General features: G+C 31.7%; 3 protein-coding genes across 5 annotated transcripts; 1 reads left to right on the forward strand and 2 right to left on the reverse strand.

The window, feature by feature from the left end:
• Positions 1 to 12,593: 12,593 nt before the first annotated feature.
• LOC129909078 (G protein alpha i subunit) lies at positions 12,594 to 35,991 on the forward strand. Its single transcript, XM_055986028.1, has 7 exons — positions 12,594 to 13,044; positions 31,827 to 32,011; positions 32,080 to 32,201; positions 32,278 to 32,442; positions 32,540 to 32,634; positions 34,293 to 34,481; positions 34,554 to 35,991. Exons 1-7 carry the CDS (start codon positions 12,924 to 12,926, stop codon positions 34,742 to 34,744), a joined length of 1,068 nt encoding a protein of 355 aa, XP_055842003.1. The 5' UTR covers positions 12,594 to 12,923; the 3' UTR covers positions 34,745 to 35,991.
• A 1,427-nt stretch (positions 35,992 to 37,418) lies between these two features.
• LOC129909079 (uncharacterized) lies at positions 37,419 to 46,118 on the reverse strand. Of its 2 annotated transcripts, none has more exons than XM_055986029.1 (5): positions 45,954 to 46,118; positions 38,403 to 38,552; positions 38,190 to 38,331; positions 37,928 to 38,137; positions 37,419 to 37,878 (listed from the first exon to the last, which is right to left on the reverse strand). In XM_055986029.1, exons 2-5 carry the CDS (start codon positions 38,420 to 38,422, stop codon positions 37,498 to 37,500), a joined length of 753 nt encoding a protein of 250 aa, XP_055842004.1. In that variant the 5' UTR covers positions 38,423 to 38,552; positions 45,954 to 46,118; the 3' UTR covers positions 37,419 to 37,497. The 2 variants fall into 2 exon arrangements, with proteins under 2 accessions (XP_055842004.1, XP_055842005.1); XM_055986030.1 differs by lacking the exon at positions 45,954 to 46,118 and adding an exon at positions 42,261 to 42,362.
• Positions 46,119 to 48,855: 2,737 nt separating this feature from the next.
• On the reverse strand, positions 48,856 to 59,954 carry LOC129909080 (85/88 kDa calcium-independent phospholipase A2). 2 transcript variants are annotated; one of them, XM_055986031.1, is made up of 15 exons: positions 59,782 to 59,954; positions 56,479 to 56,769; positions 55,975 to 56,267; positions 55,736 to 55,906; positions 53,527 to 53,655; positions 53,104 to 53,457; positions 52,851 to 53,025; positions 51,283 to 51,373; positions 51,019 to 51,213; positions 50,305 to 50,957; positions 50,154 to 50,241; positions 49,546 to 49,669; positions 49,357 to 49,480; positions 49,200 to 49,293; positions 48,856 to 49,137 (listed from the first exon to the last, which is right to left on the reverse strand). In XM_055986031.1, the coding sequence occupies exons 2-15, from the start codon at positions 56,516 to 56,518 to the stop codon at positions 48,999 to 49,001; spliced, it is 2,670 nt and encodes an 889-aa protein (XP_055842006.1). In that variant the 5' UTR covers positions 56,519 to 56,769; positions 59,782 to 59,954; the 3' UTR covers positions 48,856 to 48,998. The 2 variants fall into 2 exon arrangements, with proteins under 2 accessions (XP_055842006.1, XP_055842007.1); XM_055986032.1 differs by lacking the exon at positions 56,479 to 56,769.
• Between the last annotated feature and the right edge of the window lie 994 nt (positions 59,955 to 60,948).

Below are 60,948 nucleotides of genomic sequence, written 5' to 3' on the forward strand. Positions count from 1 at the left end.
AATTGAACCTGCAAAAAAAAAGATCTCAAGTATGGATATCGATATATTTTTTCGGTATCTTTAACTCTTCACTATACCGTCGGCACTCCACAATGTTACCCCCCGTTTCACCGCGCCAACACTCGACGAAACACGGGAAACATAACTCACTCTGGTATACAACCTAGAACAAGACAAGCGGGACAACCACAAACAGATTGTTAAACCAAACGACAACGCCACTGATGCTCCTCGTTCCACGCTCATGCCAACCAGGCACAAACGCTCGCTCAACTCCTCCACACGTACGTGTGTACGATACGACACAACTCAGGAAATCCGAACAAACATAGACGCGTGATAGTGTAAACAAATTACATCGCAAGTCGAAATATATCGAAAGAAAGTGAAAAAGTTTTTTACCAAAAAAAAAAAATTAATTTTCTTTTTGTGATAATTTTAGAATCATTATGCCAAGATGGGTATAGTCCCGCGCCGAATTAAAAAAAAAAAGGGGGAAGCATTTTTTGTCGATGGTGGCGTGTGATCGGCAGCCGATTATGCGTTGATAGCTCGACACATCCACGCAGACAGGAGAATTTGATTCTTCCTGGTATATGATAAATTTGCTATATGTTGAAGGCAAGATCGTTCTGTGATCATCTGTTTGGTGGAGAGGGTATTCTTTTCCATAAATCCATATGAAAAATAGGGTTGGGTTGCGGTGTAGACGGCCTATTCGTCACCGCATTAACCGCACTGCGATCAGCAAAGCTATATCTACAAAAACCTGACTGTTACCGATCGCACGCATGATTTACATATGTTTACACCAAGTTAACATTGCAATATGATGTGGTATATGAGAGCAAGAGATAGATTTTGGGTGGTCTTCGCGTTGTTGTTTGATAGATGGATTACTGATGTCGGCGTACTTCAATCATTTATGCTCTGCTGATCTTCAGTGAAAAGCATTTTTCCCTCAAATTTACATTTTTACATCTTTTCAGTTCTTATTTTTTTTTTTTTTTAATAGTGAAACACATGTTCTGGCTTTGTTCTTACACACAGAAATCCAATTCGATTCAGATATGTATGATCTCGATCTTGAGTAATTGCCTTGAATGAGATATTATAAGATCGTTTATACCTTGATATTATGCTAGGGGTAGGGACTGGAAGGGTAGAAGGGTATGGATCTTATATATTATTCATTATATTGTGGAGCACATGTTTTGTTGCAAGAATCAACACACATGTAAAGAAAGAAGATGTACAGAATAAATTCAGATCCAGATAATATAAAGGCAAATGGATGATGATCATGATCCTCAGATGATCTTATACACGGTTTAAATGTCTGACTCTGTCTAGCCTCAAAAGAACATAAAATAAAAGAAAAATATAATTTAAATTAAACGTTTACATATAGGAATGATGGGAGTTCTTGAAGATATGTATGGCAAATTGCTTTGCTGCACATTTCCATATCCATGTTAAACCAGAAGGATCGTAAAATAAGATTTTATTGCACTTTTAAGTGTGTGCATGGGAATAAAATTGTGTTTTTTTTTTTATTTTGTAGTTCTTTAAAGATACCCTTCTGCTACTGGATGGGTGCAAATAAAATTTTAAAATGGATGTACTTATTTGATCAGGTTGCTGTCGCAAACACACATGTTTAAGATATGTAAGTTTGTTTATACGAAGTGATAATAGTTACTTTATTGGTGTACATTAAATCTGCATTTAAAAAAAGACATTAGAATTAGGGTAAATCATATTAATGAATGTGTTTAAAAACTGACTAATTCAATCATGTTAGTTTTCAAAGACAAGACAGGAGGACCTTATGTATAAAATGAAAATCGAACAGAATTACTTTTGACAACTAACGTCAATGGAGTCATGGAATCATAGTTTGTCAATCTCATAGCTTATAAGGGGAGAGTATTAGAATGGGCTTCGATAGACAACCACGAGATCTGATATGGGTGTCCCTGAGACAGCGAGGGGTTCCGGAAGTCTACGTGCGGATGATCAAGGACATGTACGAGGAAGTAAAAACGAAGGTAAAATGCCCCGCAGGAGTCACCGAAGAGTTCCCAATCAAAGTCGGTGTGCACCAGGGAAGCGTCCTGAGTCCTTTGCTCTTTATTACAGTCCTTGACTTCCTGCTTGAAGGAAAAGTGACGGATCCGAAAGTGAATCAGTTATTCTTTGCTGATGATGGAGCCATCATAAGTGAAGATCCAACATCCTTGCAACGAGCACTTGATGTGTGGGTGGATGTTCTGGAAGGAAGTGGGTACCGGATAAGCGCGAAAAAGACAGAATATCTCTGCTGTCCATTTTCTGACCCAGACGGCCCTATTCCGGACATTTACCTGAATGGAACAACACTTCCCAAGTGCGAAAAGTTCAAATATCTTGGATCTATGATCAACAACCAAGCTTCTTGTGATGACGACATCAATCACCGAATAAGTGTAGGGTGGATGAAGTGGCGCGAAAACTCTGCCATCTTCTGTGACCGAAAAATGCCCCCTAAACTGAAAGGAAAGCTCTATACTGCAGTTGTTCGCCCAGCACTTACATACGGTTCACAATGTTGGACAATGTACAGAACGTATGAGAGTAAACTGACAGCAGCTGAGATGAAGATGCTTCGTATGACAGCAGGAGTAACAAAGCTTGATCGAATCAGAAGCAAGAAAATCCGAGGAAGCCTTCACGTCAAAAACACCATCTTGGATAAAATACAGCATGACCGTTTAAGCTGGTACTGTCATGTACAAAGACGAAACCCTGAGAACCCAGTTCAAAAGGCGATCGCTTACGACGTTCCAACGCAATCGCGAAGAAGAGGCAGGCCTAAGAACTCATGGAGAAGACAAATGCAACGACAACTGCATTCAGTTGGCCTTAGACATGGAACAATTCAAAATCGAGAAGCCTGCCGACGTTTCCTGAGGTCAACCCGGCGAACCCCACATGCGGAGCCGTAGTGTGAAGCAGTAGAGTGGGAGAGTTGTGACCCCATCCGAGATCATGGCTATCGTCGATAATGGAGAAGAAGAAGAAGAAGTATTAGAATGGGCTTAAATTATTTTTTACTATAGGCAATTTTCTAAAATATCACGTAAAATACAAAAAAAATTATTTAAAAACAACGGTAACACTTAGAGTTATGAACGATACTTTTTTGAAAAGCCAGAATTGTACACTTAATTCTGGTTTTTAAATCAAAATGTTTTAATTAATCATTCTCGAAACATGCAACTTCAAAGTCAAAATTTGGGAAAAAAAGTTAAATATGAAATTAATTGACGAAATAAAATGACTCAGTTAATTTCTTATCAAATTCTGAAAACCATATGTATGCTTCTATGCCTTCTAGTTTTTGAGAAAATTGAATATTAAAAAAAAACCTTTTTATCAGATTTGTTTTCGTGTTAACATAAACAAAATGCATACAAGCAGTATGCCCCCTTGCAACCTCCCTGCTTGGACTCACTATTATAGGATTTGGGGTGGGTGCGAGTTTGGGTGTAAGCAAATTTTCTTCAGAATTTAAAAGTTTTTTTCGAATTCAAAAGAAACATACCCAACCTTGACCCCACCTCAAATCCTATAGTGTGCCCAAGCAAGGGGGCAGCAAGCCCCCCCTTACCCATCTCACTTTGATACGCGTTGAACTTCATACCTTTACCATTTTTATTTACCATTTTTATAAAAAAAATCGATAGATTCTTAGGACCAATTTCAAATAGCTTAAGAAAAGCAAAGAAGTTGTCTGAGCGGGATAGAGGACCCAAAAAGAAAATTAAAATCCTGAGAAAAGCTGTAAAAATTGGCGAAAATAGTCAAGAAAATGAAAATCTGATAAAAAGGTAATTTTCTTATTTTCAATTTTCTCGGAAACTATAAGACATAGAAGCATATGGTTTTCAGTTTTTGATAAGAAATTGATTAAGGCAGTTTATTTCATATTTTTTTTCCCCAAATTTTGACTTTGAAGTTGCATATTTCGAGAAGGATTAATAAAAATATTTTGATTTAAAAACTAGAATAGAATAGAAAACTCCTCTACAAAATACCGTTATCAATTCTTGTCGCCTAAGTTATCGTACTCGTGCCAAAATTTGTTTAATATTTTGGTTTTGAATTATTTCTTATGATTGTGCGATAACGCCATTTGAATGAAAAAATTGTTCTACAATCTGTAAATCAAATAATGTAACTTTCACAAGCTTATTGTTTATCATTATACGATAATTTTTTTCACTAATAGTTGTGATTTTTCTAATTTACTCAGTAGGTACTCATTTTGTATTTTAATGGCAAAACAAATACAAATTGCACAAATAAGTATTTGTTTTGTTTTGCTTTTATTTTTCGAATAATATTAAAAAAATAGTAGTTTACGGAGTTGTAGAAAAAAACAGGGCTAATATACAAAATTTTTGCTTTTTCCTCTAATTTTTTGGACTAGAAGTGTATTTTACTTTTGTTACTTTTTTCACTTTACCCGTCTTTCCGTGTTACTTCGAATTCCAGTCCGTAAAAATCTACTACTTTTTTCAGTTAAAATGAGTTTTATTGAAGCAAAAACGTCTATACATAACAAAAAACAAGACTTTTTCACTTCAATATTTCCGTTTTTCTGTGATTTAATTCATGTCATCTTGGTTGTTCAGGGAAAATTGCGCAGATTTAGAGAAATATGGAGGGATAATTGATGTGAGTTTATAAAAACGCGCAAAAAAAAAATCCGATCGCGAAGGAGACTTCAACTGCTAAGCCATGCTAAAAATTCCAATATTATAAGTATTACCTAGTCTAGTCAAATATCCTATGGGTAATGTAAAGATTTTTAACTTTTGAGTGCAAACATAGTGAACACAAAAATTGACAACTTCAGTATTATGAAACTTTGTATCCATTTTCTTGTCTACCATTCAATGATTTTTAAATAACACTCTATTCCAAAATTATTCCCGTAAACATTAGTTTCACAAAATGTTATTCACCCATTTATTTCAAAATACACCTTTCTTACATTTCAAAAATAGCATCAGAATACAATTTTCATATGATTCACAAACTCTACCTACTCGTAGGATGTCCTAAATTAAGAAAAAAAAACTTCGAACGGACCAAACTGCAATTTATCATTGTAAATTGTGTAAATATTTACATTATCTCATAAAAATTATGATTACCCTATACAACAGGAGTAAACGCTTCTCGTATCCCATTGAGAACCAAATTACAACCGGAAGAATGTGAGCCTATATTAAAATGTATCTACCTCCTATCTAGCATCCATATCGTTAAATTCTACCTACAAATGCAAGCAAAATGTGCTGTTAAAATTCCAAAATCAATATGTGATCTAAAAATCTGGATCCAATAAAAAATACAAAAAAAAAATACAATAGCATTATTCTACCTATCTCTCGGTTGAGCTCAATCAGAAAGATAATGAGATCTCATACCATTTGGATATCGGGAAGATCTGCTACAGCGTGTGATCACTTAAATTAGCTGCGGGCGATATGTCTGTTCTGTTCAGAGATGGTTGTGTTTATTGTTCTAAGACTTTTCTTTTTTTTTTGTTTTTTTTTTTGCTTTTGTCTTCTCGCCTTCTCGGGACTGTAATAGATGCTCCAAGTGTAAATAAACAAATGCGAAGCATAGTGAAGGAGTAACGATCGATCTCGCACAATGATTTTCGGCGAGCAGGCTGTGTTTGCCCTTTGACGTAACGACAACATTCCTGTCATGCAAGATTAGGTATATAGTCCTTCGACCATATGGTGTTGAAAATTATTGCGAGATAAAAAAAAAAAAAACGAAAGAGGAATTTGTTTAACTCAATCGAAGATCGCGAAATTGCTTAAGAGTTTTCTTATTAAACTTCTGATGAAAACGACCTAACCACAAAAAGTTGGTTAGCTTATGTCTTCACATTTGGGTGATATTAGATAGCTTATTCAGAGAATTTTTGATGACAAGAGATCAGTTGTCAAATTTATCAAAGAACAATGTTAATTTGTATTTTTGCCTAGAATCTAGATCAAATGTTAAAATATGGCGACAACCCTCAAGTGGGAAAAAGTTATAGATATTAATGAAGAACAGGGTAAAAATAGGTTATAGTCGTAGAGGCAACCGTCGACTTACTTAGCTCATAAAGCCAGAACTATAATTTTCGGATGCGTCTGACGAAACGGAGGGTAACAGCGCTCGCAACCGCACTCGACTGATGAAAACTTGTCAAAAAGTAAAAGAAAACAACAACAAAAACGTGAATTTGACATTAGCATCCGAATGCTTCCTCCAATTATAGTTCTGGCTCAAGGTTAGATGTTAGTTAAAATCGGTCTCAAATAAAAGATAAGTTGATTGTGAAAACGAAAAAATAGAGTTTCCACTTTTGAATTGATAATTTCTGTGTGGCAACCCTATTTTAAAAGAAAAATTGGTAGGTACAAACAACAAAACTAATACTGTCATATCATTGTAGTATAATCAAATAAGAGCATTTTTGAAATGGTAAACAAAAGCCTAAATAGTGAAACAAATTAATAAAATAATAAAAGAAACAGTATTGTCCCCCTACTAGACAATTGTAGCGTTTTTGTTACAATTTTTTTCTGAAAAACTCAATACGTACAATCAAAAAATTATCACTTAACACTACAATTTTTAAATGGCAATCAATTTTAAGTCATAAAAATAATAGAATTTTGCCAAGATCTGAATTTATGTTATCACATGCTAATTCCATCTATTTGGGCTCGTATATCAGTGCAAATGTTATTGATAGCCCTGTTTCATTGGAGGTGGTAGATTACTCGTGAGTAGAAATCTAGTACAACAACTACACATTCGTATCTCCTCGAGTAGAAGATCATGTGTTAATTTCAGTACTAGATCTACTCATGAGTAAACTACCACCTCCAATGGAACGGGGCTGATATAGTCATATAGTGAAATAAGCTGTTAACAAATGTGAAAGGTGCCTGCCAGCCCTTAGAATTCCTTTTTGGGCTTCCTTCTATTGTATGTTTTTCTTTACTTTATTTTTTACTTTAAAAATTCAAAAATAACATAATTACTACTTTATGACTCCTCCACAGTACATTTTTAAGTAGTTGGGGGAGATAAGAAATTTTGGCCTATAAATATGGCAACATACAACACATACAAAAATCTTCTTTGAACAAAAGAGTACAATTTTGTATGCACTAAAAGGCAAAACAATACTCCAAACTTTAGCTTATACACTCTTAAAATTTTTGGGTAGCACCTCAAAAATACTGACAAGTACTCGGCAACCCTATGCAAATTCTAATAAACACTAAAAAATACTATTTTTAAAGCCAAAATGTATAACATTACGATGTTACGTTTTTTGGTTTAACTCTATCAATTTTATCATTATCTTGTTTGGAATGAATGTAGGGTCAGTTTCACGAGTTTAGTTTAGCGAGAAAAGAAGCTAATGCACATTATACCTATAAATCGAAATTTGCACTAAAGTCTCCAAAATCGAACACTTTTAGGTTTTAGGTGCCACTTACTCGACTGTGCAACAATCTAAAGCATAGATCACACTAGATGGCCAGCTGATAAGAAATGCTGAAAGCATAAAAAACGAATTTCTGTGATTAAATCACTTTTAAATATTGTGGAAAACTATTTTTACCGGGAAATTTGCAAATGCACCACAATGGTTGTTAAATATTTCTTGCATGCAATAATTTCTAGAAACCTTACTACTCACCTATCCTCATAAAAAGTATCTATGTCCAAACGCATCATAAATATCCTAACACACCAAAACCATTCCACATAAATTGTGTTCCAAAAATTCCTTGCTTCTGTTCCACAAAAAAAAAAGAACCAAAGAACAATTAGAAAACTGATAAATTGCCCTAACAAACAAAACCAAATTATCCACATGACATTATCTTGGCGCCAAAGAATGTAATTTTTCAAAAATATGTCAAAATACCAAACCCACAAACGATTAGAAAAAAGACACTTGTCTGTTGTAGCGTTTACGGATAGTGTTCAATTGGCCGCTTAACTATTCGAAATTTGACACAGCAACACGCAAACCTGTAACATGACACCCAATATGTCATGATGATCGCACATGAAGATCCCGCTTTTGTTTATCCCTTTTTCCATTTATATCCTTAAAGTGCATGTGTTATTTATATGGAACACTTGAAAAATCAGGAAAGACACAGATAAATTTTTGTAATGACAAATGATGAAGCAAATCATCTCAATTTACCATCATTTCGATTTGAGTAGCTCACAAAAAATAAAAATTAAAAAATGTCCTAATGACATATAAAGATTTAATGGAAGTCTCCTGCAAATCGGATATATTCTAGGGACTATCAATCAACTCTTTTTAAAACTCAAAAAAAATCTAGGCCGAACGTTTTTTTTTTCTTCAAAAAGTCCCTTATCCATCAGCAAAAGACCAAAAGGAACTGAAAAAGAAAAAACAAGACACCGACAGAGTCCATTTGAAATTCATTCAACACTTTCAGTTGTCAATAAATTAGACTGTTTAATGATTGAGGCCTTGAACTCAGAGTTTCTGGTGCTAGTAGAAGCACATGTTTTCATTTCTCTGAATAGGTAGGTTCTATTCGATATTGAAACTCTATCATCATTAGTGAAGCTATTATTTTCAACAAGTTGTCGCGTCTTGTGTGAATTGTTACAAATTTACAGACTCTGACTTTCTAAAGATTCATTGCTTTAAAATTGGGAAAATGTTGAACGATCAAATCTCGTTGCACCAAACTTTTTGGCGGCGTTATTATTGCCATCGCTATCGTCACTTGTATAAGCCCTACACTACACATATCAACGATTAATACGCAACCAGTCGCTAGAGATGAGTGATGTTATTTTTTTTTAAATCTTTATGTAAACAATTTTTTAAGCTGAATCTTTTGATAAAAGGCAGAGTGCGAAAGCAGGGTTAAAATAATAAGATTGTACCAAACCAATCGAATACAATATCGTTGCCTTATTTTCAAAAAAAAATCAATTGTATAATATTGTTTCAACAGAGTACCTACCTACCTAACATTTACTTCAAGTCACTAAGCTGCCTTTTTGTCCACTGCAATTTTAACGTTTCGGAAAGCTTCCTATTGTTTATTTTTTGAAACTAAACCCATTTTCCGAAAAAAGCAAAATCTTCGGAGCGAGCGGTTTAAAATAATTTTTTGAAAAAAAAACTTTTTTCGTTTTCTCACTCGAGTTCTACCTACATATCCCAAGAAAAATGATATAACATGTTGTTGTTGCATTTAACATATGATTTGCAAGCTCTTTTTCTATGGTTGTTCCATAATTTCAAATTTTTCTAAATCATTCTTATCCCAACTCATTTTTACTGGCAGAAAACAACGTTAAATTATTTCTAGTAAGTTTTTATTGTTAAATTTTCACTGGCTCCCAACTAACAATTTTGCTTCTAAGAATATTCTCAGGAGTCTCTTATAGTGTTCTTATAAGTGCGATGAAGAATTCTCTGTCAACATTGTATAAAGCTTCTTTGGAGTAATGTATAGTGTTACACTATAATGATATGTTGAGAAGTGCTTATTGTGACACACTATAATGAAGTTAATTGGGAAGTGTTTGACTTGTATTCACACTCAAAAATTCTGAAGTGCGTTATTGTTACTATTTATTTTGTGATAAATAGTCAAAAATTCCTAAGTGCGTTATTATTATTTATTTTGTGTTGAATAGTCAAAATAAAATATAAAAACAGTAAAAATTGGAGTCTAGCTCCTCGGATAAACTTGGTTTTTAAAAATAAGTTAACAAAAAAAAAAAGAATCAATATAAATGCAACACAATTTAAGTTCTTTTTATTTCTCGTCCCTCACTTTTTATTTCTCCTCCCTGTGTATCGTATTGAATAGCACTGTAAGTACTCAGATGTAGCCTTATAGAAGCGAATACCATTTTCGTTTGTTGATGAGAATATTTACAGGAGTCTTACATTGTAATTCTTTTCGGTTTAATAGGAGTGAAAAAAGGTCACCTTTTTGATTCTAGTGAGTTTTATACTAGTCTTACAGGTGTGAAATTAATCATTATGAGAAGCTTCTCAGGATTATTATTAAAGCGAAATTGTTAGTTGGGTGGACCTTAATGTCTCATCAAAGAGACATTAAGGTCTCTTTGTTAAAGCTGATAGAGTGCACCGTGATTCAGTGAAATGTTTCAGTATTTTCAAACAGAATTAGGTTTAAACTACTAGGATTTAAACTACACAACTCAAACAAAATAAGAACAAAATTCAAGTCGAAAGCAAAAACGCTTTTCATTTCTTTTTGTTCTTTTTTTTTCATTAATTGACATATATACGCTTAATAATAATAATAAACTTCGTTAAAAAAAACCAGTCCATCTTTTTCGCAGAAAGCTGACATTTTCTTCTTTTTTAAAATGCATTATTACCAATGGCCCCTTTTTGCAAAAAGTGAGAAATTTACGGAAATAAATCATTTTTGTTCTTTCTAGCGCCTTTCTCATTTGTTTTTGAATAAAACTACAAAAATTGTTTTTTTAAACAAAAAACCGAAAAAACTATCGCAAAATCAGGGTTGTAAAAAATCATTTTATTTTTAATGCATTTGCTCTCCATTACAAATTTAAAAACAAATATTAATTGCAAATAAAAAAATTTGCACTGAAAAAAAAAATATTTATTGCAAGTGAAAAATATTTGCATTGAAAAATAAAATATTAAAATATTATTTTAAAAAATGTTTTGCATTAAAAAAATTATTGCAAATGAAAAAAAAATGAAAAATTTTTATAGCAAAGAAAAATATTTTAGATTGAAAAAAAAAATTTATCGCAAATAAACAATTTTCTGCATTGAAAAAAAATATTCAATGCAAAATGTACCTATGCTTTAAATATATTTTTTTTTAATACTCGTCGAATTTTTTACAAATTTGACTTTTTGACTATATATCGTGGGCACAACGCCAAAACCACGAATCTGCAAAATTGTAGTTTTGAGAAAAACGACTTCAAAGTTTTGGAAATTCATGCAATCTTATGGGAACTCGTGCTACGGAAATTGATATTTTAGGCTTTTAGGCAACAAATGGATGATTGGGGTAGAAGCAGTTGATAGAGGAACCGATAACAAGTTAAATGACGCATTAAAGTGAAAATGTCCAAAAATGCAGATTCGCGGTTTTGGCTTTGTGCCGACCATATTATCTTCAATTTTATAGTGAAAAAAGTTTGTGTATGTCAAACATTTTGCATTAAATTTTTTTTTTTTTTTTTCAATGCAGAAAATTTTTATTTGCAATACAATTTTTTTTTTCAATGTACAATAGATGTGTTTTTTTGTTTATCTATATAGATTTTGTGCAAAAAAAAACGACATCGGGATTTTTGAAATCCATGCAAACATTCGGCACCACTGTACATAAACTTTGGCAGCTGTCTGTCAAAAATGTTGCTTTTTTTTAATTTAACTCCGAAGTGGGAAGGCCATTACATCCATATTGGATGCAAAAAAAATTTTTCACAAAAAAACAAAAATTATTTGTATGGCGATGGCATCCATGTTGGATTCAAAAAAATTTTTTTTCACAAAAAACCAAAAATCATTGGCATATTCTTAGCTTCATTTTAAGACCATAACCATTAAAATTAGTTGCGTCATTCTTGTTTTATAAGCGTTTGAAGGTAGCCATATTGAATTTTTTTTTCGATTTGGTAAAAATCAAACGTGGAAACTTTTCACTTTTCATTGCAACTACTATGTCATTTTTGATTATTTTTTTTTTTATCAGAGCTTTTTTCAAACCTTATTTTATACGCTTTCTTTTTTTGCTAATATTTTTAGATATTTCTGTATGAACACAACAATTAAACTACCTTGGCACTACTGTTTTTATCGAGAGAAAGTAAAATCTGGATAATTATCTGGATTTTTCAAAAATCTATACAGATAGGTACCTAAAGTTTTTGTTGTTTTTAACACGTAAATTGTTTCGATTTCAAAAATCTCGATGTCGTTTTTTTGCACAAAATCTATATAGATAAACAAAAAAAGACACCTAATATTTTTCTTTGCAATAAAAATTTTATTTTCATAGCAAATTTTTCATTTGCAACAATTTTTTTTTAATACAAAATATTTTTTGTTGCAATAAATTTTTTTTTAATGCAAATATTCTTCACTTGCAATAAATTTTTTTTTGTTAATGCAAATTTTTAAATTGATATTTTTATAACCCTGCGCAAAATGAGTAAGTAAAACTTCAAAACATTTTTAAAAAAATATTAATCTCTATTTTCAATTTCCATTTTAAAATGACTGAACACAGCCCAACTTCACTGATCACATCCATTTTTCCATTCCATCACTGAACACACTCATCTCTCTACTCCATTTTTCCACAACCACAAACAACTTCACTCTACACACAACACAAAAAAAAAAAAAAAAACAATCTTCGTTAAATTCAACTGTTCGTTTTTCGTCATTTCTTCGTTAAAATACCATTGTTTAGTTTTTTTTGTGATGCTGCCCATGAAGGAAGAAGAAAAGTGATTCACGTTTTCGAATTTTTGTTTCTAATTAATTTTCCCTAGTTTTCATTTTAAGTTAAAATAGATTCGCTTTTAGTTTTCCTCAATAGAATATCCTTTCGGTATTTTTAGTTTTATATTATAAAAATACATCAAGTGCAACAAGTGATTGAAAGAAGAAGAGAGAAAAATTCAACCAACCAACCAACAAAAAAAAGGTGCTCTCGTTAAAAAAAAAAAGTGTAACAACCGCCGATTTGGGAATAAAAAATAAAATCGTGTGGAAATTAAATTATTAAAAAAATTATATATATATATAAAAAATGGGTTGTGCAGTGAGTACAGCTAGAGATAAGGAAGCAATCGAGCGATCGAAGAAAATCGATCGAGCACTTCGAGCCGAAGGCGAGCGAGCTGCCTCCGAGGTGAAACTTCTACTTTTGGGTGCGTCTTTTTTTTTTTTTTTCTATACTTATATGATTTTTTTTTTTTTCATTTTTTGTTTAAAAACTTGTTCTTTTCCTTTCAAAAAAAAAAAACATTCTAGTTGCCCTTTTTGGTTTGAACAAAAAAAAAAAAAAAAAAGCTGATTCAATTTCAAAATAAATTTTTTGTTTGGTCTCGCTGCAATTTACTCACTCACACATTCCGTTGGACACATTATTTGAAATTGAACAAAATTTAATTTACCTGTTGGAGTCTTTTCTGCGGTGTCTCTCATTTTCATTAGAGACGACCAAATTGCAGAGAGAAATTTGTGTGAAATCTCCAAACGAAAAAAACCTTTTTTAATTAGTCTCACTTTTTTTTTGGGTTTGTCTTGGGAACTTAAATTTTTTTTATATGATTCGCCAAGTTTTTCATCAGTGACGCTGGGAATTTGTTAAGTTTCATGGATGAATAAGTCGTAAGTTGGACAGACTTGGTCGTCATCGTTGTCGTGGTTGTTGTTGTTGTTGGGAGCAAGTTAAGGTGTAGGCTGTCTTGCTTGCTTTTCTACCTTTTTGGTTTTAGTTCGCGTTTTTTGTTTGTTTGGGAGTTTGGTTTGCTCAGTTTGCTGAAGTGGAAACCGGTGTTGGTACCGGCAGATGCATCAATTTTTTTTTTTTTCTTTTAATTTCTTTTGGTTTCAATTTTTACCCCAAAGAAGAACCAAAAGCGTGACACCAACCAACTCTCCAGACGTTTATCATCGTTGACGATGATGACGATGAGTTATTAACAATTTGAGTTCCGGGGAAAGAAGCATTTTTTTCTTGAATTTTATTTGTCTCTCAATTTTTATTGTCTAATAATCGTCTTTAATCATCGATTACCCAACATTTTGTGTTTCTTTTTTGTATAAACAAAGATTTTGGTGAAGCTGGAAATGAGGTCATTTTTTTTTTGCGAGTGATTTTTGATGACCTTTGCAGGCATGAAAAATTGATTACCTACTGGCGCTCGCTCTTGGCGAGGGTTTTGAAATTCTGGGAATTCAATTTTATATGAGTGGCAATAACCAATTAGAAAATTGAATTTGTATGAGCTAAACACGCATAGGTAGGTAGATAGGTAGCTATGTTTTACAAGAGAAGAAGACTTTGTCATAAGTCATTCATTGTTTTGTCTTGTCGATGCTGAGAGTATTTTTTTTTTTTTTTCTTCTCGGAAACGATGCAATACCTACTCTATAGTCTCTACCTAGAGTGTGAGAAATTAAGTTGATTGGGTGCCTTTTGCGTGTTGGTTGACCTATTTTGTATTGCGAAAGGGAATTAATGTTTTAATACAAGCTTCTGTGTGTACAATTCAATGTGTTGTGTTGAGGTGACTCATTTCAATTTAATCAAGTGGTTAAATTTTGTTTTGTGTTTTCATTTAATTTAATTTTGCGTGACGATTTTTTTTTTTTTTCTTATTCAAACATATTGGAAGAGGATGTTTACAATTGCGAGGTGTTATCATTTAGAGTGAAAAGAGAAACTAAGATTCTGTAAAACTACTCTTATGTATATCGACGCACTCTACAATCTTGATTTTAAAGTTTAGGACTCAAGTCCCACAGATAAAAAGTGGCTGTTATGTCCATGGGCCTTATGTTCCTGTGCCAAAAATATGGCATTTCTATACCAAACTGACTGCAGGTGGTTACATTGAAATTTTTCCCAAGCTCTACTTAGCAGGATTTGCCTCACTGAATAAGTGAAATAATGCCAAATTGGCGTAATTTCACTTTGTCATTGTGAAATAAAGCCGAATTTTGGAATTCGGCGTTATTTCGCTCGGGTTTGTTTCACGGCACCACTAAAGCTAAAAAAAATGGAAATATTAGAGAATCCGGTTGAACAGCTGCGATTTTGATGATCTTTCTTTCAATCTTCAGTAATTTGAAATCACAACAAAAACATTACTGTTAAAAAAAGAGCCAAGTTCTCCTATGTTGAAATTATGCTGGCACAAAAAGTACTGAGATGTAAAAGTGTACCAAGTTCTAAAGCTTGGGTTCAAATTCGTATCAATAAAATTTTGATTGTTCTCTTGACAATTTTTCTTTTAATTTCCGATTTTTAAAGTTATTTCAAAAATTGCCAAGTAAACAATCAAAATTTTATTGATACGAATTTGAACCCAAACTTTAGAACTTGGTACACTTTTACATCTCAGTACTTTTTGTGCCAGCATAATTTCAACATAGGAGAACTTGGCTCTTTTTTTAACAGTAATGTTTTTGTTGTGATTTTACTACTTTTTGCAAGGTAAGGCTGTAGAATTGAAAATCTCTATATTTGATGAAAATTCAGTGAAAATGGGCGGTTGCCACGCCCCCTGGCTGAAATTCTCAAATTTTAAATTTTTTCCTTTGTACCAACTCTACCATTCTACCAAATTTCAAGATTCTAAGATAATCAGAAGTTGCTCTATAGTATTTGATGAAAATTTATCGGAAATGGGCGGTTGCCACGCCCCCTGGCTATAATTCTCAAACTTTAAATTTATTCCTTTGTATAAACTACCAGCTCTACCATTCTACCAAATTTCAAGATTCTAAGATAATCAGAAGTGCTCTATAATATTTGATGAAAATTTAGCGGAAATGGGCGGTTGCCACGCCCCCTGACTGAAATTCTCAAATTTCAAATTTTTTCCTTTGTATAAACTACCAACTCTACCATTCTACCAAATTTCAAGATTCTAAGATAATCAGAAGTGCTCTATAATATTTTGATGAAAATTCAGCGGAAATGGGCGATTGCCACGCCCCCTGACTGAAATTCTCAAATTTAAAATTTTTTCCTTTGTATAAACTACCAACTCTACCATTCTACCAAATTTCAAGATTCTAAGATAATCAGAAGTGCTCTATAATATTTGATGAAAATTCAGCGGTAATGGCCGGATGCCACGCCCCCTGAATTGAAAATCTCAAATTTTCGATTTTTTTCTTTGTATACACCACAAGTCCTATCACCGTGTAAAATTTCAAGTTTCTACGATAACGGGAAGTTCTCCATAATTTTGATGATCTGTCAGTGAGTGAATCAGTCAGTCAGTCAGTTACGGTTTTTGAGATTTTCGAAGCCCTATATCTCAGAAACTACTCATCATAGCAAGCTGAAATTTTGTGAGGGGTTTTGTTTTGACCAGCTTAACAAATGAAGCGAGTTTGAAATTTCTAGTATCTTTGGTGTGGAAGTTAGAGGGGGGTTGAAAATGGCCTGAGTTGTTTCCTGTAAATAAGGGTGTAGTGCCAAAGTTGCTAGAGAACTTGGCTGGGCACTACCGTGCCCCTTGATACAGTTGAAACTCGATTAACCGGGATGGTCGGGACCGAGTCCATTACGGATAATAGAACTTTTATTTTCAAGAAAAAATTTATATGTTTTTAAGTTTTTATTAAAAAATTTAATAAAAAAAAAGAAAACTATTAAAAAATTATTCCATAAACGTAACAATTCATATTTTTTTTTGAACATACATTACAATATCACGAGATTAATTACGAGTATTATGAACTTTAAGGAAAATAAAAAATTGTTGCATGTTTAGGTTTTTTTTTTATTACCACCGGGTTTAGCTGCACAAAAAAAGCACAGTCAGGGCTAAGGAATTTACATGTTAAATGCAGCAACACCTTAGCCCCTTGGGCTTAATTGTTAAGCCCGATGATATCCCTGGGCTTAAAGGTAGAACTATAATTGACTGAAGCGTCCGATTCAACGGAGGGAAACAGCGCTTCCAACCGCACTCGACGGATGAATACTTATCAAAAATCCAAAGAAAACAACAACAAAAACGTAGGACTTCACATAAGCTTCCGACTGCTTCCTCCAATTATAATTCTGGGTTAACTTTTTGAACAGTTTTAAATCTGTGGTACCAAACTAATTTTTTCATAAATTGTTTAGAATTGGTTTACAAACGGGAAAACTGACGTTTGAAATGACAAAATTTATTTAACTAGTTTTGCTAGCATACATTTTTGTATCTCTTTGTAAAACATACAAGAAAAATACAAGAAAACCCGAAAGCGATAAATATGAAAACTCTAAATTTTCTTTGTGTGTGCTGATTTCGGAACATTCAATAAGCAATGCTGCCAAGATTTCCGGTTAAGCCCCGAGGCGTTTTTTTTTTTGTCCACCTAAGCCCGGTGGTAATAAAAAACACACCTATTGTGTGAATGCGGTCAACTAGCAGTAAATCCTGATTATGTTGTTCCAGAATAATTCTACTTTTCAAAAAAATAAGACTCTCTACAAAAAAAATTTAAAATATTTTCTTTATTTTTGAGTGCTGATTTTGTATTTTTTAGTTAAATTTTCTTCTTTCCTGTTCTCATATTACGGATAGTAGAGTTTATTCAGATAATAGAGTTTAAATAAATAAATTTTGTTTATTGTCAAGAAAGAATTTCAAATATTTTCATCGCGGATAATAGAGCGTCCCGGTTAATCGAATCCCGGATAATCGAGTTTCAACTGTACTTTTAAAATATATTTATTAATTTTTTAAAATTTAATTAAAAATTTTTGTGTTCAAAAATTTTGCTTAAATTTCATAAATTAATATTATAGAATATTATAATATTATAATATTATAATATTATTAATATTAATATATAAGAACGTATATCGTTTCGATAGATGCAATTTTCTCATAAATGAACTTTAAACACAAAAACAAGTATTTGACCACAACGGCAACACCTACATTATTTAAACATACATACATATAAAACATACAAAATTAAGTTAAGTACATGCAGCGTTTTATTTTTTTTTAAACTAGATTAAACTAAATTGAAGCAGGGAACCTGGCCAAACAATTCCGATTTTGATGATCATTTTTTTCAAAAGTCGGTAATTAAAAATTCCTACTTTAATCTCTGCCGATGTTGCCGTATTGTTTTTTTTTTTTAATTAAAGTACCTATATATTTTTTATCAAACCCAATTTGAGGTAAAAAACATATATGGAATTAAGAGACAATCTTCCATTAAACCTACTTTTAAATAGAATATGAATTTATTTAAAAAAAATTTGTTGGCCATATTTTTTTGTTGATTATTAAACATTGAACACGTCTAAATTTCATATTTATTTATTTGCTTAGTACAAGCGGAGCTAAAAAATAAACTTATTAAAGTAACTAAATCTATAACTTAAGTCTAAGGCATGGCAAAGGCAGTTGAAGTGCATTAAAGAGAGTGAGGTTTAGCAGGGAGAGTTCAGAAGAGCGTCTTTTAAAGCGTACTTGCTAAGGCTGGGATTAAAAAAAGATAAATTGTTTGCCTTACGTTGCATAGATACGCGTCAAGGGTTCATTAAAGCCGTAGTCAGTACGATGGTAGGATAAACGGAAAAAAGGCACTGATCTTAGCTGACGAGCGTTTGTATTGTAAGATAAGTTAAGGAGCAAACTGGGACAATCAATGATACCATTTAGTAATTGGTGGACAAAAAGAATATCTCAGCATCGGGACGCGACCGAAGTGTATGTAGGTTTAAAAGTGTCAGTCGGTCCTCATAAGGGGGTAGGTAAAAAGGATCGTCCCAACCCATATTATTAATTAGTTAAATTTCGAAGAGGTAAAAGTATATTTTATTACAATTTTGAAACAAAAACTAAAAATTATTTCAATTTCATGCGATTTTTTTGATAAAAACTATTTTTGTATCGAATTAATTGATTATCTCTAAGACTTTGACAAAAATAAGACCTTTAAACTTTCGTTATTTAACCTTTATTACGTTCTTTTGGCATCAGTTAATTTATGAAATTTAAGCATTTTGAACACAAAAATTTTTAATTAAATTTAAAAAATCAATATGTATTTTTAAAGTATTTTAAATTACTGAAGATGAAAAAAAAAAAGATCATCCAAATCGGAGCTGTTCAACCGGATTCTCTAATATTTCCATTTTTTTAGCTTTAGTGGTGCCGTGAAATAAAGCCGAGCGAAATAACGCCGAATTCCAAATTATGGCTTTATTTCACAATGACAAAGTGAAATTACGCCGATTTGGCATTATTTCGCATGAATTCACAAATTATAAAATTATCTCCCAACTGGATTTGGGATAGTTACAAATTTCGATTTTGCACTTATGTCCCACCCTATTGGCACATACGTCTATCCAATAGTGTATCCAAAGCTGGGCAGCATGTCCCCAGCCTCCAAACATACTTCACTGTTTATAAGTCCTGGATATTATTATTGTATTTATGTGTATAGGTACCAAACAACAAAAAAATTGCTTACATGAGAATGTATTTAATTTTCGGAACCCAAACGCAAAGCGGAAAAAAAAATTGCCCACGGGAGAATCAATTTTGAGGTGTGAAAAAAACTCGCTCGAATTTTTATTTTCACACCTCAACTTTTGCAATTTTTTGCAAGATTTATAAGATTGAACTATGGGATAAGACTTTCGAATATTAGGGACACTACTTGACCTACTACTATACAGAAGTCTGTTCCAACACTTCATAACATTCCTTAAACTCTTTATGATTCTTAACCCTTAACCACCTACCTGCGGTCTCACAGACCGCAACGGAAAAATTGTGAATGTTAGTGCCTTGTAATTTTGTTGAAGATTTTTTTTTTATATTACATTTGTTATTTTTATTTAATTCTTTGATATGTTAGTTTAAAAGAATGAATACGAAGAATTCGAAATTTTAGGCTCCTACTGTAACAGAGCTCAATATATGAGCACAGTCAGTGACTGAAATAGAGGGTAGGTGGTTAAGGGTTAATAAAATCAATCATTAAAAAATAATAAATAAAATTGACTTCTATAAATAATCGTTGATTTGAATAATTTTATCAGATAATAAATTGTTTAGGGTTTTAAAAGAGCTTGAGTAGCTACTGAAAATAAAACCGTAAGTTGAGACTTTGTAAGAGCCAGCTTATTGTTTGCCACACATTTTATTGCAGTTCTGTTTTCATGAATTTTTTTCCTTTGCAACTATTAACCCTCTGTCGGCACATGGGTGCGAATTTGACACGACAAAAATAAAAAGTGGTCACAAAAAAGTGTCTTTATAACGGTGAAAATGCATTTTTTTATAATTGTGAATACATTTTTCGAATTCCTCAGAAAATTCTACATCAATTTCATATATGATTGTCTATAAAATAGTGAGACCGAAAAAAGTCCTAGCGACATGAAAAAGTATAAACCAAATTCGCAAAAAAGAGGTGTGCCTACAGAGGGTTGACCTGTTCTCTGATAAACAGAGTTAATCAATCCCGCTCTTCAACTGCATTCGAATTCCCTCATAACTCAATTAATTGAAAAATTTTCTGTATTAATTCGTCGGCAAAGATTAAAATACGAAGACGGAAGTAAATAATCCAAATAATAAAATTGGAGGCTGTTACAACTAATACAAATTTGAAGGTTTAACAATGCAAACAAATACTCGGTAACTTGATTCAATAAATACAAAAGCAAAAACGTATCACTTATCTTGAAATTAAGATGAAGTTAGTGTAATTGACTTTAGCTGCAGCTGAAACTCACGTATCCAATATCCCCTTGGCAAAGCTACACATAATCTCTGTGTAGACACATTCATATATGGCATACAAATAGCTATTATGCATCTGCGGTATAAATCTCATTTCTATCCTCCACACACCGCAATGTGGCCTTTTGTTGGTTTTCTCCTATTCAATGTAACTACTAGACTCGTACCGATGCGATAGATGCTGGACTATGACAACAATGTTCCATTCATTCAGAATTAAATTTTCTACTACATTTTTTGTTTTTTTTTTTTACAATTTTCATGTTTAATTAACTTGAACAAATAAGGTGGTGTATGATGTTCCTCATTGAAACGATCCCGCTCTAAAATTTTTAGGGTGGGGGGAGAAATGACGAATTGAAAATGTGTGTTTTTTGTGCACCACCCTACTGGCAAACGAATATCTACTTCACTCTCATTGCGAGAGTTAACCCCATGACTTTTCGTTTGGATTGATGAATTGGGGTCTGTCATTGTCGCTATTTGTTACGCGGGCCGAGCATCCCATTCATTCATACTCGTACTCGTACATTTATGTGAGTTGTGGACAAAAACAAAAAACTAAAAGCGAAGACAATAAATTGAAAGCTCTTAATTTTGTGTAATATACTTAACTGAGCTTAGTCATCCGCGGGGTTGTATTGACAGGAAACGAAAGGTCATTGTTATACATTGGTGTACAATGCAACACAAAGAATTATAATTATGCAGTTTTTTTCACAAGTTCTAAATAAATGAGTTATCTGAGATTTATTTTTTTAAATTTTGCTCACGGGAATTACCCATTAAATGTTTATATAAGAATGAGTTTGTATCAAAACAATTAGGGTTTATAATCGTGACATTGAAGAATAAAATTGGTGTGAACTTTTTTTCTCTTTTTGAATTCACACCAAAACAATTTTTAGAAAATTAAAAAAAATTATCTGCGGTTGGGGAATTCCTAAGGAAATAACAATGTTATCATTTTCAGTAATTTCTGTATTTATTATTGACAGATTTATATATCACTCAATATTTGACACATTCATCCTTGCAATGGAAAAAAAAAAGAAAAGGGTGTTCCAGAAAAAGGAGTGTGGTTGGCAATTTTTACAAACCACTAACAGAATTCTTAAAGGAAGACTGCAAGTAAAGTAATTCATATTTATGGTGAATCGAATTCTGCTTAAAGAATCAACGTTACACGTACGTCGTACGTACACGTGTCGTAGGTACACCCGATTTGAACAAAGTGGATACAGCTATATTTGTCTGAAATTTAATTCAGTAAAGCTGTTCGAACTGATAAATTTGATTTTTAAAGCAAGTACCAACTCATTTGTGTTACGACATTTTTTTACGATTTAAAATGTTGATAACACCTCCAACTCACTATGAAGGTTCGGGTTACAGTCGCTCCCTGGTAAAGCGTCGAGGCACTTTTTGACCAATATAAGCCCATTGTAATACCGAAGTATCAAAATGGTGAAGTTTGTCTGTGAACCCGCGAACCTTTTAAGAAGAGTCATACATTTTCATGGAGTAAAATCAGCTTTACAACACTTATGGAGTTAGTGAGCTCTCCTTTACATACGTTAAGTAGTAAGTACCCATACATACTTGACTGATATTCCGGAAAGCATGCACTTCCAACCACCACTAGATTTGGTCCACAACTTAGTCTGATGCACGGTAATGAGAATATCATCAAGATTTTAATATGACAGCTTTGAATTGACCACACAGATATCCGGATTGAAATTCAATAGAACATGTCTTGGAAATGTTGAAGAGATGCGTTTCCAACCGAAATCCACCTCCAAGCAGTCTTGATCAACTGAAAACTACAGTGAAAGAAGAGTTACAAACGACTCCAAGTTATCATATGTGCTAGAGGAGACTATATCACTATATGAGCCAGTTTTACAGTCAACGTTAAAAATTAAGTTCAGCTGAGTCTTAAACAGATGATTTCCATACAAAGTGGTACTTTTGTATTCACCAATTTTTATGCATAAGCATTGTTAAGCTGTCTTAAGTTGTCAATGTCCATTCAAGAAATGAACTTTACCAGCAAGGTTCTGTGGCAGTTAACAAGTAAAAAACAACAAAAAATGCGTAATATGCATAGATATAGTAGATGCTTTTACTAGAAAAATTGTAAAGTATGAGCTTTTTGATCCACATTTTGTGTCTATCAAAACTAGCTTGTACTAAATAATTTCCTAGTACAAGATTATACTTTTTTTTATGCATATGGGCCAATATGTAAAAAAACGTACCCGATTTCATATCACCGTCGTATGATTGACCAGCTGGTAATACTGACCTCAACCCTTTGAGTTACAAGTTGTGGTCTGTTTTAGAGGAAATGATTTGCTCTATACACTACAGAAATATTGAGTCTGAAGCGAGCCCTTGTCCTTGCTGTTGATAACTTTTCCATTAATGAGTTTCGTCGTACGAATGATGATTGACCAGTACGTCTCAAAACTTGCGTGAATGCAAATGGCGTTGATTTAGATTAAAACCTTTCAATACATGTAGCTTAGTAACTGAAAAATTAAAAATATTATAAATTCCTTTTTGAAAATATGAGCACGTTTTCATTATTTTGTAAATTTTTCATTGTGTCTGTATTTGTGAAAAAACAAGGTATATTGGGACTTTTTAAATATGACTAAGAATATTTCCGGCCTAAAATTCCCACCCTCAAAATGTTTTGAAAAACTTTGCTCAAGGCAAAAATCAACTAAAGTGTATAAACGGAAAATCCTTATTCTTTGTGACCTTTAACTTTGTGAAACATAATTTTTCAATGATTCGCTTAGTTTTAATTTTGAAAACCTTACTTTTACCTCCGTCGCAGTTACGGGACTATAGGTTTAGGTATGTTATACCTGGAGTTCAGTCACCTTTACCACTTAAAATAATAACCCAAACTGCAAAATATTTTGTAATTATTTTCGCTTGATATACTGGACTATTTATGAATAACCTATGTGTCCAGATAATTTCCAAAACAGCATTCAATAAAAAGAAAACAATAATTCTCGACATGCGATCATTTTATGATTGCAACTTTCATTTGTTTCGTTATCTTTCAATGTTTTTTTTTTTGTATTCAACGTATCTTTTTTCATTGTTTTTCATACAAAAAAGAAAGTATGCAAAACATTGTTATAATATTTTATCTGCAAAATAATGGTGATCTCATCTTTTAAACAAACTCAAATCATTAATTGTCTACAATGAATAAAACCCTTTACAAAAAAAGTTCCATCAAAAGATACCGCACCAAAACAAAAATAAAAGTAAAAAACCAACTTTTCAAAAGAATTGTAAATAAATGAAAAGCGACAAAATTGAGTGTTAAATTTGCAGAAATTCTCTTATCATTTTTATTTTCTTCTTAATAAAAAAAATGAGTAACTCTATACCTCCACCATGGAACGCTCAAACGAAGTATGTGAATAAATTGAGTCACACTTTAGCTGCCAGAGTTGTCCGGAGACTCGGACAGCTACACCAATGGCAAATATCTGACAACCGACTTGATGGTTGGGCTCTCATTTTTTTGTAAAAAATAAACAACAACTACTACACCATGTTAAGACTTAAGACATGAAACTTAATAGGCCTCATTTAGCAAAAGAAATAATATCTTTTTGTTGAGAAAGACGACTTGAAAGTGTAAAAGATACATTGCCCTTCTGCAGATTTAATTAAATTGTTTCATTTTTTAAGTAAGTGATACCCTATTCTCTCCTACTCAGTACCTGATAACGAGATTTGGAAAAAAAAAATAATAAACTTAGACAAGAACCTTGATTATTATTTGCGAAGCAAGACGAACAAAAAAGAAAACTAAGTTACGTTACTGTTTGTATCAGTTGTTCCCGATGAGTTGAGTGGAATTATGCAAAATTACAGTAATTAGATTGATAATGCGGTTGGTGGTGCCGTTGAGACGACTACAGACCGTCATAGTCGTCGTCTTCGTCTTTATACCCTTCGTGCGTCGACGACGTCGGTCGTCTGTCGTATTCATAGCAATAGATTGTGAATAAAAAATGTAGACAGTCAGAGAGCCACAATGTCCCAGAGGAACAATATGCAATGCATTCATTCGCTTTTTTTATGCATTTGCACTGTCACTCAATTTATTTGATTAACGAGGTACATGAACATCATGGAACACACTTTGTGAAGAAATACAAAAAAAAAAAAAACATGCCTTGGCGAGCTTAAATTATATGCTGCCATGAACAAGCGTTATTGGATTGAGGGGGGGGCTCTACTAGCAACTACCTCCTCAACCTATAAGATATACAGACACAAAGTTTTGTTTGTTGTATTTAGTCCAGGGGAATCAGAGAAAGTATAGAGTCGGAATTGCAAACGAGTGGAAAAAATTACAGCATTTTATTAAACGAAACAAATATGGGTGAAGGAAAGGCGGATTTGCTCATTATAATAAAAAGGAGATTTTCATAAAGTACTTGGTTGTGACTGACTGGTACAAATACATTACGTTAAAACATTTTATACTTGTAGAGATGGATTGATTTATTTGCTTTTTTTTTGTGATATTTTTATCTGTACTGACTTTTTTCTTCGCAAAAATAAAAAAGTTTCAATGCGTCAGAAATACGATAAGTGTCGTTGAAAATGATATTTTTATCTTGGTTTTTTTTATTTCTTTTCTTAAGAAGGGCAAGTTGTTCCATTAATTGCGATTACAGAAGCCACATTGATACACTCATTTATATTTGGGCTGCAGAATAAAGTAGGTCAGCTATTTTTTGCATTCAAAAACGTTTGAGTTTTGGGTCATTAAACCCTTAATGCCTCACAAGCTGTTTTTACTTTTATTACTTTTGTCCTCTAGTTATATCAATTATGAAGACTATAAAGTTTCACAATAATAAATGTATTAGTAAAGCAACAAATTCATGAAAAACCAGAACTAGTGATTAACTTTTGTGGTGTGCGAGTAATTAGTCTCTAGGAATGCAGTATACCTACAATTTTCTAAAATGAATAAGTTTGAATGCATTTTCTCAAGACAAAAAGTACTCTTGAAAACAATTAATAAAAAGATCTATATTTTTTTTGAATATCAGGTTTACTAAATTAATTTTGCAAAAAACACAACAAGTTTAAGAAAACAAATAGGTATTTAACCCTGCTTTCTCTGTATGGCGTGTCTTCACTGCAACAAATTATCGTTGCACTTAGACTAATTTAAGAAAACTCCACCCAACACTTAAAATTTTATGCACTTTTCCATATCGATTTGAATATTCTATTGAGAAATAGCTTTTTATTTGCAAAAATCCAATTTTATGAATTTGAAGATGAACATTTCCTCATATTCCAACACGGCCGGGAGTCCACATTAGGTTAGGTTAGGTAGAAATGGCTGTCAGGAAAACGACTGACACACTTAGACCACTTATTAGTCCGTTGCGATACCATGATTTTGCAAGGAAATTCCTCACTAATTAAACCTGTTGGAGCTTTTTAATAAAGCGGTGAAGGTTGAAGATGTCTGTATTAATTAGTTCACTAGTATCTTCTAAGAAATATTTTTCCAAGTATATTTTACGTCTACTGGAAAGGGCAGGACATGAGCAGAGAAGATGTTGGATTGTTTCTTCTTCTTCCTCATCTTTCTCGGCCGGGAGTCCACATTAGTTCAATGTTTTTTTTTTCCAATTTTAAAAATTGATATCTTATTGCTGATATGATTTCGGTTTTGTCAAAAAAAAATCAGTCAATTTTTTATTGAAATGTACGTACAGTCTTGACAAAAATAGTGTTCAATTTGGTCTTTTAAACTTTTTTCCGCAAATTGAAATTGAAATCGATTATTTCGAAAATAATACATTGAAATAACATTTTTTTAAAAACTTAAATTAAGTATAAAATTCTGGCTTTTGAAAAATGTATCATTCATAAATGTAAGTGTTGCCGTTGTTTTTTAAAAATATTTTTAAATTTTAAGACATTTTTGTTTTAGAAAATAGAGATACTCAACCTCTACCATAATTAAAAATGATTGAATTGAATCTTTCTATAAAAAATCGTTACCAATTCTTGGCGCCAATGTTATCGTCTCTCCGAATTTCAATAAATCAGTGCGTCATGCGTAGAAGGTTTGAGGTCGATGTACCTACTGTAAAGCCTTTTCTTTTAAACTCCTATAACTCAATACAAAAATGAAAGATATGTATCTGGCAAGAACTCTTATCTGAACCCAAAAATTATGTCTCATCAATTTTAATGCAAATATGTAATAAAAATTCGTAAATCCCTTGAGCAAATGTGTAATCAAAAATTTTGCAAAACATAAAAAAAAAAAACGAATTCAACACGTTTATTCTTATCTTTATTTTATGTGATTACTGTTTTCATTTCATAGGTGTTGTATATGACATTAATAAAATATCAGATTTATATAACTCAAATGCTATATGAAAAAAAAATCTCAAATCTCTTTGCCTAACTTTTTAAGTAAACTCAAAAAAAACTTTACAATTTATTTAATTTGAATCAAAGAACTGCGCGCTTTTATTTATCCCATTCACAGAAAAGAAATTTCAAATGCCATTCTTAATTTTTAAATACTATATAGCATGATACTATTTATCATAATTTTCCAACTGAATAAATAACAAACCGGTAAAGTTCTGATTAATCATCATAATTATTTTAAGTAACATCACTCAAGTTCATTAAATTTCTATGTAACGCATATCTATAAACAAAAACACTGTTATACATTTATCGCAATCCTTAACAAGTCGACGACGACTATAACGACGACGACGAGTTGACACAGCTGAAAGACCCTCTGCTTCTGATGAGTCAGCTGTTATTGTTTTCAAATTCCGTCCCTCTTCTTATAACGCCCATTCATAAACTCTATCGATATTCTTGTGTTATTTAAATTATATCTCATTAACGAGTAATTTATTCACCCAACACAAGAGCGACATACTGGAAAAAAAGAGATAAAATTTTAATTTTGCAAAAAGCAAAAAAAATATGGTGATGAAACTTGAACGCATTTGTGCACGTAGACCATAATAACCAAGTAACAACATGGTGCACGGTCGCACGGGTGAACATGATACATCTGAGCATGCTCAAGCTATGAGAAAGTTTTCTGTGCTGTTTGTGAACTTGAAAACGGAATGTAAAATTAGCAAACAATAGAATATACCTAACAAAAAAAAAAATTGAGAAGAAGAAACACAAATTTGAAAATAGCACATGCATCCGGTGGATTTTTTTTAACTTTTTTTTCGTTTCGCACTCACGGTGGTGATCTTATCAAGAAAATCACACATTGTTTAACCAAACTCATCTCTGCTAGCGCGCTTACTTCGAAGCAAAGAATAACTTTTTCGTAAATTCATTCATTCCAAACACCTCTCTCGATCGACATAGAGCGAATGGTGGTAGCCCGATTGATGAGTAAAGGAAAGCGAACGTAATCTAAAATAGGCGTAGCACACAACACACACCCTCAAAACCTCGGCAACCTCTTTTGGGAAATATTTGATGATTGTTTATTAAAACGAAAGTGATAGCATTGGCATACATATTCGGTATTGTTTATGCTTCCCGGATTACCCATTAAGGTAACTGACTTATTGGGAATTTTTTATGAACTCAATCAAAGAAAAAAAGAATTCCAATTGAAAGAGAATTTTTTTGTTTTTGTTTGTTTATTACTATTATCTTTTGAGTATTTGGGGGCCTGTAAGATAGAAAATACTGTTAATGGATTGAGTATTAAATAAAAATTAAATTGTTGTTCATTCAAAACCTTATTATATGATACTAGCTGACCCGGCGGACTTCGTTCCGCCATTTCTTGTATTTATTTCCAATTTTCGACTTTGTAATAAACAAAAAAAAGGGGATTAAAACTTTAAAAGTTTGTAAAATGAGTCTAAAAATATTCACTTTTAAACTTTTAGCAAAAAGTAGCCTAAGTAAAATGCTCACTACATGCACTACAATGCTGCACCACACAAAATTTCACAATGCAAAGTTATTAACTCTTTCAAACGTTTTTTCAAATACACCCTATTACACTGGTTTACAAAATTAAACTTTTTTTTGTTGCCGGAATAAAAATATACTTTTCTGAAGGTTTTCGGTGTAATATCTCAAAAACGGGAGCTGCTAGAATTTTTTTGACTTCGGATTCGAGTTCAGCACACCAAAAACCTTCAGAAAAGTATATTTTTGTTCCGGCAACAGAACCCTTGTTAACCAGTGTTATCAATATCGCACTTTAACGGCTCTTTATAAATTTGAATAATGTGTAGGCTCTTTATAAATTTGAATAATGTGTATGCTATTTAGCCTGCCCTTTCTTACGCCCATTTTTACTCGACTTTAGAAAATATTTTGATCTCTCTTTTTGGTACCTACATATAGTTAAATTTTTTCGTAAAGCATGTGCGAGTCAGCGGAAATATGCTAACCCATAATGTGCATGAGCGTGGTTCGCTCAACTGGTTCGTTTGGCAAGCTATTCCTACGCTATGAAAAGCATGGCGTTATGTGAATTTCTCAAAATTGATTGTAAGCAACATGGATGCAATGGAGAGAATCAATTTAATTGTCTCTTAATAAAAACAAAAAAAACATATACTTTATTTTCTCATGCTATAAATCAATTTTTTCGATGACAACCTATAATATTTTTTATTATAATTTTAGATCATGTGAAAGCCTATTATTTCACCTTTCACATGACGTTTTAATGATATTTCTACGATGCCTACAAAAAAAGTAAGAATTTTTTAAAGCCAACCATATCAAAAGTTCAAACTGAGATTACCCACACTGGTCACCACCACTGGTGGCTGCAAAATAGTGAACTGACCAATATCATTAACATTACCATCATTAATGGCATCACGAAGTTGAAAGTAGGTACTCCTCAGAATTGAACTTCTTTTGATAAAAAAAAATAGAATTTAATCGTTCTTTTTTTTGCATACATACCTAAATACATATCCACAGCATGACACAACAAAATCTGATTAAATTCATGTTTGCGAACTATTAAAATGTACGCAAATGTTGTCAAAATCAGGCCTTAAACGATAATAATTATTTTGAAAGCCTGTCTAATAAATTTGTTTACAAATTAGGCTTAGTTTTTTTTTTTTTTAAGTGAGAGTGTTTTTTTACTCGTACAAATTGACAGCTATGTAAAGATGCGAGAAAAGGTATTATTTTTTTTGTATACAAACCATCTACACATTAATACCTTTCAAACAAAAAAAAATTACCAAAATCGGACCAGCCAAACGCGAGTTTATCGGCCACACACACTAAATGAACTCATTTTTATATATAAGATTTACTACTGGGTAAGAGTCTCGTAACACAATGGTTGGTGTCTTGCTTTGACCAGCTGGACGTAACGATTAACAAAGCCTCCAAGAGTCATTACCTTGATCAGAACAAATGTATCTCACCTTATTCGTGCAGACTTGGCGGTAAATTTTTGGTTCCATAGGTCTTGTAAATTAAATGCAGGCTCACAAGAATAGCTGAGCATGTTGTAATTCACTACCAAGGCGAAAGCTCAATAGGTTTCCTAATGAAGTACTTTTTTTTTTTTTATTTGAAAGATAACTAAGCACAAAATTAAGGTTTTTTTTAGCACCGACACTTGCTAGCCTTTGAAACATCAAATAATTCATGTAATTTGTACAACTCCTTGTAGTTACCTAGTCCCCGAAACGAAATAGATTTTTGAACAGCTACACTTCTTCGGTATACGATATCGTCTTCTTTGTACATAGTAAACATTGAAAAGCATTCTGGATTTTTGTCTGAACTATGATAAATTAGTGTCGTCCTTTATTGTCAAACTCGGCTTTGATGCCGAGTTTAGTTAAATAATTGATAGAGCTAAAAGCAAATTTTTCCAGTTTTCGCGATACTGCACCTGAACTGACTTGCATTGAACTTGCTTCTAGGGCAGATCTCTTAGAAAAGGGAGTCTAGAATACACTTACATACATGCCTGTTCTGAGATTCGGTCGAATTTAAAAAGGGAAACGAAAATTAAATTCGTCCGGATTGAAAACGGTTGTTCAGGGGTCGAATTACGGCATACGTTCGTTAACGTATGGTTGCTATGTGTTCCTATCCTTTTCTGCTAATTAAACAGAGACAGAAATAGTAAAAACGTTAACGTATGATCGTAATCGTGTGCCGCGATTCGACCCCTGATTTCCATTCGAATTTTTATTAATTGCTACCCAGATGGGATTGTAGTTCCGTTCGATGTTCAAAACACCTATGAATTCGCAAAATGTATTCGAATACGGAATTCAAAACAGCTAATATTTGAAATCGGGAGAAAATAGAATTCGAACGGAAATCAGAACAGCCGTGTTACCTTATCAAGTCGAATCTTTACATATAAATTTTTGTAGAGTATTCCAAAAGCTTGTAGTTTGGATGTAACTTATTATATATAGACTGGTAAATTTTTCATGTTACCAATTTTTACTTGTTACCAAGTTTTTACTAGTTGATCACTTTCGCAATCAGCTGAGATCAATTAATAAAACACGAACTTATGTACTCTCCGATGGGTTTCAGTTTACTCGTACGACGGAAAATGATCACTTTTCTTGTAAATGCCCCCGCCAAGCAAAGCAGGACGCCATCAGAGAACACATTTTACCTGTTAATTCTTTAAACATAAAAAAGATGTACTTTTTTGTTTCCATCAAACTTACTTACATCACATTTAAACCTTTCTTGAAAAATTCGATGCTTTTTATTTCTCCCGAGAGATTGAGTTTCTTTGTTTCAAGTTTGTGTTATTTAAAAATTAAATGATTTCCCTCATTGCTTGAAAAATGTTGATATGAAAATTATGAATTTATTTTCATTATTTTAGTTTTCTGTTTCTTTTCTTCTTATGAAAATTAGTTTATCATACATATATTTTCGTTTAAACCAATTTTATGAAAATTACATATACCTAGAACATTGCTAATGAAATAAGTCGCTTTTCGTTCTCAACGACTATTTTGTAAACATAGTTTTTATCGAAAACAGAACCCTTAAAATTGTATTACATATTTACAATTAATTTCTAATTTGTTTGTATTTCATTGGTTTATACTTATAAATTGTTTTTTTTTTTTTTTTTTTTTGTTCAGGTGCTGGTGAATCAGGAAAATCGACAATTGTAAAACAAATGAAAATTATCCACGAAACTGGATACTCTCAAGAAGAATGTGAGCAATATCGTCGAGTGGTTTACAGCAATACAATTCAGAGTCTCATGGCAATTATAAGAGCGATGGGTCATTTAAAAATTGATTTTGCTGATCCATCAAAAACAGTGAGCCATTTTAAATTTTATTATTTTGGAACATTCTAATATTTAATTGAATTTTAAATATCTTTTAGGAAATTGCAAGACAGTTTTTCACGTATGCCTCAGCTGCCGAAGAAGGAATACTCATTCCAGAAATTGTACTTTTAATGAAGAAATTATGGGCTGACGCTGGAGTTCAGCAATCATTTGCAAGGTAATTTTTTACTCATTGAATTGGTGTTCATAAGGAATCATTATTTCTTATAAACCCTTTTTTTTTTCTTTTAAAGATCTCGTGAATATCAACTTAACGATTCGGCAGCTTATTATTTAAACTCTCTAGACAGAATTTCTCAACCAAACTACATTCCACTGCAAGAAGATGTATTACGTACGAGAGTCAAAACCACCGGTATTGTTGAAACACATTTCACATGCAAAGGTTTGCATTTTAAGTGAGTTTTTTTTGTCAAGATGATTGATTCAAAAAATATTTTGAATACTGATTTTTCTTTATTTTTCAAATGTTAACTAAATAATTTTATTTTTTAGAATGTTTGATGTTGGTGGCCAGCGATCTGAGAGAAAAAAATGGATTCATTGTTTTGAAGGTGTAACTGCAATTATTTTCTGCGTAGCTCTTTCAGGTATGAAAACTGAAAACATGATTTTATATTTTCAATGTTATAACGGACCATAAAAACAATTTAATTATTAACGTTTAAGATAACTCACGGGGTCCAACCCAATCACCAGACACTTATTTAGTATTGCTACATGGCTACATATTAAGTTAGTTCCAAAACTTCTACCTAGATTTGATTCGAACAATTTGTATCCTTTCTCTTATTCATACAAATTGCGTTTCTATCCTTCTGGAAACTTCATATATAACTTTGCATAAAATTATGATTTTCATGGGGCTTTACCTCCTCATACGGAAATTATTTTTAGAAGCTGTATAAAGCTTTCTCTCTGATTCCATTCAAAGAATTGCCCCTTTATTTTAGAATTCAAATAAAGGATGGTTTAAACGTAAACAATTCTTCTTGGCTCCACTCTGGCCTTCTAGCTAGTCAACACACGAAGAAAGGTCTTCCCGATCTTCGCTGAGTTTAAACAGCTTGTTAACTAGCTGGGTCGAATTTGGACCGTTAATTTTCGTCTGAAAGCTCCAAAAAAAACTGTTTGACAGTACGATAGTTCCCACATAGCACTGATCACAGATTGAATTTGGAATCTCGAATAGAGGTACAAATATTAGACAAAAAAAAAAATGATGGTTTGGTTTGAAATGGAAAAATGATTAAAGAGGTAAACCTCCGATATTCAGCCCTTTTCTCCTGGGGGAATATTTTCCTTTTTTGCTTTTTCACAAAAAATAAACCTTTCTTCTGAAAATATTTTCTCGGAAGTTTTTATATATAATTGGACTGATTATAAAGCCAACCCCTGAGGAAAACTGGAAAAATGTTCAAACAATCTAGACATTTGTCGTTAGTTTTCTTAAAAAATCTAAACTTTTTTTAAGCAATTTGCTGCCAATTCCTTTTTATGAGGAATTCTCTATGACTCCTGTACTAGAAGGCGTAGACAATTTCTTTTTTACACTCTTTCAGTGACATATGGTCTGAAATATATTGTCACTACTACTATCCCTCTCATAGTTTTTGAGAAGTGTTCCTTCAACCAGTGCTGAATAATGAAAGCTTTTTAATGTGTAGAGTATAGATGCTATTCCAACAGTATCAGGTTGAAACTGCTTTGGCGGTGTGAATGCACTGCTGAAAATTCCAATTGAAGAATTCGAATACATAATTTACCGAAATTATGAAAATTTGAATTGTATCGTATTTGGTTTTTAACCCTTCAGTGTAGACGTCTGCCTCAAAATGAAGGCAATTTATAAAACATTTTTTAAATCATTGTTATTCAACTCAAAATAACAAACAAATCTCTTTAATGGTTGATTAACCGTATTATAGATTCGAAAGTGAAATTACGATTTGTTAAGAAATTCTTAACAAGACTGATACACTAAATTCTGGAAATGCCCTTTTAATAATGGTTTTCTACAAATTGGTTATAATTATCTTTTTTTATAAAGCAAAATAAATTACAAATTATTGAAAAAGAATAAACGGCCTAACTTCGTTGATTCCATAAAAAGATTTTCATGGACATGGGTAATTATTTTATAACGTCCAGTTTGCATCAGTGTCTGTTGTTAAAACCTCTACATTTTTCTGTGTGTTAAAGTTTTTAAATAATCTCATAAATTAATTTGTATTTGTTTTCCTTTCAGGATATGATTTAGTTCTGGCGGAAGACGAAGAGATGAACCGTATGATTGAGTCTCTGAAACTATTCGATTCTATATGCAATTCCAAATGGTTTGTCGAGACATCAATAATTCTTTTCCTGAATAAAAAAGATTTATTCGAAGAGAAAATAAACAGATCACCTTTGACGATATGTTTCCCAGAATACTCAGGTAAAACTCAAAAAAGATTCCATATAAATCAAAATTAATTTATTAAATATTTGAATTATCTCTTTTTCCTAGGTTCGAATACATTTGAAGAAGCTTCCAATTACATCAGAATGAAATTTGAAAATCTCAATAAGCGAAAAGATCAGAAAGAAATTTACACCCATCTAACCTGCGCCACAGATACAAACAATATTCAATTTGTATTTGATGCTGTAACGGATGTTATTATTAAGAATAATCTTAAAGATTGCGGATTATACTAATTTATTATTATTTTTTCGTTTATTTTCTTTTTAATTTTGCTAGTTCTATATTATTTCTAATTTCAATCCACTCTTGCATTTCTGTATCTATTCCAATGCGCGTTAAAGAACAAACAAAATATTTACATACAAATATTATCTCAATAGATTCAAACAGGAATGATTGATATTTAAAAAAATATTCAAACGCACACGTTTATTATAACGCACAAACTAATGAAGTAACTTTAGTTGTATAGAATAATGTGAGTAAACAGAGGCAAATTAATGCATCTTATGAAAAGAGAAAAACTTGAACAAAATATTAATAACGATAAAGATTAAAAAAAAAAGATAAAGAAAACGAAACGATTGTGACAAATTGCTAAAAATATGCCTTTCCTTTTTATAATAACTAAGATTTATTTAACATTTACATGTATATCTAATATCTATTATATTAACTACTTATATACAATTTTTCTATCGCACATGCGACTGATGGCTACAAGTGTTTAGAAAAGACTGAGAATTTGCAGCCTATGCCATAACATTAGAGACAAAAAAGAAAACAGAATTTAACAAATAATAATTTCGAGATTATTAGTTCTTTTGGTTTTTTTTTTTTATTTTAAATGTTGCCAAATTATTATTAATTTTGTATTGTTTGGCTTATCATTTGCTGAAATTTCTTTAATCAGACCTCTGTGCTACTTTATTTAATCAAGGCACTGATATTATAGAAAATTATGATATAAATCGCTTTTATAGTAAATTTAAAAAGAATTCATTCCAAAATAAAATAACATTAATTTTTGGTTAAATCCAATTACTGACAAATTCCATAAGTAATTATTTACACAATTTATTTAGTTGTTTTTTTCTAAATTCTTGCTCTTTCTTATTTCAAAAATGTATTTAATTTAAGCTTAAAACTAAATTATTTTTTTTTTAATTCATCGAATTTTTTTGTAGCTCAAATACATTACTTTAAACAAAAAAAAAAACGCATTAAGAAAATCAAACAAGGTTAAGATTATAAACAATTAAAATTATGTATGTGCTCAGAAACAGAAAACATATTGAAGAATGTTTGATATATTTTTTTTTTTGTATATGAAAAAAATATATATTTTTTTAATTAATTTCTTTTGATGTGCAACAAATCAATTCTTCTTGTTTAAATATAATAATTATTATGTGTGCTTGTAAAATTTAAGTTATAGGCTAATGTACAAACGTAAATAAACACTTAAAAAAAAAATTTACATCAAAAAGACTTTTTAAAATTTCTTTTGATATCTTAATGATAGTTGAATGAAAAATTGATATTTTCAAGGGAGATTTATCAGATGCATTCGTATATTGACCGTGCTCTTTTTCTATTTTCCAGCGATTGGAAAACGATTGCCCTGATTCTCCCATTAATAAATCCTATTGATGGCTTCTTTCAATATGCTGAACTTATAATCGGCCCTAGCGAGGTAATCCGTCGGAGTTCATTTTGTCCGATTTCATTCAAATCGGACAGTTTTTAGTCCGAATCGGACAGTTTTTACCTGTCGGAAACACACCTCGAAGCATACTTCGTGCTGAAATCGGAGAATTTCCGCTCCGACGGATTACCTCGCTAGGGCCGACTATTCTACGAAGAGTAACTTTTTTATTGTTTTTAATTTTCTGTCATTCTTTTCCTTTTAGATATATATATTTTTTTAAAGCCAGTCCTCCAAACATTTTTTCTATCAAGCCAGTCCTTGATTTATGTATATTGCAACAACTGAATTCATTTGGCCTTAGACATGGAATAATTCAAAATCGGGAGGCCTGAGGCCAACCCAATGAAGCAGTTAATTAAGACAGTTGTGGTCCCATATGAGATCATGATTGTCGTAGATAGGTGAAGATAAAGATCAAGCAAACCCTTGAATTAATATTTTTTTAATGAAAACACCGTTAAGATTTTTTTTCCATTCACCAATTAATTTTCTGCAGGATCAATGTATTTAAGATAGCTTTTAACATGTTTCCAAAATCTTTGGACATACTGTTTTTTTTTTTTTTTTTTCATTTCAACGTGAAATGACGGGAATTTTGCGAAGAAAAGGGCAACAAAGTAAAAGCCCCATTTTGCTACGTAAAATTTCGTCGACATATTGATTTTTTCTAATATTTTTTAAAATTCGAAGAAAAGGTCTGGTTTCAATTTTGGACAAAATTAATCGATATTTCAATCAAATTCTATCCAATATCCTAGCGAGGTATCCTTCGGAGAGGAAATTTGTCCGATTTTATACGAATCTGAAGAATTCGTATGAAATTGGCGTCGAGAATCTTAATGATAAGTTCAGCTTTTGCATTGGCTTGTACTGATTTTTTTGCTCCCTTGAAAGTGAATTTAAGACTGATTAAGTACACTTAGCTGACTTTAGGTTGAAGCGGCTCTGCACTTACGATTATTTTATTTCATTCAGTACCAATTTAAAAAAATAACTTTGGTCTTTTATGTTTGTTACCTCATAACTTTGGACTGAGTGATCCAATTTTGATTATTCTTTTTGTATTGGAAAGCTGGTGCCTGCAGTGTGGTCCCGTTTCAATATCGTTCAGTTCTGGCTATAGAAACTATGAGAAAAACCATACAAATGATTATTATAATAATTAATTTTATTTTATACCAAATAAAACATTCAAATTATTATTGCCATTCAAACATTTTCAAATAATAAACCCCCTTGTTAAGTGCTCTTAACACTAAATAAAATTATTTTAGGTCAAAATCGACGTTTCAGTAGAAGATTGATAATGCTATCCAGTTTGTTCATTTTCTCTCGATGCCGCTCCGCTTTTTCTGCCTGTATTTTTAGGTACTGCTCCCATCGTTTTGATCTTTCTTTGTCTGATCGATTTAGATGTCGCAGTCGCTTCTCATAATAATCATTTTGATTTAATTTTAAAGAAGGTATGCTTGATGGCGGCGTATTAGAAGCAGGTAGTGAAGAAGTTATATTTTCCGGTGATACAAAATGTAAGTGATCTTCATGTGAAGGTTCACATTTTATTCGTGGGTGGGTTTCATCTCCAAATTCGGGCTGCGACATAGAATAAGTACTAAAGTCTATTGAATCAAAATGTTCTTTTTCCTTATTTAATTCCTGTAAAGCAACATACAGTTAAAATGCTTTAATAAAATTTATTTCTTACCATTTCTATTTCCATATCAATGGCTCCACATGATATTGTTTGGTTATTGAGATTCTTTGATCTTGATCCGAAAATCTCTTCCATTTGTTTTAAAAATGGTGCGACACAAGGAGCTGCGGCAGTTCGTTTCGACCTGTCTCTCGAGGCTTTGTAAGCTCTCAAAAGTGCCGCCATTTTTATTTCAAGATGAACTGGTTTTGTGTTTGAATCCTAGAATATTAAACATAATTTATTGGATTTTTTGGATGGTCAATATAATTACAATATATCCGCCAGATATCATATCTTCCAGGACATTTGCGTAGGCAAATTTCTTTTTCCTGCTATGCTGAAATTCAGATTCTCGAATTTTGTAAAATTCTAAAAATGCCATTGTCTCCTCTTTGCTCCAATGTTTCTTCATTCTAAAATGACAAAATGGTTTATTTTGTGAAAGAACTATGTATGTATATGTTATTTTGTTTCATTTGTATACTTTTTTTCCTCGCCCTCCATGACCGATCAACAAAGTGATTTTAAGAATTTGGTGAAAGGTTTATAAAGATATTCTTTGTAAACGTAATTATTAAGCTGGTGGATTCTCGTTGGGCAACTAATTTCTTTGCATTCGGATTGTTTTTGGAAGCTGAAAAAAAAAATTATAATTTTTACTGGCGATATACATAAGTACTATATATCATCGGCACAACCCCAAAACCTCGAATCTGCATTTTTGAACATTTTCACTTTAATGCGTCATTTTACTTGTTATCGGTCCCTCTATTCATGAATTTCCAAATCTTTGAAGCAGTTTTTCTCAAAAGTACAATTTTGCAGATTCGTGGTTTTGGCTTTGTGCTCAAGATATGTAGCAAGTTATGCATTCGTACAAAAAAAAAAAAGTTGAGATAACAATCAGACATGACATTACGATGATAGAGAATGTAAAAAAGTGGTCTCGTTAGTCCGTCTGTCTGTCTGTATAAGGAGCTACAGTCTGAACGGATAGACCGGATTTTAAAACCAGTCTAGTTATGTGTAGCGTTTTTTGGTGACTCTCCAAAGGGGACCAAAAGTAACGGTACCTGGCATATATATCGATTTTGGAAAAGTTTACCTGACATAGGACCTTTTTTTTATTTTTTAATCAGATGTTGTCCCAAACTATTAATTCTATGTTAACGAATTTTTGTATGCAAAAGTTTTTAAATAATTAAATTATAAATAACGTTGAATAAACTGGTCTGCAAGGAAATCCTCCTTTAAATAAAACTATACTTTTCTAAAGGATTTTTGTATGCTGATTCTGAATCCGAAGTCAGAATTGACCCAGCACGTCACGTTTTTTAGATATTCCCGTTAGAAAATCTCAAAAACCCATTTTTTGCTGTTTTTGAAGAAATATTTTGGCATAATGTAATCTTTTTCAATTAAAATTGTAACGGTTTATGAAAGAACTTATTTTTTTTCTTTCAAATTCAGTTTCAATATCTCAATATGTCTTTTCTTCTCCGAGATATCTTAATTTAAGTAAGTTTACTAGGTTTGGCATATCTTACCATAAAAAAACTGATCTCTAAAAATTAATATATATTTCTAATCCAGTTAAATAAGGGTTTAACCTCGGAATGAATGTTAGTAGAAATTTTTTTTGCTCAATATCTTCCTTTTGCCATTCTATAACATATCTCAAAAGTCTAGAAAAATCTCATGTCCGCTTGTCGCGATTTCAAGGTCAAATCGCGAAATGGAGACTTTCAAAATTAGCAAAAATAGGCTATGGTATTATATACACATATGATACATGATTTCAAGGTATTTTTTAATGCTGATTCCAAAAAATCTAAAATTAAGACAATCTGACGTCTCTGGAAAAAGTTATACCTGTTTTTCATCTGTCAACTCATATTATTATAACAGTTGCAAACTTACTGCCGAAAAACCCTTAAAAATTATGGTAGATGAACCAAATTTTGCATGAAGATTTTAGAATCCATCATTATTAAAAATCAAAACAATCCCTTACAAAAAATATATATACCTACGATATAATGGTATTTTTTTATGGAGGGGCAAATTTTAGGATATGCACTAAAGAAGATTCTTGTTCATCTTAGGAATAAGTGCAAATAGGCTAATTTTTTCATTTTAATCTTTGTTTGGATATTCTTTAACTACCCTCAAAAATCTAAAAAAATCTCATGTCCGCAAGTCCTAATTTTCTTGGTTTGAAAATAAGGTGCAGATTTTAAAAAATTAATAAGAAAAGTTTAAATTTTTATATGTATACCAACATAAGCGACATGATTTAAAGGTATTTTTTAACACTAATTCCAACAAAACTCACAAACAAGTCAACCTGACCATCCCTGAAAATTAATGCACCTTATTCATGTTGATCTGACAGTGTCAGATTCTGACACAAATATCTGAAGTGTAGTTTTCCAATTTTTTAAAATCTGCACCGTATACTTTTTTAATGGATTTTAGAGTGCTGATTTTGAATCCGAAAAACTTGATTTTGTGATACTTTAATGCGAATATCTCAAAATCCTGACGTGATTTTTTGACTTCGGATTCTAACTCAGCACATCAAAAACTATAAGAAAAGTGTACCTTTGTTTCTAGGAGAAACTTTTCAAATATAATGGGCGTTGATATTTTACATTTTCCTTAATTAAGGTGTTTTTGTTCATGTAGGATTTACTAAAAAGTGAAGGATTTCGATATTTCTGCTTTTTTTGTCAATCAGTATATTAATATATGAGTAAACATTAATGTAAAAGGATATATTTGGTGTCATTTGATAGGTCATATTATGAGGAATAATTCCTTTAAATTTGAGTTCAATGCGACAAATAGTTTTAATTTTACACAAGTTCAAATGAATCTAAAAGGGTGATTTTTAAGAAACTACCCACATTCACATTTTAAAAAAAATCATTTTTACAAAAACGGTACCTGATAGAATTTTTCTGAAACCAGATTTAGATTCAGGAAAGTCTAATCTTTCATAATATGAAAAAATTATTTGAAGTAGAAAAAAAAAGTTAAATTTTGCAGACCAGTGATATTTTTGAAATTTTGGTTTAAGGTGTTGATTTAACACTGGTCAACAAGGTTTTTGCCACAAGAACCAAAATATACTTTCCTAGAGGTTTTTGGGGTGCTGAACTTGAATTCGAAGTCAGAAAATTTTGATTGGCTCTTGTTTTTGAAATATTAAAGTTATAAAATGCCAAACAATTAAAAATCTGTGTATACGCAGTCTACTTCCCTTCCCTTCACTGCTCTAATGCATTTGAACATTTATGAAAAAAGGTGAGCAGGTTTGTAACAGTCGATCTTTTTCTTACAAACCCGTGCTGTTGCTCACATACATATGTACATATAAGATTTTTACTGAAAAAAGCGATACTCTTACAAACAACTTGTTCAAACTTCAAAGATCTTTGGAATGCAGGAAAGTTTTGAAATATGCAAAAAATAATCCGCCAGATGATAAAAACATAAAGGTGGTTTGAAAACTAACCACCAAGACTGAAAGAGTTAAAAAACGAACTTCATTTTTTTTTTATATTTTTAACCAAATTTGTTTACAAAGAACTCTAAGAGCAAGTACGTGCACCCAGGTGTGCATTTTATTTACTAAGCATGCGGCAGACAGACAGAGTTGTTTAATTGGTATGCCTCGAAACAGCTCTTTTCAGACTATTAAGAAAACCTATAGAATCTTAAATGGTATCTATAGACAAGTTTCCCTATACAAGATGCTTATAATCCTAGTCCTGCTGCATGGTCTAGAAACATGGACTTTGACGAAAGCAGACAAAAGCTCTTTGGATTGTTTCGAGAGAAAAATTCTTTAGACAGTCTCGTCTTCATTGGTTATAGGAGAAAATAGAACATCGAATTGTTCGGGTTCTATGAGGACACTAACCTAGCCAAGAGAATAAAAGTGGAGCGTAGCTTGGTAATGTGAAGCGACCGTACAACAATGCTCAAGGCCGGCAAGCGTTCAACTCTACCACAAAAGAGATGGCGCAGAATAGGAAGACCTAGTTTAGTCTTAGGTGGGCACTGGGTTTCTTACCACGTTGAACCCCAGGGAACAATATGTGGAGGAATATCTCTACTTAAGATTCCTGATCAAGATCAAAATAATAATCTTGCACACAGTTTTTATTGCACATAAAATTTATGTTAGGTCTAAAATCCTAACAAAAACATTCTTCTGTGTGATTTATATCTATGGTTGTGGGATACACATTTCAAATAGGTGAAATTATGATGATTTAAAATTGACATACAAAACTATATTTATAAAATAAATTAGTTTTATTAAATAATTAACTGATTGCGGAGATATACATAGATTGTAAACAAAGTTATCTTCTTTTTTCAAGAGTTCGAAGAACCATTTGTCCCTTTTTATAATTATGAAACATATGAACGTAAATGATAATAATACAATAAAGCACGTTATTAATATTTAAATATAATTCTAAAATCTAGGTGACAATAACAATAATTTAATAAAAAATTTTAGTCAAAATAGATAACACGAAAAGAAAACAAATTTTTTGTTTTATTTTGATTTAGAAAATTTGACGTTTTGCACTTCAAAAAAAGTTTTCTTATGCACGAGCTAAAGAACTGGATAAAAATTAAAGCAAATGGAAGAATACAGCGAGGGAAGTAATAAGCAAATGGAAAACATGGTATAAAAAGACAAGGTATGATCATTAGAGCCGCCTTACAAAATGGGGTAATAAGGTTTTGACGTTTGGCATTTAGCAAAGTCAAAAGCAACAACAATTTCCAAGACAAATTTGTTTACAACAACAATTTCAATGGGCTGGGCTGGGCTGTCAAAACCTAAAGTAGCCATAAGTTTTGACAATTCTCGATACTGAGTTTTTTCTAATGATCATACCTTCTCTTTTTATACCATGAATGGAAAATACTTATTAATAAGCACATTAGGTGTGTTTTTTATTACCACCGGTCTTAACTGGACAAAAAAAAAAAACGCCTCGGGGCTTAACCTAAGATCTTGGCAGCACTGTATATTGAATGTTCCGAAAACACAAGACACAACAAAAATTTAGAGTTGTCATATTTTTCGCTTTTGGGTTTTTCTTGTATTTTTTAAGTAGGTATGTTTAACAAAGAGATACAAAAACGTATTTTAGCAAAAGTTAAATACATTTTTTCATTCCAAACGTCAGTTTTCACGTTTGTAAGCAAATTCTAAACAATTTATGAAAAAATTGATTTGGTAGCACAGATTAAAAACTGTTCAAAAAGTTAAGCCCAGAGAAATCTCCGGGCTAAAGCCCAGTACGCAGATCGCGCTAAACTAAATTTTATCTCGACAATTTTTATCTCTACACGCGTTCGCTAAAAGCCAAGATAAAGGAGAATGGGCATTTTGGACGTTGAGCGGCCATCAATAAAATTGGTATCAAATGAAAGAATTATAGTCCAGGAAAAACTTTTACTATGGACGTTTCGTTGTATTGCGTTAAGAATGCAAGATAATGCAGTATTAGTATTGTTAATGCATTGTTCAATGTATGAAGGAAAAACTGATTTATATTTTTATATGGAATATAAAATATAATGCTCTGTCATTTTCCCTGAGCATGAAGACATTAATCTTGAAAATCCGACCAATAGAACTCATAACATAAGATTTTTAAGACAACCATTTCAGGTTCGAAAGTTTTCAAACAATTCAAAGTAACAAAAAATTGAACAACAAAACTCTAAAAATAGGCTTGAATTTGTTGTTTTAAAATGCTTATAGTTTGGGTTCTAGTGGTTGGATATTCAAGATAAAGGTCTTCAGACTCAGGGAAAATGACAGAAAATAATATTTTGCACTTAAAATACACAATTGAGTTTTAACATTGAGACATATATAAAGTGTTAAATGCAAAAATGCATTTTATCCGTTATTGAAATACATCGCAGGGATAAAACTTCTGCACAATATATGTAAACCTTAATTACATCAAAAAATAACAAATTCATTCCTGGCCGCGTAACGTCCACGTTTCATACAAACTTGCCCATTCTCCTTTAAATTTAAAAATAACGGCTGAATCACAGTTTCATTTACTTATACCTGCTTACATTCAATAGGGGTATTCACGATCTGGTGCAACAGGTCTAGTAAAAGTGTAAAATTTTATTTTTTTACAATAGATCGTGAACGCACCTCTTCTTATCTATAGTAAATATTGAATGGAATCCATGATATGAATTATATCAGCTTCACCCTTTTTTTTTACGGAGTTGTCTTTCCACCGATGCTTCTTCTTTTTTTTTCAATTTTTTTATAATTTCATTCTTTGTTGTGTTCGGGTTAATTTGTTTTCACAAATTACATCAAAAGAAACAAAATAAAAAAGAATAAGAATAAAAAAGAACTGTTCATCATGGGTGACACACGACGGTGAGCTGCCATCTGTCAAAAAAAATTTACACCATTGTATTTTTATTTTGCAATAGGGTTAAGCCCAGTACGCAGATCGCGCTAAACTAAATTTTATCTCTACAATTTTTATCTCTACACTCGTTCGCTAAAAGCCAAGATAAATTAAAATTTAAAAATAACAGCTGAATCACAGTTTCATTTCCTTATACCAGCTTACATTCAATATTACATTACATATTTTTTTTACCGGCAGAATACCTTTTTACGCTCTCATTTTGTTTTATTCCTCTTCTTTTATATATTCCAAGGTTTTTTTGCCTCTTACTCCTCGCAGCAACAACAACAACCACAAAAATGTCAAAATTTATCTGTGAAAAAATGCGCTAAGCATTATTTCGCGAGCTTAATTGAGTGGAGACTTTTTGCAAAAGTAGTAGATGAGAATTCGAATTTAGCGCGTGAACTGCGTACTACCTGGCTAAAAATCCTCGCTAAAATTTATCTTTGGAGGAAATTTGTATGAAAGATAAATTTTAGCGCGATCTGCGTACTAGGCTTTAGGGTATAGCAAAAGTGCAAGACCATTGTAAAATTTCAATCCATATATTTTGTTGTTGTAGTGTTGCAAGATTTTACACTTTTGCACTTTTGCAATGATACAAGACCAGTTGCATCGGATCGTGAATACCCCTAATATTACATACATTTTTTTTTTTACCTGCAGAATACCTTTTTTACGCTCTCATTTTGTTTTGTTCCTCTTCATTTATTATATTCTAAGGTTTTTTTGCCTCTTATTCCTTGCAGCAACAACAACGACCACAAAAATGTCAAAATTTATCTGTGAAAAAATGCGCTGAGCATTATTTCGCGAGCTAAATTGAGTGGAGACTTTTTGCAAAAGTAGTAGATGACAATTCGAATTTAGCGCGTGAACTGCGTACTACCTGGCTAAAAATCCTCGCTAAAATTTATCTTTGGAGGAAATTTGTATGAAAGATAAATTTTAGCGTGATCTGCGTACTAGGCTTAAACAACTAAGCCCAAGGGGCTAAAGTGTTGTTGCATTTAACATGTAAATTGCTTAGCACCGACTGCGTTTTTTTTTGTTCAGTTAAGACCAGTTGTAATAAAAAACACACCTATTATAGGATGGTGTTCAAAAATTATCATAAAGCCCTCCCGTCGACACCGTTTTTGTTTGAAAATAATTCCAAACCGGAACGTCAACGGTCAGTAGTAGACTTTTTTTTTGTTATCGTTCGTAGTTGTTTAGAGAATTCATTGTGGCTTTTCGTCCCGTTTCTACCTGAACCACGTATCTACACAGCAAATTTTATTCAATTCAATAAAATAAATATAAATTTTTCTCAAAACTAAAAATATGAATTGAACAAAGGCATAAATGAAGTTATGTTTAAGACATATTGATTGAGTTGTTTCTACACTTAAACCTTTGTATCTATTCTATCTGTAAGTTTTAGAGCAATGTTTAACAGAAAAAAAAATCTTTTGAAAAAAAATTTACTTACGAGGTTCAAGCATAAACGGGACGTTTTGCCGCTTTTAACCAATCAGGAAAATGAATTTTCAAATACACACCTAGATATTTGTATCCGATTCCGATTATAAAAAAAAAAACAAATACCAATCGATTATAAATGACTCAAAGAGAATTTTTTTTGTTAAAATTATGTTTGGCCTTATCACGAATTCCATTCGTATCGAACATTTTCTACGATTCCCCAAAAACAATCACAAAATCCGATCTTAGTGATGATTTGTATGAATTTTATTTCATTCCGTGATTGTTTTTTCGGAAATCGTAACAAATTTCCGATTTCAAATTAAAATTTCAAACAAAATTTGTAATTTCTTAACCCAATGAAGTGATTTGGTTCAAACTTTGTAGTTATGACTTTTGGGAAGATTCCCTAGAGGAGGAACTGAATTTTTATTTAGCCCCGAAATTTTCGGTATCTGCCTTTTTTTTCTCAAAAACGGATTTAACGTTGACAGAGTCAAAACTTTAACGTTTGATCGTAATCGTGAGTCGTCCTTCGACGCCTGATTTCAATGATTTCAACGAAAATTTATATGCAGATGCAGAAGCGTTTGAATAGCTTTAATAGAATATTTTTGGATTTTTTAAAAATATTTAATTTTTTTTAAACAGGTTTCGAGATCATAATAAAAAAGTGTTTTTGTTATTTTAAAAATAAGTTTTATTTTTTTTTTTATTTACAAAAACAACTTTTTTAATGTTCAATTTTCGTATGTTTCCGTACTTGTAGTCAGGCTGCTGTTTTCCATAATTTCCATTGTAATCTTTAGCTGGGTCGACAACACGCTCAACATACGTTCCAAATCGACATACTTTCCACATTTTACTAACTGCGATGCATAAGGACATTATCTGAAGAAGAAGTTTGAAATCATTGCCTGTGTTCCTAAACTCTCATATCAATAAAAGTGGGCTAGAAATTTTGTGAACTGGAATTTCATTCCCAATAAAAATGTTTCCTAATCACTTTTCGCAATGTGAGATTTACAATATGTAATAATAAGTAAAAGTACATAGGTATATTATTAAAATGTTTATAATTTTCAGACTTTCTTCATTTTTCAAATAAAAAAACGTTACAAATGTTTGATAACATTTTTTCTTGCCAGTCTATGGAAACAGACTGATAACCTTTTTGCAATTTTAATAAAACACAAAAATATATTTTTAAATCTATATTTATTTCATAACACAATTCTAGACATCGTTTTGGGACTTGCTTAGATAATATTATTTTATTATATTTTATGTATTACAATTATGTTTCATAGAAAAAAATTATTATCTACTCGTAAGACAAAAAAAAAAGAATGTTTGGCTATCTCAAAAAAAAAAAAATAAAAAAAAAAAACAACAAAAATAAGCACACTCCAAGCCATTTGAAAAAAATATCAGTTAAAAAAAATAAATCAATTTTTATATAGTTTGGAAGCCATATACCGCTTTTTGAAAAAAAATTCAATGGAAATGGAATGTTACTTTAGCTGATATTTTTTTATTTAAATTTTATATAATTTTGTGAATTATTATCCTAAATAATGCCCAAATTCATTACATACATATTAAACAATGCAAGCAATGAACGACACTGAGTAAAAAGAATAAACATGGAATTAAAAATATTAAGTTTGATTGATGAGTTTAACTCGCTCTTATTTTATTCTCTAAGGATACTTTCGTGTTTTTGTTCATATTTTTTTTTCTTTAAGAATTACATATACAGGGTGTCCCAAAAGTAATGGATCAAACGAAATATGCTGATAGACCAACTTTAGGGCTCTCAGAATTTGGTAACTTGTTCATCCCAAATTCTTACGGTTTTCGATTTAATGCAGTTTTTGTGAAATTTCGAAAAATCCCGACTTTTCAACAGTATTTTGCTTCCTCCGCTCATAATTGATTTTTGTTTTTTACAATTCTTTCACTAAAACATTGCCAAATAATACGAAATAATTAATTAATCAAAATATTTTTTATTTCATACGCCACTTTGCTGCAAATTAATTAACATGTTCTATGTTTTATAAAAACTCAATTTCTTTCTTTTATTTCAGAGCAACAATCTGAAAAAAATTTGTATGGTGTGGCACTGGTTTATTATTTTGAAAACTTGTGGTGTTATTGCAGTTTTCAAAAATGTATAAAAGTTCCCAAAGTTGAAGTTAGAACTGAAGATATTACAATTTAAAAGAAACAAAACAGGGCTTTTCAGAGAAAAATAACAAAGAAAAATAAACACATTTTCTCGACTGTTGTTTGTTTATTTCTTTTTGAACAAAAGCCTCGATTTTTGTTTGTTATTTTGCTCTGAAAACGTCTGTTTTTTTGCATTCAAATTAAAATATCTTTCGTTCTAATTTCAACTTTGGAGATTTTTATACATTTTTGAAAACTGCAATAACACGGCAAGTTTTCAAAATAATAAAACAGTGCCACACCATACAAATTTTTTTCAGGTTGTTGCTCTGAAATAAAAGAAAGAAATTGAGTTTTTATAAAACATGGAACTGTTAATTAATTTGCAGCAAAATGGCGTATGAAATAAAAAATAATTTGATTAATTAATTATTTCTTATTATTAGGCAATGTTTTAGTGAAAGAATTGTAAAAAACAAAAATCAATTATGAGCGGAGGAAGCAAAATACTGTTGCAAGTTCAGCATTTTTCGAAATTTCACAAAAACTGCATTAAATCGAAAACTGTAAGGATTTGGGATGACCAAGTTACCAAATTCTGAGAGCCCTAAAGTTGGCCTATCAGCATATTTCGCTTGATCCATTACTTTTGGGACACCCTGTATAATTAACAAAAAAAATAAAATATAAAGTAAAAGGAAGGAAGGAATACCGTTAAGTTGTCATGTCTCTGACTAAATTTTTGATCAAGGAGTGGGGAACTAAGAAGAAGAAAAATTTAAGGAAAAATAATAATTCTTCGAATTAAAAATAAAAGGAAGTTAGTTTTAGATCGTAGTAGAAAGTGCGCCCTTAGAGAATCCTTTAATCTGATAAAAATCAGTGCTGATGTTTTGACATATAAATTGTTATTAAAAAAAACAGACGATCTAAAACTTTCCAATGTGCTATTTTACTAAATTTATCATTTCAATTAGCTTGTTACGATTTTGATGACAATAAGCTTTAGCCTGCCAAAGCATATTAATTAACTTTTGGTCACTCTTCTCATCCATGTTAATATCCTCGGGTAATTGTGGATTGAACCTGTAAGTAGAGCGACAGTTATCGATAGATTTCTTTTGAAAAATCATTTTTGTAATAATTACCTATAATATGGAATTCCAACAGTACTACACCAAGCACGAGCTCTATCAACTACACGACCATCAGAAGCGGTTGCTTGGTCAACTAGCAAGTTTCCTAGAAATCAAAAAAAATTATACTTAATTGATCTAACATCTTTTTGAGGGTTTTGAGCTTTACCAATAGTTGAAATGCCATAGGCAAGTTTGGCGGTATCCCAGATACTTTCGGGTCGAAATACATCAATGTCCTTTAATTCAGTGACAGGTATAAGTCCAGTGCCTAATGAAACCACAACGGAGACCTTAAAAAATTAAATAAATTTTATTTAAAAAACTGTCTGAAATCTTAATTGAAATTCTAACTTACAGGAACAGCTTCATTTGCTCTGTCTACGCTTTTAAGTGCCATATTGTATTCATGAATTTCTGTCATAGCATCAAGTGTGGGATTGTTGGCAATCAAACCTCCATCCAAGAATCGACCAAAAGCTCTGAAATATTCAAAAACAAACCATTAACAACACTCGTGCTGAAGTAAATTCCGAAGTCAAAAATTTTCTATCAGCTTGCGTTTTTGAGATATTCTAGTTACCAAATCTCAATAATCGATTTTTTGCTACTTTTTAGGCTGCAGTGGTTTTAAGGCTACAGTCGTTTTAGCTTACAGTGGTTTTGTTTCAGAAACAAAACAATACTTTTCAAAAGGTTTTGGGTGTGTTGAACTCGAATCAGAAATCAGAAAATTCCCATCAGATCGAGTTTTCGAGATATTTCTCTTATAAAATCTCAAAAATCGATTTTTTTACATTTTAAGCATTTCTTTAGTACCTGTATCACGCAAACTAGAGCTGATAGAAAAAAAAAAAACTGAGAGCAAATTTAAAATCAGCGATGCCAATTATTAAAAAAAAACCGTTTAAAAATTACATAAAACAAAAAAAAAGTTCAATTTTGTTTACCAGTGCAATGAATTACCTAAAATAAGATGGAGCTGCACCAGTCGCTCGTGCAGCACGCCAAACTAATTGAGCCTCGGGTTGTGGTGGAGGGACGCGACGATTACCTTTAAAACAAAAAAAAAAACATTTATTAAATCGCATTTAATTACAATCAAATCAAAACTCACTTATAGATGTAACAATTCCCAGTATATCACTTGCACTAGTATAATTTCTAAAAAGATGAAGATCCACAGGCTTCCGATCGGCCATTACCCCAGTGACCATAATCTTTGGATGTTTTATATCAGTCATAAGGGTGTATTCACCGAGGTTCTCCTTTAGAATTGCTTCGAATAACTCACTTGGATATGGACGTGAACCAACAAAACATTGTTCTTTCATACGCACATAAAGTCCCATGCACTGTCGCATTGTCTTGCCACATCCCAAACCAAGAGCCAATATGCCTCCGGTGCTAGTGCCAGCAATCCAATCAAACATATGAATAATTGGAGTTTGGGCAAGTTTTTCAATTTCCAAAAGCATTTGAACCAAAACCAATCCACGAATACCTCCACCATCGAGTGACAAGAGTCGTCCACGGCCGTAAGGTTTTTCACCTTTGTATGATGTACCACCAGCAGATGTTGGAGATGTTGGTGATGAAGTTGCCGAGGCCATAGCAGCATCACTAGCTTCTTCAAAACTACCTGTGGGTGAGTCTTTTTTGGATGTTGGTGGAGACTCAGCTTTAACTTTAAGACTAAATACTCCCAATAGAGTATCCATGACACTTTGGCCTTTCTTTTCTTTTTCAGTGTCAACTATAACTGGGGGACTGTAAATGAATACAAAAATTAAAAAGATTCATAGAAAAAGTATACAATTAAGTTCCATACTCCACAGGTTTTCCATAAAATCCGCCACTAGTACTTCCATTGCCAAAGAGCTCTATAGCTTGTCGACTGGTAGATGCAAGCATATTTTCAATATGCTCACGTGGTTCAACAGATTCTGGAGCCTCTGGAGGAATACCATTGTAGGTGCCTTTAGCGCTGCAACCAGTTTGGCAACTTTTGTTCGATTCGGGGCATCTTCATACAAAAAGGAAAAGAAACATTAATTTGAAAAGGCTTATAGCCTGTGATAAAGTGAACATCTACCTCTTTGCTCCAACAGAATGCAAAATATAAAGAATTTCATCGTCTTTACTGCCATTAGCCTCTTTGCCAACCATGTGACGTGGTGTGGTCCCTGGAAAAATGTTAAACAACAAATTTTTAAATTTTCTTTTGTATTACGAATGTATACGTCTAGCCAGTGTAATCTTTATTTTTTAGACTAGAACTAGGAAGGCATTAAAACTTCATTCTGTAGTATAACTACTTCACTTCAAAAAGTGATACGTGTGGCGAGTTTACCTTTGTTAGTGAACAGAGTCAATCTAATAAGTGGTTTGACAAAAACTGCAGAAATTTACGCAAAATCTCTTTTCTCTCTAAAGATTTTTTTAACAACAGACTCTCAATTTTTTAAAAATCTTTAGGTCCAATATTAAAATAGAACTAGAACATTGCACTAACTTCAAATCGTTTTGGCAAATATAAAAGGAACTTGGTGAGCGTAATGAGGGTATGACGTACTTTTCTTAGACGCTAGCAGCTCATTTTAAAACTCTTATCTCAGCTGACGAAGACTAACTAGCTACTACCATGAACAATGTTTTTGCTATTTCAAGCATCGCCAGAAAGTTTATTGAACGAAAGAAAAAACTATACACTTGCTTTGTTCTTTTAAAGCTTTGTTCAACAACGTCAACAGACTTTAATTTAGAAGCTTTCGTGTATAGGTTTTTCGAAAGCAAGTTTATGATTTCTAGAGTAGTTTGGAAACAACAGCCGATGTGCCTCAAGGTTATATTCTCAGCCCTTTACTGTTAGCCCTTTTCATTGATTATATTTGTGATCATCTTCTTGGTGGAGTCAAAATTTTATACTTAAACTTTATACCACATTGAAATGATTTGCCGTAGCTATCTGATCTGTGTAACAGAAGAGAAATCGAAGATATCTTCCATTTTTTAGCTATTTGCCCTTCCCATGTCCTTATTCTTAGGAAAAAATATCCTCGATCGTTGAAAAATGCCTCTTATTTGAAATGACAATTCTACGATGCATACCGATGTTCAGCCAGTAAAATCGAATTAAAAATCTCGAAGTAAAAATAGAGTTAGGCCTTACAACTCTTGATTAAGAAAATGCAAAAACACCAGCATTTATTTTGTCGCAAAAATGGCATAATTCAAAACTGGAAGCAAATCATCGCATTCTTGTGACTCCACAGGCGGATTACTAGTGTTGTAGGGGTTATCACAAGATCATAATGACGCCGAATAAAGAATTCGCTTCAACATTAGCAAATTAGCAACAGAGATATAGAGATTGATGTAGGTAGAATTTGCGACAGCGGAAAATTTAGTTAACTTATCCTATTATTGCTGAGTTGCGTTGTTTCGAAACCATAACTCGCTGAAAGTTTTCAAATATGTTGGAAATAATCAGCTAGGGATTACTGGATTTACTTAAGAGGATCTTCTTAAAAAAGTTTCTTCTATTTAGACACTTGAGTTTTTTGTAAGATCTTTGCAAATGTTTATTAGTCGTTTTTCTAGTACGAAGCCGCGCAAAATATTTTGAATTTTTCTTCAGGCACAACCGAAAAAATAACTTACCCTCTTTGTTCTTCAAGTCGAAGTCACTTCCGAAAACGACTAAACATTGCACTATTGGTACAAGCTTTTTCTCAATTGCAATATGCAATGCCGTATTACCATCTTTGTCTACAACATCAATTTCAGCATCATAAGCAAGTAGAGTAACAACACATTCGAAGCGATTTCGTTCCACCTTAAAAAGAAAATATAAATTATTTCATTATGTTACTCAAATTTTATAGAAATAAAATCATTTTTTTTTTTTTCGTACCATAACATGAAGTGCAGTTTTTCCATCAAAATTAGTTGCATTAACATCACATCCAGTATTGATTAATGCCTGAAGTGTTTCTCTCGATGAACACCAATGCAATGGTGTTCCACCGTATTTCATATCTTGGGTATATAATTTATTGGCATTTGTTTTGACAAAACCAGCAACGGAACTTGGTGTTGTGGTCTTATAGACTTTGCTAATATTTTTAGCTGGTAAATTAACATCGGCTTCGGATAGGAGTAGAGCTTTAACACAGTCGGGTTTATCGTAGAGGCACGCAAGGTGGAGAGGCGTATAACCATCGACATTACAATGATTCAAGTGAGTGGTACCTTTTTCGCTTAACATCTAATTAATAAAAGGAAGAGAAAATGTTATTTATGTTTGAAGGGATGTTTACTTTTTTTTTTAACTTACGGTTATGATTTCTTTGGTCGTATTAGCTGCATAATGAAATACTGAATTACTATTATTGTCCAAGTGTTCGATGTTTGCCAATGGAAGGAGTGCTTTAACCATTTCTATATTGTTCATTTTTATAGCTAACTGAAAATTAAATAAAGTACTTTAATAGTTTGCCGTGTATTAAGAAAATAAAAATATTAGATTAGATATGCAATTTTTTCTTCATAGCTTAATGCTCAACATACAGACTCGAGATAACAATAACACATGACATTACGATGATGGAGAATGCCAAAGAAGTGGGTCCGGCAATTCTGTATGTCTGTCTGTCTGTCTGTCCGTCTGTTTATACCTCGAGCTACAGCCTAAACTAGTAAAGCGATTTTTTCAAACTTGGTAGTTATCAGTTTTAGGTTATTCACTACAGAGGAAATTTAATTTTTTTTAGGACCAAAACTAACGGTACGGTAAAATTTTCAAAAAACAGATTTTTGGATTTTTAAAAAACATTTTTTTTTTTTTTGAAAAACTTATTTTTTGAAAACGGGTTTGTGAAATATTTTGAAATATCGTTTTTAAGTGTAAAAAATTATTTCTTCTAAATGGCATACCAACTTTTTATTTGAAAAATTATAGGTAATTCAAATTATAATTATCCCTAATTTTTTGTTTTCATTATAACCTTGAAGATAAGATCTACTTTTACCATAAGAGCAAGTACGTGCGACCCAGTCGTACATTTCATTTTAATTTGATGAGAAAAACTAAAACAAATAATCTGGATAATTATCTATAACAAATTGGGGTGTTTCCTATTTTTATTTTGGAGGGTTATAAAACAAAGTACAAATTTTATAAAGATTATTGCTTTAACACATTGGATTTTTTAATAAAAGATAAAGACACAGGTAAGATAAGGTAAAAATGGGTGTCAGGAAAAAAAGTGATACTTTGACAACTTATTGGTCCTCGATCGATATCATACCATGATATTGCAAAGAATTTCCTTGCTTGTTCACTAGATCACTTGTATCTATCTTGTAAAAGAGTATAGAAGGTGTTGGATTGTTCCAATTTTTTTCTTATTCTTCTTTTCCATCAAAACAACATCTTCAAAAGTCTGCCGCCGCTACACCTAGTCTTACGTCTTGTCTGCCTATGAGTGGTTTGGGAGTGGTTGCCAAGCAGAAGTGGTTAGGGAGACAAAAAGTGATACTCCGTTTTTGGTTTTTAGAGTATCCGTTTTGAAATTAACTGAAATGGGAACTTTATAGTTGTTTGCAAAAAATCAATGGTGGTGTGGTAAAATCAGAGTGATTGATCCGAATAAATTCATACATAATATTTGTGTGACCATTGGAGTTATTGGTACATTTTGAGATGGCCGCGAGACGACCAACTGCCAGTTGTTTGGTAAAAATAAAATATTTAGGGGTGGGAAATTGAGTATTATATCTAGTACAGCAGAAGGTGTCGAACGGAGGCCTCCGCTAATATGCATGCAGTATAAACGTTGGACTAATAAAACACAAACATCTCTCTAAAGAATTTGGGAAAACGAAATAGAAGAAATTTGAAATTATTCGACCCATTCGTTGAAAAATATTTTTACTTTTCGAGTTTTGTAAAATGTAAAAGAATAAAATTCTTAAACCATCTACGAGAAAAGTAACCTTCAATTTAGTTTTCTTTATATAGGTTTTTATTTAACAAACAATTTTTAACCTTTTTCAAGCAAATTTAACTTTGGCCACTCATCGTTTGCATGGATAGTTATTTTAACTCATCTTTCATTATTAACAGAATCAATGTGTGCAGATTGAAATCTTTTTTTTTAACTCAAATAAAGATAACGCTTTCAATTTGAGTCACCAGTTTGCGAAAAGAAATATTATTTATCTTCTTTATTTTGAAGCATTCAAAGGTCGTCGATTCTAGAGAAAAACGTAAGCTTATTCTATTGATTTTATGCACGCGACTGAGAATTTCCTGGCCATATGCTAATATTAAGCATTTGAATAAACATTCATTCAAACAAGATATCCCCGTGCCTTTGTTTTTTTTTTTGCAAATTAATTAAAACAAACAAACAAACAAATAAAATAAGATGAATATTGTCATTCAGAATTTAAGACAAAAAGTTAGTCATTGCATTTCAAAACGCACATCACGTCCAAGCTCCCTGTTTAAACAACCAATAATGAATAAAAATCATTCTTACCTGAAGCGGCGACATATTTGTTACATGATCAGCATAATCAATAAATTCCAAAACTTTTGGATTTCCAATATATTCCGGGTAATTGAAATAAGCTACCAAATGTGTAATAGACCATGATGGATTTTCTATTAGAACATCACATATTTTTTGAAGTCCATTTACATTATATTGCTGGAAGAAGAGATAAAATTTTAAAAATCAATAAAGAACGAAAGTAGATAAGCCATCTCTATACTCACCTCTTTAACTATGCTAACATATATCGGCAATCTATGTAAAAAAGCATTAAATTTATCCTCTGCCTCATCTTGGCTAGTTGCTCGATATAAACTAAAAGATGTTGTATTTGGATCAGTACATGGTCGCTGAAGGACAATTTCCCAAATTGCCTTCTTATCTGGTTGTTGTAAAGGCGGTGCAAATAATACCATTGATTCATCTCGATGGATTACTTGTAGTGTCCCCAAAGAGTCTCCCTTAATTTCTATCACCTTATTCGGTGGACTATCACCACCGAGAAGCCTTTGAAAAACTTTTATTTTTTAAACGAGAACAAAGAGAAAATAATAAAAGAAAAACAAAACATTAGTTTTCTTTCATTGGATAGAGTTGGGGGGGAAAGTATCTATAGATTTAAAATTGTGCAAAACAAATTATTAACAAATAATCATTTACAAAAATGTGTGGAATGTGAGATTTGTTTGCAAACTAAGAGAAGAAAAGATTTTTAATGAAAACGGTACCATAGCCAGTAGCGATTGCTCCTAAGCTCAACCAAGCCATGTTCTTCTTGATTCAGTTTGATTATCTTTTGTGGTGGTGGTTCGGAATTGGATTCGGGTCGGGGGATGCAAGTGGTTATTGTTTTAGTTACAATGACTTGACCTAGTGATTCATTTAGCATGTGTCTCTCGTATTTTCTATTTTTTTTTTAATTGTCGATTAAACGATTTTCTTTTTTTTTATAATGAACCTGTCCCTTTGTTGAGATGATGATTCAGCTAAATTAGTTTGCAAGCACATTTATCAAACATCTGCAGTTTTTTATGAGAAAACGAACAAAACAAAAAGCATTAGCGATATGAGAAAGGAAATTCCAACGAAGCAACATTTATTGAATTAAAATTAATTATAGAAAAAATTAATGATTATAAAAAATGATAATAAAAAATAGTTCAGTGCATTTCTGATATTTGCTTGAACAATGTCATAATAAAAAAAAACTAGTTTTTCAGAAAACGAGTTTTAAAATTAGTATCTTTCTAATGTAAAAAGTTAGGTTCTAAAACAAAACAAGTGCTCCTTCTCCGTCGGTTTTTAAAGCAGGGTTACAATATTCCAAAAACTTCTGCATTATTAACTCTAAATCCGTGATTTTTGAGTAATGACAGAAATGAGCAGTTTGTACTACCCCAAAATTTGTTTTGCTCATTCGAGAGAATTGGCTGAAAATCATAACACTGATTTTTCGCACTGGTGAAATTCACCTTTTGGCCGCCATCTTGGATTTTAGTTCTTATATAATATATCGACTTCTGTTCACATTAAATAACAGTTGGTTATACGAAAAATGTAGAAAATTGAATTTCGCGATTTTATATTAATAAGACTTTTTCGATTTTCTGAATATTAAAAAAGGCATAAGCCAAAAAAAGTAGAAAAAATAAAAAAAAAAACAAAGTTTTTAGTACTTACTTTTTATCAAAATTTTGAAAAATTCTCTACAAATTCTCTACAAATCTGCTATAGAACTTTTTTCTATATCGCTACAAATACAAAAGTCATTAATTCTTTTTTTGTGAAAAAATACCCCTTTTGTACCAAATTTTTTCTTGTAAAAGAAGGCTATAAAATACTCACTTAGCATTTAAAATTCAAGACTTGGTTGAACAAAATTTAAGAAAAAAGTAAGAAAGATAAAAAAACACAGACAAAACGGGTATTTTTTAACAAAAAAGAATTAATAACTTTTGTATGTATGTATAGCGATACAGATAAAAAACGTAAAGCAGAATTTTAAGGTGAACAAACATTTTTAGGAAGTTTTTTTTTTTCAAAATTTCGATAAAAAGTGCACAAAATTTGAGAATTTTCGTTTTTTTTTCTAATGTTTTGGCTGGTAACATTTTTAATATTCAGAATATCGAAAAAGTGTTCTTAATATAAAAGACGCCGAATTTTAGCCTTGTTACTTTGGGAGGTGGCAAAGTACTCCTAGTAGTTTACTAGCGATTTTTAATGGAACGCACTTTCAACAAATTCACTACAAATCTTATCTACTCGGGAAGAATAGCATGAGTAGATGATAGTACTAGATTAACCAAAACATCTACTGTTAGTAGACTACCACCTCCAATGGAACTGGGATATTAGTAGACAATAAAAGCCCCGTTCCATTGGAGGTGGTAGTCTACTAACAGTAGATGTTTTGGTTAATCTAGTACTATCATCTACTCATGCTCTTCTTCCAGTAGATAAGATTTGTAGTGAATTTGTTGAAAGTGCGTTCCATTGAAAATCGCTAGTAAACTACTAGTAGTACTTTGCCACCTCCCAAAGGAAAAGGGCTAATGAACACAAAAAAAATTTGGGGCTGGTACAAACTGCTGGGTAAAATAATAACAATGCACTGGACTATTAGGGTGTTTTCATAAACGTCGGCCTAACTTAGGGCTGCGTTTGATGTGTAAAGTCAGATCTGCGATCGTTTTAACTTAGTCCAAGTGAAGTAGCTGCTGTTTAAAAAAAATTAATTAGGGTGCAAAAATCTTTTCTTTTTATTTTTATTTTTCGAAAAATTTGGATTTTAATGACACAGAAAATTATTTCTAAATCGTATTTTTTAAGATGATGAATTTAAATTGTTTCTTTTTCGTATTAGGGTGGCTCTAAAAGATTATATCTTCTACAGTTGCTTGTGAAATTCCAAAAAAATCAACGTGGATATTATTTTGATCAAATTATTATCGAAGAAATAAAAATGACCATTAGGGTGGTTCAATTTTTTTTTTTGATTTTTTTTAAATTAAAAAAATAAATTATTGATTTTCAGTATTTTCACTGAAGTGAAAGTGTGTAAAACATGGTTTATGAAATATAATATAAAATTGAGTATTTTCGCATTAGGGGCCTCAGAAAAATGCTATATTTCAAATTTCATTTTGGAATTCAATCAAAATCGATTTAATTAATTTAATATGAATTTAATAATAGTGACTTTCTGTGCACTGAAACTTTTTTTTTCTAAGGGGAAAAAAAACTTTTTTGAACACCCTAATTAAAAATATTTTTTTCCATCAATAATTTGTTTCAAATGTGAACCATGCGGTTTTGTTATTCCACTATTTAAAGTAGAAGTATGTACTTTTTTCTGCGCCACCCTAATGTTACACGGTTTACAACTTTTCTGTGTTATTAAAAACAATATTTTCGAGAACTAAAAGAGGAAATATTTTTTTGCTCAACACTGAATTAATGTGTTCATTAAAGCAACATAGCAGAAAGGCGATTGTACTAACGCAGATTTCCGACGCTTATGAAAAAACCTTTTTATTGAATTAAAATTAATTATAGAAAAAATATAATGATTATAAAAATTGATAATAAAAATGGATTAGGAAAATCCTCCTCTATTTGAGAGTAAGTTTTGTGTGACCAGGCAAAGCGGGGGAATCACCAAGTTTGTTGTGTCTATTGTTTTTGTTGTTGTCTATTGATTACAATCAATTTTAGTTTAGTTATGCAACACTTGTGTTTAGTCAAGGATGATGATATTCCACTGCCGCGCCGCATGGATTAAAGCTTTATAATTTAATTGAAAAATTTCTAAGAAAAACAAAGATTACAGATGTGGAAGTGGATATGAATGTGGGAAATTTGTTTCTTCTACAGACACTCGGAACGAGAGAAAGAGAAATGGCAAGTCTTTTTTGTTATATTTTTCTAGATCTATGGAAATTCATGCGCATTTAAACTTTTCATGATTCTGATTTGATTGGGGACACAGGAAGAAAAAAAAAATACTGTCTGAATGTTTTGCTTCTAACCATTGAACATCTTTTAAGAACAATTTATTGAATTTGTTTGGAATAACTAATTTGGATTCGATTAAAAAAAAAACAAATACAACAATTTGATTGTTTTTTTATGTTTTTTAGTAATAAACTCTCGGCACTACGGAGATTAAATTTTCACTTTTCTTTCTTTTTTACGATGTGAACAACAGAAAAAAACTGAATGATGATTGCATATTGCAAAATATTTTTGTGTTTTTTGTCGTCTTTTGTCGATTTGACAGTTTACAGCTGGGTCAGCGAGAGACAGACTGATGACATTTTGTTTTGATTCTCGATCGAGACTCGATTTGGGATCATGGAATTTGGAATTGAAATGGAAATTATTGAGAACGGATGCGGATGCATTTGATTGTCGTTAATTTCAAACCTTATTAGCTGCGTTCCTTTGGTAATATTTATCTACTTTTTAGTACTTAAAACTACTTTTATCTACTTTGCTATACTGAAAAAGTAGTTCAAAGCAGCTTTAAGTACTAAAAAGTAGATAAATATTTCCAAAGGAACGCAGCTATTGTTACACTTGTTTTATAGAGAATAGTAGATAAATAATAGAAAAATCAATAAAAATCCATTTGAAATTAATGCGTGTGTAATCTGTTTGAAAATTATGCTTGTTATTTTTTGATTTTATAAATTAAAGCAAAATAAAAAAAAAACACTGTAATGCCGACTTTTCACGAGACGATTTTAGCCGCACGATATGTCGGTCGACTTGGATTTTTCTATTGTCACTTTAGTCGCCTGCGACTTACGTTCACGCGGGTCGAAAAGCTTCCCCGCACGGCAAAAATCGACTCGTGAAAAGTCTCCATAAAAAATCATTTGAAACGGACTTTATGACTTTTATACACTTTATTTATGTAGCATCTTTGAAGATCCTGTCAAAACCTTAGGATTTTGAAACCATCAGTGATTATTGAGTATTTTTTTTCATATTTTCCAAAACTGTTCTGTATCGATTGATGACTGTTATTTTAAGTTGTCTGAACTATTTAAAAACTAAATAGGTAGGTACTAGTTCAAAAATTTACCTTGCGAGTTCGGTTTTCTCAAAATACTACTTATGTACTATCATATCAAGGAGTAATACAAATCGAGTGTGGCAGAAACATTTTCTATTTGCCTATTTCTTGCAAC

Source organism: Episyrphus balteatus, chromosome 2, assembly GCF_945859705.1.
Source record: "Episyrphus balteatus chromosome 2, idEpiBalt1.1, whole genome shotgun sequence".
Classification (NCBI taxonomy): Eukaryota; Metazoa; Arthropoda; class Insecta; order Diptera; family Syrphidae; genus Episyrphus; species Episyrphus balteatus.

Coding starts and splice junctions, on each gene's coding strand:
- LOC129909079 (XM_055986029.1), bottom strand. CDS start 38,422: ATGGAGGGCGAGGAAAAAAA. Junction 38,138..38,189: donor TGATATCTGGCGGATATATT/GTAATTATATTG, acceptor TTAATATTCTAG/GATTCAAACACAAAACCAGT. Junction 37,879..37,927: donor TTGATATGGAAATAGAAATG/GTAAGAAATAAA, acceptor GTTGCTTTACAG/GAATTAAATAAGGAAAAAGA.
- LOC129909080 (XM_055986031.1), bottom strand. CDS start 56,518: ATGGCTTGGTTGAGCTTAGGAGCAATCGCTACTGGCTATG. Junction 50,242..50,304: donor GGGAATTGTTACATCTATAA/GTGAGTTTTGAT, acceptor TTTGTTTTAAAG/GTAATCGTCGCGTCCCTCCA. Junction 49,670..50,153: donor GCAGCTCCATCTTATTTTAG/GTAATTCATTGC, acceptor TGAATATTTCAG/AGCTTTTGGTCGATTCTTGG.
- LOC129909078 (XM_055986028.1), top strand. CDS start 12,924: ATGGGTTGTGCAGTGAGTACAGCTAGAGATAAGGAAGCAATCGAGCGA. Junction 32,012..32,079: donor TTGCTGATCCATCAAAAACA/GTGAGCCATTTT, acceptor AATATCTTTTAG/GAAATTGCAAGACAGTTTTT. Junction 32,635..34,292: donor TTTCTGCGTAGCTCTTTCAG/GTATGAAAACTG, acceptor TTTTCCTTTCAG/GATATGATTTAGTTCTGGCG.